Source organism: Dermacentor albipictus, chromosome 2 (genome assembly GCF_038994185.2).
Source record: "Dermacentor albipictus isolate Rhodes 1998 colony chromosome 2, USDA_Dalb.pri_finalv2, whole genome shotgun sequence".
Lineage (NCBI taxonomy): Eukaryota > Metazoa > Arthropoda > Arachnida > Ixodida > Ixodidae > Dermacentor > Dermacentor albipictus.
The window spans coordinates 114470648-114542736 of record NC_091822.1 but is presented as its reverse complement, the minus strand read 5'-3'; the positions used below and the strand labels follow the sequence as shown (position 1 = coordinate 114542736).

Here is a 72089-nt window from a genome sequence, read left to right as displayed (position 1 = left end):
GTTGCGTCGAGTGGACGGCGAACAGCTTCCGCATAAGTGAGGCGCCGCGGAACGTTGCCACAGTCTGGCGCTGAAAAATCTTGCCGGACTTCCTCCCGGACAACATCAGCAACAAAAGATAACGCTGGCGTCGGTTCCGTAGGCGCAACCACAAAGCCGAGCTGCCGAAGCTCTTCTCGCACCACTTCTCGGACAACTTCACGCAGAGACATGTCGTTACTCGCAGCCAGTACGGAAGTGTTCGCCGTCGAGTTGCCCATGTCATGCTGGCGGTATCGTTGATGCAGGGCCCGTTCAATGGCTGTAGCCTCTTTTGTGAACTGTGCCACTGTTGTCGGTGGATTTCTCACAAGGCCAGCAAACAGTTGCTCCTTCACTCCTCGCAGGAGATATCGCAGCTTTCTTTCCACTGGCATGTCTGGGTCTGCCCTACGGAAAAGACGGGCCATGTCTTCCGAGAACATAGCAACGCTCTCATTGGGCTTTTGAACGCGGATTTCAAGGAGACGCTGCGCGTTTTCCCTCCTGTCGATGCTTGAAAAAGTATCCAGCAGCTGTGCGCGGAAGTCGTCCCACGTGGCAAAGCTCCTCTGCCGGTTTACGTACCACGTACGAGCATTGTCCTTCAGATAGAAATAGACACTCGAGAGTTTGTCCGCCGAGCTGGTCTTATGGTTATACTGGGCGACGCGCTCGAACTGGTCTAGCCAATCTTGGACGTCTTCAAAGGCATCACCATGAAAGCTCTCCGGGACCATAGGATTCTGTAGTGTTACTTGCGATGGAGCTGCGGTGGCCATGTTATTTGTAGGAGGCAAACGATTTCTCGAAGTTTCTTGCAGGGGACTGGACTCGGGCGCTAAGCCTAGCAGGCGACGACTGAAGCGGTGGACCGGTGTTTCGATGCGCGATGGTGATTCCGGGCTCGATCGTCGGCTCCGCGAAGGGGTGCCAAGCATGAAGAATACCCCGCACCTCCACCAGTGTAACGACGTGGGATCGACGAGTATGCGTAGCAGCACCGCCAAGAAACGCACTTTATCAGTCGTCCAAGGGAACAACAACAACGTCTTCTTCGTTTCGCACGCTTCACCTAAAAACCCGCGCTACTTCAGCGTCGTCCCCACTGGCGCATACCCGCTGAATTATGGTTCTGCCAAATATAGTTGTGTCAATATGGATTGAATGGAACATGCTGTCAGGAACGGAGGAAGCCTAAAAGTGTGAAGAAACTAGGTATAGGATAGAATGACAGTGTGCGTTAAGAGAAAAAAGCCGGAAAAATTATTACTAATATGGAAGAGTTAGTTCAAGTGGCTGAGGAGTTCTATAGAACTTTATACAATACCAGTGGCACCCACCACGCTAATGAAACAGAGAATAATTTAGAGGAACTTAACATCCCACAAGTAACGCCGGAAGAAGTAAAGAAAGCCTCGGGAGCTATGCAAAGCTGGAAGGCAGCTGGGGAGGATCAGGTAACAGTAGATTTCTTGAAGGATGGTGGGCAGATTGTTCTATAAAAACTGACCACCTTGTATACGCAATGCCTCATGACCTCGAGCGTACCAGAATCTTGGAAGAAGACTAACATAATCCTAATCCATAAGAAAGGGGACTCCAAAGAATTTAAAAGCTATAGACCGATCAGCTTATTCTCCGTTGCCTACAAAGTATTTATTAAGGCAATCGCAAATAGAATCAGGAACACCTTAGATTTCTGTCAAATAAAGGACCAGGCAGGATTTCGTAAAGGGGACTCAACAATAGACCGTACTCACACTATCAATCAGGCGACAGAGAAGTGTGTAGAATATAACCAACCCTTTAGCAACCTATACCTTGCATGATTACGAGGAAGCGTTTGATTCAGTCGAAACCTCAGCAGTCGTGCAGGCGTTACACAATCAGGGTGCAGATGAGCCGTATGTAAAAATACTGAAAGATATATTTAGTGGTTCCACAGCCACCATAGTCCTCCATAAAGAAAGCAAAAAAAAAAATCCGAATAAAGAAAGGCGTCACGCAGAAAAGACGATCTCTCCAATGTTATTCACAGCGTGTTTATAGAAGGTATTCAGAGACCTGGATTAGGTAGAATTAGGGATGAGAGTAAATGGTGCATGCGGTAGTAACTTGCGATTGGCTGGTGATATTGCCTTGCTTAGTAAATCAAGCGACCGATTGCAATGCATGTTCACTGACCTAGAGAGGCAAAGCAGAAGGGTGGGTCTAAAAATAAATATGCAGAAAACTAAAGTAACGTTTAAGACTCTATTAAGAGAACAGGAGTTTAGGATAGGTAGCGAGGCACTGGCAGTGGTTGGGGAATACATCTACTTAGGGCAGGTATTGACCTCGGATTCGGATTATGAGAGTGAAATAACCACAAGAGTAGGAATGGGCTGGGATGCGTTTGGCAGGCATTCTCAGATCATGAACAGGTTACCATTATCCCTAAAAAAGTGTATAAAAGCTGTGTCTTACCATTACTCACCTACGGGGAAGAAACGTGAAGGCTTATGACAAGTGTTCTAAATAAATTGAGGACGACGCAACGAGCTGTAGAAAAATGAATGATGGGTGTAACGTTAATGGATAAGAAAAGAGCAGATTGGGTGAGTGAACAAACGCGAGTAAATGACATCTTAGTTAAAACCAAAAAAACGAAATGGACATGGGCAGGATATGTAATGAGGAGGGAATATAACCGATGGTCGTTAAGGGTTACGGACCGCATAACAAGAAAAGGGAAGCGTAGCAGGGGGCGGCAGAATGTTTGGTGGGCGGATGAGATTAAGACGTTTGCTGGGACAACATGGCTACAATTAGCCGAGGTAGTTGAAGTATGGGGAGAGGCCTTTGCCCTGTAGTGGGTTTAGGCAGGCTGATGATGAAGATGATGATGACGATGATCACTGGCAGATGTTTCCGACGCTTTGTATGAGTTCCAATATTATTTTAACATATTTCGGAAGTTTTTGGGCATGCTTGCGGCACCCGGCTTCGTGACGCAGTTACCGAAATGCAGCTCGACCGCGGTGACGGTTTCGCGTGTAGTGAACCTTATTGCAACAAGTTCGTGACGCTTTCGCTGACCTCCCACGGTATTGTAATTATTTCGCAACTTTTTGGGATGCTTCTGAGGTACACGCGCCACGTCTGGCGTTGTGCTTCAGTTAACTAAAAGCAACTCAGCCCTGGTGACGCAGCTAAGTTTGGGGTGTACTGTTGCATCCTCCAGGGTAGCGTATCGTACTGCTGCCGAGTTGTAGCGGCACTTGCCTATCCAAGCTCGACCGACGTTACTTATTGGGTAGCATGGCGTTGTCGGCATGCTCCAGTCATCCGGTAGACCATGGCGGCCAAGCAAGGGCGTGAAAATTTCTAGTGCTGAACTTGCACGGTTTATTCAAAAGTTGGGGAAAGAAAATGAGAAGAGCATGAAGTGATCAAAAGTACATTTCGGAGCCCCTTAAATCGCCTCTCTACAATCGTGGGAGGGATCTTGCTTCCGTCGATGTCACGTGACCGGCACCGAAAGCCAGCTGCAAGAAGGAGGCCGTCCCGCCTCCTGGAATTGTAGACGCTTGTCTTCCTCCGTTGCGCGTTGCTGGTTCGTGGAAGTTCTCCTTTTGGCCATTCGAGGCGTTCCTCGAGGTCGCTCTAAAGTCGCACACACACACACAAAAGAGGCCTGTACACTGCGAGGCTTCCGCCAGGCCGGTAGACACTCTAAATGGTCATGGCGAATTAGGAAGTCACGCTTCATTTCGACGATGCCTGGTGGAAGAAGGTCGGGTGAGAGAAAGTTCATTTTGCACGAGGTGCAGGACGCCAACCATAGCAGGCGAAGTGACGCCTCATTTCTACGAGGCAGGGTGAGAGATGGTCGGTTGAAATTCCTTTCCGCACATAGTGCCAGCCGCGAACCCTAACAGCATCTCCGGTGGGGAGGAAGATCCCGACGTGTAGGGGCCAGCAGCCGCTGTGCTTGGGATGGGCGTTTCAGTAGCAGAATTCCCCTTAGAGGTGACGAACCCTTAGTTCGTAGCTTATAGATTCCTGGGAGTGGTCACAAGTCCTCGTAGCGCTCTTTTGACTTTTCTCCCTGGTCCGGTCCGGTGAAATTGGTCTTGCAAGCAGGTCTCGCAACTTTTCGTCGCCTGCGTGGGCAAGCAATCACCCCAGAACAGTGCCGGACCCACAACCACAAAGCAACGAGCACAAGGCCACCCTCCTCGAAGACACACCAGGCTTTAAAAAAAAGAAAACCTGCTACATTTTTCCCATTCCTTACGCGCGTACCTCCCCCCTGAACACTAAAAACAGCCATTTCTTGAAAGCGTTAAGACATGGTTAATAAAATCAGCTAATAATCGGCTACACTACGGAAAAGACGTATGAACGAACGTACAAATGCCACGGAAACCCGGGTGAGCATGAGGCTTTCGTTACTCTAGGGGCAACTGCTCAAACCGTCGGCATTGCCGTTAAGCTTACCCTGCTTGTAGCGAATATCTAAGCTGTGGTGTTGAAAAGCCAATCTCCAGCGCAAAAGACGACCGTTTTTCGTAGACACGGAGTGCAGCCATGTGAGGGGACAGTGGTCCGTCTCTGTAGTGAATCTTGAACCAGCGATATAACAAGCTAGCTTCTGCACCACCCATATTACACAGGCGCATTCCATTTCTGGTGCACTGTATGCTTCCTCACGAACAGAAAGCTTTCTACTGGCGTACAGTACAGGGTGTTCATTCTCGTCATCTCTCTTTCGACAGAGCACCACCCCCATACCCCTGTCGCTGGCATCACACTGAAGAATGAATGGCTTAGAATAGTCAGGCGCGTTCAATCCTGGCTGACTCGTTAGTGCTTTCTTCAGCATACTAAAAGCCTTTTCATTTGCGTCATCCCACTTTACTGTTTGTGGTTCCGTTTTTCTGAGAGCATCCGTTAAAGAACTCGCTATCTCGGAATGCCGCGGGATATATCTTTGGTAATAACCTACCAAGCCAAGGAATGATCTGATCTCCCGCTTAGTACGTGGTTGCGGGAAGTTGTTTATTGCGGTCAGTTTAACCTCGGAAGGCCGATGATGACCTTGCCCTATTACACGACCTAGATAAGCTACCTCCGCGCGCCCTTCCCAGTTGAAAATGACAACAGAGGTTGTGTTCAGTACTACAGAAATTTCTGTTGTACAACAGGATTTTTCTGTAGTAACTACAGATTCCTGATGGAGCGACAGACTTTTCTGATGTACAACAGACATTTGTTGTTGCTACTACAGAAGTACAGTCTGTCGTATGTCTGTTGTTACAACAGAAAGCTGAAGCTCTACAACAGATTTTTGTAGTACTACAGAAATTTCTGTTGTACAACAGGATTTTTCTGTAGTAACTACAGATTCCTGATGGAGCGACAGACTTTTCTGATGTACAACAGACATTTGTTGTTGCTACTACAGAAGTACAGTCTGTCGTATGTCTGTTGTTACAACAGAAAGGTGAAGCTCTACAACAGATTTTTGTAGTACTACAGAAAAAATTGTCATCACTACAGGCACCCTGTTGTCCCAACAGAAGTGTTCCTGAAGTAACCCGAAAAACTTCTGTAGTGCTACAGAGAGCTGTTGAAATACTACAGAAACCTATTGTGGCAACAGGCCCCCAATTGTCACAACAGAAGTGTTCCTGAAGTAATGCGACCAACTTCTGTTGTACTACAGAAAAATGTTGTTGTACGACAGAAGCCTATCATTGCAACAGGCCCCCAGTTGTCATAACAGAAGTGTTCCGGAAGTAATGGACAAACTTCTGTTGTACTACAGAGAACTGTTCCACAACGGAAACCTATCGCCGCAACATGTACCCAATGATGACAACAGAAGTGCACTGAAACTGTGTGATGCGACAAGCTTCTGTAGTGCCTTGTTGAAAAAGGCAAAAGGAATTCCTGTCGCAACTATAGAAATTCTGTTGTACGACAGAAATTGTTGACATTTCTTAATTGGGAGACATTTCTGACATTACGGCAGAAATTCTGATTTCGCAACAGAAGCATTCTGTCGCGACAACAAGAGTTCTGAAGTCGGAACAAAAGCTTTATATCCTGACAGCGACTCCGACGTTACGACACCAATTCTGACGTCGCGGAAGAAACATTCGGTCGCGACGGCCAAGAGTTCCGAAGTCGCAACAGAAGCGCTTTCCGTCGCGGTCCTTTAAAATTGTATGTTTTCGCATCGGTGGTGTACACTGTACTTTTCTCTTGCGCGGTATTCAATCGCGCTTCTCTTAAGCCGGCAATGCTGATGGCACCGACACCGGTAATAAAGTCGGCGTGGCGAATAGTTATAATTGTGCCGTGACGACGCGGCACCAGAACGCCCTACCGGCCTCCTGAAAATCGGCCGCTGATCAAAATCATACCATCTGCGGGAATGGCTGCGTATCCGTTTTTTTTGGTAAGATGTGGCACACAGGCCTGTGGACTTACATGTGCTGTTACACTGACACATTAGTTAATTTCCCAGGAATATTTCACAAGCTTATGCGAAGCGGAAAAGAAGATTTGGGTTGTTCCACAAAGTTGCGTGAAAAGCTGTCTCGCTCGGGTCTCATTAATCTGGTACAGTGCTGCCGTGAGAAGCCAGTATGCTGTCAGAAAGAACTCTCATCCACCAATGTTCATGTAGCTATTTTGCATTGAACACACGAATTATATGCGCGCTCAAAAGTGTAAAGAACGAGAGACAACTGTCGAAACTAGCAGTAATAACCCTAAAAGTCAACGTTGTCTATTTCTGAATTTCTTATTTAATAAGGATATCGTACATCAAAATCGATGTTCTAGCACTGCGAGATGTACCTATCGATGGTACGAACACTCTTGCTCTTCTAGAGATGCGGCACTTGACGCGGTGGAGTGATAGCGGATCTTGGCTCTCAAAATGAAAATGTAAACATCAGCGCATCGGCACGTCGTACTGTTCACATGGCCAAAACGTACACTCGAAAAGCATCTTTGTCTCTTCTGTTAACTGTCGCCTTTGTGACGTGCCAGAGACGATTGAACACTGTTTTATTAGCTGCACCGACGCCACACTATTTTGGGATGTCCTCCAACGGACTTTGAAAAAAGACTTTGACATCAACGCTCATACTGTGCGATACCTGCTGCCGACCGCTGATAATAGTGCACCTTTTGATATGTTTTTTCTCATCGGAATGCACAGTTTGTGGAAAACGCGAATGATGGACAGAAACGCCGAAACGGTTGTACCTACAAGGGTGAATTTCATCCAAATGACCCTACACCTAAAGCAGGTTTATGATGAACTTGATACCCAGCCAGACTGGTACCCCATTTTGGTGAGGTGCCTAACCTTACCACCCTTCTAAAGTGAAACCACATTTCTACCCACAGTATGAACGATGCCTTTTCTCTGAGTGACTGTCAGTGTGCTCTCCATTCTCTGACTATGTACAACTGGTGAATATCGGGTTGTTGCTACTGTAATAAATACCATGAAAGAAAGAAAAAAAAAAGTCAGGGGTGGTGCAGTGGTAAGATGCCGGGCTCGCAAGCGTGAGGTCGCATGTTCGAATCCTAGGCGGGGACGTTTTCTTTTAAATTTTTTTTACTTTTATGTTTTTCTTTTTTGTACTAACAAATTTACATAACCTTACGGACGTCTCTGTCAATTTTTAATTAAATATTGATCAAGAACTACACAACTTTCTACTACAGGACGTCACACTACAGACAACAGAACTACAGGCAACAGAACTACAGGCAACAGAACTACAGGCAACAGAACTACAGGCAACAGGACTACAGGCAACAGAACTACAGGCAACAGAACTACAGGCAACAGAACTACAGAAACAACGTCCCAAAATACGACAGACTCTTAAAATTTCCTGTTGTGTTTTTCAACTGGGTTATTGCAATTTGGGAGCCTTAACAATTAAGTTGGCCTCTCGTAGACGACACAGCACGGTTCGCAGGTGTTGCATATGGTCCGCCCATGATGCAGAACATATTGCTATGTCATCGAGATACGCAAGTGCAAAGTCCTCCATTCCTCGTAGCACCTGGTCCAGAAAGCTAGAGAAGCAATATGGAGCATTCTTCAATCCAAAGCTGAGGACTTTCGTACGAAAGGTTCCGATCGGGGAAATAAACGCCGCAATCCTGCTTGCCCTCTGGGTCAACGGAACTTGCCAGTACCCTCTGACTAAATCGAGCGTAGAGATGAAATTAGCACTGCTCACTTTCTCAAGCCTTTCCTCGATATGCGGTATTGGTTAAGTCTGGTCCTTCGTGATTAAATTGAGCCTGCAATAGTCGATACATTGTCGCGGCTACTTTCTGGGGGCCTCAACTACGATAAGAGGCGAGGTATAATCACTGTCTCCTGGCTCGATTACACCTAGCTCTAACATCTTGTTTACTTCAGCGGCCATAGCTTCGCGCTGATGAGGGGAAACGCGATAAGCTTTTGAACGAACTGGGTCCGACGAGGTTAACTCGATATTGTGAACGATCGCGGTGGTCCTGCCCGGTGTGTCTGAAAATACGTCTTTAAATTCAAACATGAGTTCCCTCAGTTCAGCCCTTTGATTGAGATCCAACTGCGCCTGTTCTACTAACTTGTCAATGGTCTCGTGAATGTCTTTTGCCTCCATCATTGCTGTTAACTTTGGAAAGTCGACATGTATCTCCTCAGGTTGGTTATTCAACGAGGTTTTAGGATCATTACCTTTTCTCCAACTTCAAAGCGTCGCGTGCGAGCCACTTTGTCATAGTAATGCTCAGCATTGTTTTGTACCTTACGCATTTCCTGCTCAGCGATCATTGTGGCAGGGCTTACGTTGAATAACTTTTGTCTGCATACTGTTTTGCGAGGCATTTCAGGTTTCGGCGCTTGCCTGACCTCTTGTTTAGCTGGTGCACTTTCCGCATTATCCCCTCGTGGGCTGTCCTGTTTGGTGCAGGTTGACGTCTCCTCCATCAAACCTGTTTCCTCCACCACTACACATTCATACACTGCCTTGGCCGCGAGTTCCCTTGCCTTGGAACGAGTCAGGCATTGCACTGTTCCCTCACTAAACTCCATTCCCTTGCGTCGTAGCAAATCCTCTGATTTGTTAGAAAACAAATTCGGATAGTGTGGCGGGAGATGTGCTGAGACGGCGGCTTCAGTGTCCAGTACTCCAAAAGGGCATTCGATACGAATCTGGAGGCCTCTACGATACGATACGAATCTGGAGGCCTCTATAATTCGATACGAATCTGGAATACGAATACACTGGAGGCCTCTACGGCTTGCCTTATCGAAGCATATTCTCCTGTGAATTGGCTTTCCTCTACGTACGACTATTGCACCACGTCCATTGTGGCTGCCGAGTCGGGAAGCACTCTACACGGTTTGCCGTTTACCACGAGGTCTCGAATGTACGGTTTTAGCAATTTCAGACTTTCATCGTTACTACTTAGTGACATCAACACAAGTTTGGGATTCTCGCATCCCACGGAGATATGCCCTGTTTGCTGGCAGTTGTAGCAAGCTATTGGCTTCTTGGCCTCGAAAGTTTTTTCTTTTGCCTTTCTGCCCTGTGTTCGCGTGCTTCCTTATCTACCTCGCTGTCCTCGTCACTATTTTTCACCGAAACTGACCTTTCCATTCTTTTATACTGACTCGACTTTGACCATCACTTTGGCTTGTCAGGTCTGTATTTATTCACCTCCTTCTTAGGGGCTGCATTGCTTTCGTCCGCACGGCGAGTTACGTACTCCTCGGCGAGATCGGCCACTCTTGTGATAGTGTCTACGCCTGGCCTATCCTGACCCAATACTTGATTTTTACTGGCAGCCGGCGGTAGAACAGCTCTAAAGCAATGCAATGCATTGTCTTTTCGGCGTCGCTGAGTGCACCCTCTTCACTGAGCCATTCCTCCTTCAGGTTTACCTCCAATGTGTATGAAAAATCTGAGTATGACTCATTTTTGGTTTTCTCGACTTCCCTGAATTTTCGCCTGAATATTTTCGCTGATAATCTGTACTTTTTAAGCAGATTTGCTTTGACTTCATCGAAGTCCTCTTCTTCTTCTTTCCCCATGCGGGCAATGATATGAGCTACCTCACGTGGCAACAACGTAAGCATGCGTTGCACCCACGTGTTTCTCGTGAATTTTGCCTTCTCACACGTGCGCTAAAACTGTACCAGAAAAAAACCTATGTCCCCTCCTACTGCGTAGGGTGCCATCAAGTCTGCGCTCTGCGCTCGCTTTCAAGTGCCTCTCTGCTAGGTCTTCCAGCATGTTGAACTTTCAGGAGCTCAATCTCTAGGCGCTTCATTTCGAGGTCGCGCTCTTCTTTGGCCTCACGTGCGGCCCGCTCGCGCTCCTCTTTGGCCTCATGGTGCTTACGCTCTTCTTTTTTCCTCTAGGCGCTTACCCTCTTCCTCTTTCTCCTCAATGCTCTCTAGGAATTCCTTCAGTTCATCGTCGTCTGCCCCGGTCGCTTCGATCGCCTCAATGATCTCCGGCTTTCTAATTGATTCGGCAATTGGGAGGCCTAACTCTTTGGCCACGCTCAATAATATCGTCTTCTTTATTGCCTTCAAGTTAATGGCTGCCCTTAGTGCTGCTAACTCTTCACTCTATAGCAACCTTGACGTACTCAAAGCTTCCGTCAACGGTTAAAGATAAAATCACTGCACCGTACTTTCCAAAAAATACGTAAAGCCAAGTGATATCTCAGTGAAGAAAAGCCGTGCACTCACCATATGCAGTCATGAATCCAGACAGCTTCCTTACGAACGTTGTCACCAGGACGAAGAGGCTACGATAGCGTAGTTGTCGTCCATGTGGGGTTCTCCTGGGTTGCGTATCCCAATCGCTGCCACTCAGTTTGTTGTGTACTCCAGGTAGCGTATGGTGAGGGCTCCAAAACGGGGCGAACAAATGTTTTGTACGCAGTGAGCATCGAATATGTTGTGCATGCTGCAACTTTTTTCTCAAAAAGAACAGTTTCCTGTAAGCCCTAGAGCAGACCTCCTCCACATGAAGGCGCCAGCACATGTCACGATTAAGGATCACCCCTAAGTACCTAAAGCTACGTACAAATTTTGTCACCATTTTATAGTCAAAGGAAGGCGCAGTTTTCTTTCTTGTTATATGAGCAAACGTCGATTTCGAATAATTTATTTCCATTCCCCATTTTATACACCATTCATTTAAACCTTGCAGCATCGATTAATTTTGCTTTTGTTGGTTTTATCTGCCACTGTCGAATAAAGCAAACAATCGGCGGCAAAAAGTTTCATTTTAACGAGTGATTCCAGAACACTGCGAATATCATTGATGCGAATCAAGAACAATAGCGGCCCAATACTGACCCTTGTGGAAACCCAGACAAGACTTCTCATGGATGAGACATGATGTTTTCAATGCGGACAGAGGGTACACGCCCACTCAAATAGGCTGCAGTCCAGTTCACAATGCCCGAAGCAATACCTGCATTGTGGATTTTAAGAACCAACTTACAAAGGGGTAGCTTATCAAAGGCGTTTGCGAAATCTATGCAGATGACGTCAATTTTTTCGCACGCATCCAAAGCTAGATAAAAATCATGGACCGCCTCAATGAGTTGCGAAAAAGTGGATAATCCGCTTCGGAATATATGTTGTGAGGAAAAGAAAAAGTTATTGCTTTCAAGGAAAAGAATGATATGCTTTGCTACTGCATGCTCCATAAGCTTACAAGTCACAGAAGTAAGTGATATGGGACGATAGTTGCTAACTTGATTTCGACTGCCGGATATAAAAACCGGACTCACAACACAGCTGCGCCAATCTTGAGGTAGTGAACTTGTTTCCAAGGATTTCCTAAAGATTATTGTTAGGTAAAATGACACCCATGCCGCATATTGCTGTAAGAATTCACTTGGGATACCGTCTGGCCCGCTTGCTTTCATAGCATCAAGCACAAGCAATTGCCGAAATATGCCTGCTTGAGTGATTTCTAGTGGGCGCATTGCGCAGGCGCCCAATTCCCTGCGCTCATTGTTTCCTTGCTCTGTTCTCGTCTTCGTAAATACTGACTGGAAGAATGCGTTGAAGCAGTCTGCTATTTGCGTATTTTCCGTGATCATTTCAGATCCGCTTTTTATCTGGTGTATCTCTTCTTTTTGATCCCTTAAGTGCATCCAAAACTTTTGCGGCAAAGATTTCAGGAACCCAAGAAGCATTATGTTAAAATACTTTTGCTTAGATTTCCGTAGCGTTAAATCTTGTCTGGTTCATCGAGCAATGCTGTTCAAGGGTAAGAATTGTGCTGCCTGCCCCCGGCAATTTATTTCTTGACTTTTCTGTCCCCACAACAACAACAAATACACCTGGTAAAAGCGGCTTTTGTGGGTTTTCATGTTGCTCAACGAAATTGTTAACGGTACTCAAATGTACCGTCTCTTTAAAATCACAATACGGAGCACAGAGAAAGGCTACACGAAAAGTTTGGTTCATGCATTTATGCCGATATTTTTTCACTTCTTAAGTGCCATTAGGTAAGTATATTTCATTTTTATCTTGTTTGAAGCTGGTGTTTATCTCCTGCGAGTAATTCGCATGTTTAGCCTCTAACATGTGGCTTTCATAACGACAAATTACGAAGTTAGAAATGAGTCATTTGTTGTTCCCAATATTTGCAATACACTTTGGAAGAAACAAGTTACGCAAAAAAAACAGTATAAAATCCCATATATAGCACTATATATTGCAGGTGAGAAGAGACAAACCAGAAGAGAAAAAAGGTGGGATGCATGACCACGATCTGTTCTAGTAGAAGCGAGAACTTTCCTGTACCTCATTAACGATCATATCCTCATTCCGTTTCACCTTCTGCGCGTTTGATGTGTTCCTTTCGGTCATGGTTCACCCATAGACTTATATAATGAACCCTCTGGCTGACAGGAGAGTAAGTCTCGTTCCTCAAACTAATTTTTTTTTTTGCGACTACTATTGTATCTATGATTTCCACTGACGTGCTTGACTGTGAGCGGTAAGGCTCTGAGGTGCTGATGGCTCCACGAGGCCAGTAATGTCCAGTGCATGCTTCAATTTGGAAAGGCCAGAAGAATCAAGTTAAGCAAGGGACTCCTTTCTTTTAATTAACAAGCGTAAGAGGCTAAGGAGCTGTGACGCATAGATGAAATCACTTGTTTTATTTCAATGTAGAAGTATTTCAATGAAAGCTCAAGTAAAATCTGCTGATATTCAAATTTACGTCTCTATCATAATGAACTTTAGATGTTAAAAAATATTATCGTGTGGGCTTTCCACGGTTCCATTACATTGTCACATGATGTGGTTGACTTCAGATGCGGTCTAAAGCCTGCTGCGCATATGAGCCTGCAAAAGCCTTAGCTGTAGGAGGGCTTCTGTTTTGTTTACCTATTTTATATCTCCTCAATGTCGCTTCCATAATAGTCCCGTCCATCTTGCTATTTCTTTGGCTGATCAATAATACTATGTTGGATTAAAAAGCACCAATCTTTCAATGCAGGTTCTGTTATTGGCTAATAACATCAATAAACAACTTTGTTTGAATTTTCCTCAAAGTCAGAAAAGGAGATGGTTGAAACTTTTGGTTTCATTTCAATGAGTCTCACGTAGCAGCTCGAGCAAACACGCATGCCAGTGTTTCTTTCTAGTAACTCGATTTTTCTAGTAATTGATTTTGAAGCCCGATGCTTGACTCAATACGCACACTGGAGAGGATATCATAAATGTCTTAAATATTCAGGGCCACATCTGGCTTGACGGGATCGACAAGTGATGATCCTGCTCTACCATATATTTTCGACGGAGGTACCAGGCGTGCCTGAAGTAGCATGCCCAATACTAAGTTCTCGCTGTGTCTGCAGAAATGGTCAAGCATTTATAAAATAATAAGGTACGAGGGAACGCACGATTTTGTACGACCACAATTTAGAAGACATCCGGTTATTCTGTGCTCGCGAAGGCACCTCCACCGTTCGTCTGCATTGCTCTTTACGGTATTCGCAGTAGAACTAGAACTGAATCTCTAATTGAGTATTTCGCGATTAGAGGACTTTTTTATAAGGCCTCTTTTGCGAGCACGTATAAGCATGCAGTATTTCAATAAAAGCGAAAAGACAGCTTTTCCCACTGGTGGAAAAGTATACGAATAAAAAATAATCAGGGACGTGAAAGATACCACAGCTTTTACTTGCAAAGCAAGCGCATTCACTTTTCCTGTATATTGCTCAAGTATCAACGCAAGCATCACATTTCCCTTGCCACTTGTATAAGCTGGTTCTAGCTGCTCGAAGCCGACAATTTCGTATAAAAGCCCACTCAACAGTGACCCATGCCAGAAGCTTCTGCTCCTCCATCGCTCTAGGACCACCACCATGGTAAGTTACCATTTTACTGTTCAAATGCCATGTGTCAACCTCGATCAACTTCCCCGCGTAACACAGAGCCTCCGGCTACATAGAAACCTTTGCGCACCCTATGGTAAAGCTCTGGTGGTGGAAAAGCATGTAGCACTGAAAAAAAAAAACTTTCGCACTCGCATGCAGCCTCTAAGCCCCTAATTCACTCGTCTTGCTACAGTGTCACCGTTACGCAGGTGCCAAACATCAGTTCAGCAGCGCGAACTTGCTACCTCATGTCTTCTCAATGGATTGGTTACCTAATGTGTTTTTTATTGAACAGGAAAAAACGACTAAGAAATCAAATTAGAGTACCAGAAGTACCTCTAGCAATATAATTCTGCCATGCTCCGACGATTCCAATTTACATGCACAGGGTGATGTGGTTGGCTTCAGTCAATGTGGAAGTACAGAACATATGTATCTCCTTTTCACTATCAGCTGCGTACCTGCATTGTCTTCGCCTTGGCCACCTGTGCCTTTGGTCATCCTACCACCAGCTACACTCTCGCCAGTAACCTCGGTTACGGACTCGGCTATGGCAACCTCGGCTATGCCGGCCTTGGCTACGGTGGCCTTGGGCTCTCCCATTATGGCCTTCCCCATGGAGTTGGGTACTCCGGCCTTACTGGCTATGGCGTTGGTTACGGACACGGATACGTCCCAGCCGCTAGCTACGCCGTCGCCGCACCAGCTGTTACCCGCACCGTTTCCACCTACCACGCCGCTCCAGCTGTGACTGCCGTCCACGCTGCTCCAGCTGTGACCGCTGTCCACGCCGCCCCAGCTGTCGCCACCTACGCTGCCGCCCCAGCTGTGACCAGCGTTGTCCGCTCCGCTCAAGTTGTTGCTGCTGCCCCAGCTGTCACCAGGGTGGTCCAGTCCGCTCCAGCTGTCACCTACGCTGCCGCCCCAGCTGTCACCAGGGTGGTCCAGACCGCTCCAGCTGTCACCTACGCTGCCGCCCCAGCTGTCACCAGAGTGGTGCAGTCCGCTCCACTTGTCCAGACCTATGCTGCCGCCCCAGCCGTAACTCGTGTCGCCACCTATGCTGCCCCCGCAGTGACCAAGGTTGTCCAGTCCGCTCCTCTTGTCCAGAGCTACGCTGCTGCCCCAGCCGTGACCGCTGTCCACGCTACTCCAGCTTTCGCTGCCGTCCACGCTGCCCCAGCTGTTACCACCGTTGCCCACGCTGCTCCAGCGGTTGCTACTTACGGCGTCGCCCACGCTGCCCCAGCCGTCGCTACCTACAGCGTTGCCCACGCTGCCCCAGCCCTCGCTACCTACGGTGTTGCCCACGCCGCACCAGTCCACTACGGCTATGGCGTTGGCTCCCTAGGCTACGGTACCGGTCACTACGGTTACGGCCATGGTCTCCTCGGTTACGGCCTGAACTATGGCTACGGTCTTGGCTCCCCGCTGAGCTACGCCACCCTCCTCCGCAAGAAGAAGTGTAAGTTGTACTTTGTAGTAGACAGTTAATTTTGCTATAGAATTGGCTTGACATATCTATGTGCAGCACTAATAGTACCTTTTTTTTCTCTCTGCAGAAATTTACCTCTTCCTTACCATTGGATCGTACTGACGGCACACATCAACGGAGCAGTTTGCGTCGAGATTTCAATCAAGTGTATTGATTGTCGTCAGAATAAACAGTTTCGTCTAAATTGGTTGGCTCTTTGACGTAAGGAGTTCCGCGAAAACACACACGGGTGAGAGAAGTAATTTATAAAGAGAAAGTCAGACATCCACCAGCTCGTAGCTATTGCTGCAAAGCAAACCCGGATTCCGCGAAACGGTTTCCTCGAAAGAAAAGCCCCACAGTTGAAGGAAAATTCGGCCTGCTCCGGGACCTGCCGGACTGCAGGGGGAATGAATATATATATATATATATATATATATATATATATATATATATATATATATATATATATATATATATATATATATATATATATATATATATATATATATATATATATGGTGCTTATGTTAGCTGCACCAAATGTTTAGAGTTAGAAAAATATTAATCTGTGTACAGTTATCTTTACCATTAGAGTGTACGTATTGGCAGCCCCTAAATGTGGCGCAATTTCCTCGATTACGTGTCTGTTACTGAACTTACAGTAATTAACTTTCTATTCATCACCAATACATGGCTACAATGTACCTATCGCAGTCTATGCCAGTACTAGAGTTATAGATGTGAAATAACTTATGCCATATTATTTTCTTTCTTTCTTGGAGCAGCTCCCATCCCTATGCCTGCTTTGCAGCAGTCATTCTAAACGGTCTAATGTATCTATCTAAAACTTATCAGGCTCCATGATTTTTCACTTTCTCAATTTTTTCCTTGTCAATCTTTGTTGAAGGATCCTACACTGTGCAGTCATATAGTAGGATACACCTTACATAGGTTTTTTATAAGACATCACGGGCTTGTGTCAGAAAGAGTTTGCTTGGTGTTCCGTCGAAAGAAACCCACCATTTTGCATACTTTTGCCGTGATATGGCCGACGTGTCTGTGCCAAGACATGGACCGTTTAAGATATATTCCAATATATATGAATTCTGCAACGATGCCCAAGCAAGAGTTACTGATGCTGAAGGTCGTGCTCACTACAGTTCTTTTTTTTCCTTGAAAGGTGCATATGAACCCGTTGTTGAGTGTTTAGTTGCATGTTCCATTTTTAGCACCATGTAAATCTGTATTTCGCATATTGAAAGTTCCGATTACAACAATTGAAAAAAAAAACGAAATTCTTTGCCAGGTCTGCTTCAATTTCGCCACTGTCAGCAAAATAGGCATACGGGTCTAAGAAAGAAAGCAAGGCGAGAACTTCATTAATTACTGCGGAACAATGTAATGTAGTTGTGCGAATCACGAACCAGATCTTAACGCAGGTGATCAGCAAAGCTCCCTGCTCATTTGAGAGCTAGAAAACTCCGGCTGACGGCGCGAACAGCTGGTTCTACGTGCCTCGAATGCGTCCTTGCAGGCATCGCGTCGGCTTAAATATAAGTCTAGCTGCGTGCGCTACATAAAGCTGCACGAAGTGCGATAATTTAAAGCCACCCAAGTCTCAAGCGACAAACTTACATTGCGCCTATTGAAGGAATTTTGCAGCAGGTAACAACTGACCCGCGTATAAGGGATGACAAAATATGGCACGTAAGTTTGCATAATTCCCCCTTTCGTTAGACCTGACGACAAAAATATTATGCCGGCTTATCGCATGAGATATAGAAACGCGACAATTACCGGATAACTTAGGAACGCTCTGCCGACGAGCTGCCATGCAATTCTATCAATCTACAGTTTACCGAAGCGGCGCAAGTCTGAACTATCCACCTGAAGTCATTATCCTACAGGTCAGCATGGATGTCACAAGAAGCCACGTCCTCCAATTTAAACCCACCTAAGCCCACATGTACCTGGTGCTGTCGCCGTTGCAATGGAGAAGCCACTTGATTGTGGTTCACCCAGATGTACAACCACATTTACATAGAACGTAGAATAAAGCGAGCCGTCCAAATAAATACGAAGGGCGTTACGCGGTAATTTTGGCAGCAGAATATTTTGGGCGTTTTGATGGTAGCGATGACTGCTTGGATTTCATTAGCCCAGGAATACAAGTTAAAACGACGGAACGCGAGGCAGAAAAAATATACAAAGGCAGTGCAGCGCATTACGGGTATAAAAGCAGCGCTGGATACTGAGGCAGCCCAGATCGGGCCTGCTGGGCTTCAGAAGAAGTACAAGCGGTTACGATCTACAGAACAGGAGGCAAATTGATACAATCAAGTTTGTACCAGAAAACGCACCAAGGAGGCACGTTCGAATGGAAGAAATCTGATTGGCCTCAGATGCTAGACAAACACTAGCCTATGTGTTGGCAAGAACGTGCCCGTACTAATCGCACATAATCTATACGAAAAAAACACATGTCGGTGTACTAAAATAAACTGTGGGCTTTTGCGTGAAAAAGCAATGATACGATTATTAAGCACACCCTGGTGGAGCAATGTGGTCGCCTGGGTTTCTTTAGGGTGTGCCCAATGCACGTTATGCGAGTGTTTTACCATTCGCCTCCATCTGAAGGTGGCTTACGCATACTGGCGAAGCCCTTAGCGCAATTCAAGGAGACAGGGAGGTGACAGAGACGCAGGAATGCGCTAAGATGGCTAGAATTAAAGCCTGTCACGTCTATCTCTTTTGGAATTGAGCTAAAGGCTTTTCCATTATGAGTAAACCGTACAACCTAGCTCAAGGTTCAGCTTAGTTGAATGTGGCTGACACGGTCGCGAATCTAGTCACAAGCTCGTGCTTGGAAACGTAACGCCACAGAATCTAGGCCACCAAGGTGCGTTGCCTGTCCGTGTAGACGGTATCGAGGGAATACAGTGTTTCCTGCCTGTGCGATGTCTCTCATTTTGTATTAGCTCGCGTTTTAAGGCGATTGAAGTTCATATCTCAAAACGGGGCTTCTTTTGCCGGACCATCCCTCCTATTAGTTACGCGTCCATCGTCGCCAGGCCATCTTCTGGTGTGGAACTTGTTCCTAACCATTTGGCGAAGAAAGAGAAAACTTGGACTTCATGACCACTTGGCATTGAGCTCGTGCCATCATGGCTGAGTGTAGTTGTTTACCGGATTCTGCGATGGGCTAGCTGTCACGCACAATATAAAGCCTGTCAATTTGTGCGGAATGTTAGTGCGTGTCGCAGACGATGACAGTTGCGGGTTCTGTGCAATAACTTCGACGTCTACGGGATGCAATGCTGTAGCAGACGAAGAGGATGGTGGATGCATCGTAAATATATTCCTGACAAGCCAATTACGTCCTCAGTGGAAAACTGCTGCAGTCACGCCAAATGAGTACACGGTGAGAGGAATCATCGAAATTTGCCGACTAATTTCTGGTGGCTTCAAGAAATGTTATTATTCTTTGACTAACTAGTAAAAAAGCGATATTTTGTACCAAAAGTTGCGAACACTTCAGGGAGCACTGATATTAGCTCTTTCTTGCAGCATTCAGCAACCTAAAGCATTAAAAAATTCTTCTTTATTTTTCTTCTTTTTAATCGTATTTGGTTAACTTCTTTATCAGCTTTTCTTTAAGTCGACTGGAATACGAAGGCCATTACGCGCTATTTTTAGTGTCTTTTTTAGCACAGCTTAGCCGCACTTGTCTGCATCATATGCGTCAAAATGTTGTCAGAGAAAGTGCTGCACTGACACCCTTCACAGCATTTTCCCCTTGACACCAGTAGTATTACTTTATTAGACAACCGGTTCACATACCAACCTTTAAAATTTGTGCCCAGCCATAATTTTGGATTATGCTCATCCAGAATGCCTGACCAACCTTCGGTTCGTTGACAAGCCCGTTACTGAGTTCATTGCAGTTACAGATAACTGCTTACATATAAGGTTCAAGAGATTTAGTTCTTATTAGAAAGCTGTTACAACCCGCCCCGCGGCTGAGCCGTGCCCGGTAGTACACGTAAAGAGTGGCCAGGACACAAAGTCAGCGTTTATTGTCCGGCTTGGACTTTTATCTGAATGAAAGGTAAGCGAAGGGGAGTGGGAGAAAAGGACAAAGTAGGTGCGCGCATGCGTAAACTGACGTCACCAGTGCAGCGGTGAACAGCAGTTTGTGGCATTCTTCCTTCCTTAGGTTCCTTAACGCTCCACTGTCTCCTTGATACGTCGGGGACGTCGTAGCTCGGGAGGCGGGTGGTCAGGTGGGCTGGTGGCAGCGCCCATTGGAGCTTCGCGGTCTTCAAACTGGTGGGTTCGGGATTATCCGGGGGCTATAGGGAGGATCTGAAGCCAAGGTTTCTTCGATGCTCCTCCGCCTGAGATCGTCCGTGTGGTGGTGAACGAGCCCATTCTCCTTGTCTACAGACACGAGGCGTGTCCCCATGGTTGTCCGGATCTTGCCAGAGGCCCATTTGTCGCCGCGGCCATAACTGCGAAGTAACACAGGATCTCCGGGAGCGAAGCTCCAGCTGACGTTGTCAGCAGACTGGTACTCTCGTGTTGACCGGCTCCAAGGAGGACAACACAAGTCTAATAGGGTACGTAGTCTGTATCCCAACAACATTTCCGATGGGGAGCGTCCTGACGGAAGCGGTGTGTTACAGCAGTGACACCGGGTCCCAGCCAGCGCCTTCGAAAAGTCTGCGTCCGCACACTTCTTTAGTCCATCCTTGATGGTTCGCACAGCATGTTCCGCCAGTACATTATTCTGCGGGGGGTGCCCGAACTTGAACCACCCCATTTTACGTTAAGAACTCATTAAACTCCCACCCGTTGAACGGTGTGCCATTATCCGACACTACTGTGTATGGCAGACCGAAGCTACTGAACAGCGTTTGCAGGGTGTCAAATGGGTGGCTGGAGGTCGCGGGAGACAACGGCATGACCTCAATCCATTTACTCTGAGAGTCCATGACGACAGGCACCATCTTGTTTTGGATTGGACCCCGGAAAGTTTACATGCAGTCGTGACCATCTTTCCTGCGTCTCTGGGCAACTGATGGGTGCTTGCGCAGGTGGCATGGGCAGCGCCTGCACACAATTCTGGCACACAGCGGCTGCGAGCTCAATATTGTGGTCCAAGCCAGACCACCAAAATAGTGACCTTGCGACTGCCTTCATCGCCGAAACGCCTTGGTGAGCCCCGCCACAACAACAACACGATGGCCCCAGTGCAGCAAGTTCTGTTGTACGGACAGCTCGTGCCGCCTTTTCTGGTACTCCCACATCTCTCTGCCTTCTTCAGTAGTGCGTTGTGGCCAATTCTCGATGACGTAACTGCACACACTTGAGAGTACGACGTCTGACTGTGTAAGGGCTTTGAGTTCTTCCACTGGCACCCCAAGCTGGTCCCACTGGTCCATGACAAGGACGTAATCGGCCGTATCCTCGGCGTCCTGCAGCCCCTGTGCAGAAGATTGTGCTATTCGGTCTAATGCATTTGCGGTGAGCATAAATTCAGCACGCTTGTACTGCAGTTTAAAATTATATGCACCAAGTAGTAAGAGCCGTCTTTAGATTCTGGCTGCCACCGTGATCGGTGCCTGACGATCATGCCTAAACAGACCCCGCAACAGCTGGTGTTCCGAAATAAGAGTGAACTCTAGCACCAAAAAGTATTCCCGGAACTGAGTAACATCAAATATTAAGGCAAACGCTTCGCTCTTGATGTGAGAGTATGTTCTTTGGCCAGTTGTCAGTGTTCTCGATCGAAACCCCCCCCCCCCCCCGGGTGCTCCTCACCTTGCAAGTCATGAAAAGGGGCAGCTACAACTCTGTAGGTTGACGCGTCACACACCAAGTAAAACTCACTGTTCGGATCGAAATACGTCAGCACCAGTGCCGTGCATAACGCATTCTTCTCCTGGATGAAGGCTTTATTTTCTTTGGTTGCGACTGCGTGTCGACTTCGCGGTACCAATCCAAAACAAGATGGTGCGTTTGTCATCGTGGCCTCTCACAGTAAATCGACTGTGCCTCACGCGACCTCCGGCAGCACAGTTGACACCCTGCTAACACCAGTAGGCTTGGTCTACCATACACAATAATGTCGGATAATGGCACGCGGTTCACCAGGTGGGAGTTTATTAAGATCCTAAAGTGGAATGGGGCGGTTCACTTTCGCCCCCCCCCCCTACCAGCCCCAGACTAATATACTGGTGGAACGTGCTGTCCGAACCATCTGTAAAACTGGAACAGTAGGTGTGGCCAACTCCGAGTGGGTCACTGCGGATGTAATGCCAACTGCCACGAATCAATCTAATGCCTCTGAAATCTTATCAAAAAGAGACTGTGGTAATTTTCTTGCCTTGAAGAACTTTGTTGTGGCTCCTAGCTTGATGTGAAAGCTCATGGTGTGCGGTGGGCCTCTCATGAGTCCTAAGCCCTCGGTGCACAGGTCGGCGTAGTGATCCATCGCCGCATGCACTGATGGAGACCCCGGACTTGACTCTAGTGGTTACACCACTACGTATAATACCCGGCATGTTTCCGGAAGAGAGTGACTGTGAGAACAGTAAGGACAAGTATGATGCAGCCATGTGTCTTGTGTTTCTTAGAAGTTTAGAGTTAATTTCATCAATTCCAAATGAAGATGATAGCTTAGTCTTCTGGATTATGGATGAAATTCCGTCAGCACAACATGTGATGCATGCCATCTGACCTTCAATATTGTACAAAGGTAAAGAAATGTTTGTTTCGATTTCTTTAGTAAATACTGTTGCTAATGCGGAAATAAAAGTGTCAGCACATTCAGTATTGGTAACCGTCTCGTGTGAGTCATTGGTCAGCGTAATAGTGCGAATTCATGCTCTCTGGAAGCTCCGTGTAGCCAGTGCCACAGCGATCGGTGGGAGACGTCTCGTATTTGTATCGGGACAGTTTTTCGAAAAAAAAAATGTTTGTTCAGAATCCTAATGCATCTTTAACACGTCCACATCTCTTTCACGTGGAGAATATTCGTGGTTTTGTGCCTTCGACTGAGAGAAAGCTTAGGTGGGCGCAGTGAAAAATCTTTTGACTAATAGTGGATGGCTAACGGCGAAAAAGTTGCCAAATCAGAAATAATTATTCCTCTGTTTGGTTGAATCAAGCAGAATTAGACAGGCGACACTGCAGAAGCTCAAGAAAATGTGGACTATCGTGGAGGGCTGATTTCTGGAATGGATGAAAAAGAATTTGGAATAGCTTTACGTTATATCGCTCAAGATGTGAAGCTGAGCACGCTTTGTTTTGGGCATAACCTAACAGGAGAAATTATAGACGCAAAAGTGTCCACTGACCCGCTGAGCGAAGCAGCTGCTGCTTGTAGCAGCGAAAGGGCACCTAAATTGTCATGGACTGTGACGGCTCGTCACGTGCGCACTTTGATGTAGCAGAATGAGCCCGCTGACCTGTTGCCGCACTGCTGCCATACGGGCACGCCAGGCGTTGCGTGAGGGAGAGGGCATCGTCTAGACCTCACGTCACTATTGCTCTCGCAAGCCTGTGTAATCCCCGCGTTCTTTGTACTCGCAAGCTTTCGCCTGCGATTGAACTTCGCCTGTGTAATGGCCATAAGAAATAATGTGTAAAGAAGAGAATGACTTCAAAAGGTAAAGCGTTGGCGGTAGTGAGTTTCCAAAGCATGACCCCAAGGTCAGAAGCCGAATATCTTATTCACTGGGGTAAACCAGCGCATTCTAGGTAGCAGACCGGCGCACTATGCTTTATGACGCCATGCTACTCGGAATATTGCCAAGTCCGGCGTGACGAAAGCCGTGGTGCGAAAATTAGGGCGGCTTACTCAGGAGCGTCCCGATTAGATTCTACGGCAGCCGAGCCGGGTACGATCGCGCAAGGAGTAGAATAACACCGGACAAGCGGCTCAACGCGCCCACTTGCGCATGAGGAGGTGGTTACTCGAAGAACCGCACAGCAGCGTTTAAAGTCACAATAATGCTTTCGCATTCACAACTCATACATAATGCTTAGGAGTCGTCGGATATTTTTGCTATGACAATGACCAACCGGGCTGTGTGATAAGACAATCGCAAAAAACGCGTATATTCACGTACAGCGCGTTGACGTACTCATTCAAAGAGTTAAGTTCACAGAAACCAATACTGTGTGCGCTATTGCAAGGTGTCGCTTTCCTAAATGCATTATCTTTTCTGGCTATCACATACTCCGCATTCATGCACGCAAGCATGCTCTTAACCAAACTAAATGTTCCTCTCGCTAAAAATACGTAAATAATTTACTTACTGTGCTTGGTGATGTTCGCGAAGAGCCAGCTTGGGTAAGGACGCCGGAGAGTAACGATTCCTGAAGCCACAATGTTATTCGACACAAAAAGCAATGACATGCGTTCGTAACGCCTCAAATTCGTTATGTCATTCCGAAAGGATATATATTGGAGCAGTTCTCATTCTCACGCAAATGTACTAGAAGGACGAGAAGTGAGATGTTTGTATTTTGCACACAGCGTGGTAAATATGTCATTGAGAAGTCTGTTGAGCAAAGAAATAATTATCGCCAATGTTACTGGGTGGCCTGCCTTTTAACAATTTGGATCGAGCAAAGTTAACTCTAAACTGCTATGAACCGCTGGAGAAAGAAGAAAAAAATTAGGAGTCATCTAATGTGTTGCGGTTGTCGACTCAGCCTAATCAATAATTGTTTCCTTCAGTACACACTATGCATGCTAAGCTCTGTACATTTGCGCCTTTTCGCATTTCAAGATACCTGGCGCTCTTTTCACTTAAGTAATGGTAATTACTTAAGGAGTAGTAGGATAAGGAGGAGGAGAGAAACTGAGAAGGCAGGAATGTTAACACACACGTGGTAGATGGTGCCGCGGTAGCCATCTCGATTACGGGTTCTGCCCCGGTCGTGATGGCCGCATTTTGATGGAGGCGGAATGCAAGAGCGACCTTGCGTGCAAAGTGAAGAATAGCAGGTGGTCAAACTTATTCTCAATTTTCTCCTAAGGCACGTGCATTACAAGAATTATATTTATTTTTATAGTCGCGCAAGAATCTCGCTTTCTACGTACACAACCTTTCCGGCGACAAGTTGGCTAACTGAAATCGAGATGGCACTTCCAGTACTCCTGGACATTGCTTGCCCTACAAGCTGTAGAGTTTGAGCGGCGATTCGAGCCTTGGCTGCGGCAGCCGCGTGTGGAGGGGGGCGCACTGGAAAAGCAGTTCTGTAGGCCTTTGCAGACGTTAGGGCCAATTGTAATAATTAGATTTTTTTACTCCCTGTCTTAAACTAAAGTCCACTGTGCATTGATTCGTGCACAAACAGTGCTGTTTACATATGACCACTAAGCAAACGATTGGCCCCTTCGGTAAATCCTCTATAAGTGAGAGCAGTTTGCCCTTAGAATACGCTCTCATAAAACGTCAGACAACTAAAATACATTTCTAGAATGAGGAAGTTAGTGCAGCGCCAGAAGGGAAAAGCAGACTGCACATAAATGTAGCAAATCTATTTCCTAGAATCCTTAAACACAGCCATAAATAGAGCCAACGTACACTCGGCAGCAAATTTTCAGGGGACGTGATATATGGCAACAAGTTGAATATCTGTGGAGCCTCAACAACGCGGCCTAGTATTCGCATTGACAGCTTCTACCAGTATACGTGAACAACTATTTGATGGCCGGTTTTACTAAACACAGATACGGGCTGCTCGGAAAGTTAACGTTTTTTGAGATCCCGTGGTGCGCCAACTTTCGTGGTTGATTGTACATGTGTGAGTCCAATTGTAGCTTGACCAAGTTACGGTACGTTAGTTCTTGAGTAAAGCTGCATCCTGCTTAGTCGACTGACAGCTGTGTGAGTCCCACATGGGTATTTGCATTGCAAGCTGATTAGCACGTATTGCTTCATGAGGAAAATGCAGACTAATTCATTAAATAGGCTTTTTTCAGTGTAGCTTATTTTGGTCCCGGTATGTGGTCGTCCATTGTCTGCCATAACCCTGAAAAAATTTCGTTGAATGAATTATCTAAAACCTTGGTTTTGTGAAGGCGGAATATTTAAAGTGGATTTTTTTTTCAAAGGCAAACTTCCGGGTAGATATGGCTGCCAAATCGCTCGGCCCAATTATGCGGCAGTCGGCCACACTTGAAAATACTTTTTTTTTTATATGAACTGAGGTTCCTGCTCCCTCCTTCACCGTAGTGAAGCTCACTGACACTCACGACCACGTTCATGTATGAGTGCACTCAGTAGTGAATATGTCAACAAACTGGGTGTTTCGACTGCATAAATGACGGAATAATGATATTACATCCGTTGTAGAATTGTGGTAACAAATATCATGTCTCCGCCCGGAGCGCGTCAAATACTATTCTACCGTTATTGGACACACTGGCGAAATATTGCGAGAAAACAATCGGATGACCTTGCAAAGAAATACGTTGATAACTGGAAAACATAATAAGCTATGGCTTCAAAGCGATCACCAAATAAAGAGAAAGAAACGAAGAGCTGAAGCCAGTGAAGCTGACTTGTTTCAAGGAAAGAAAATTTACACTGACTCTTGGAATCTCTGCGACGTTCTAGTACGCATACCATTGGCGGTGCTTGCACCAATTGGACGAGGCGATAGGTGCGTCTAAAGTTCCATGTACAATGTTAAACTGTACTCTCAGGCTTTCGCGAAACGCTTGTGTTATTCGCGCAGTCATTGTGACCTCTGTGACAACGCAGTGACCTCTGATTTTTCTCCCCCTTCTTCATTTGTAATATGCTGAAGTGTATCCCAATAAAAAGATTAGTTGAGAGGTCAGCGCATGTCCTGTTTCTGGTTTGATTGTCTTTGACCAAGTAGCACTGACGCCGTATAGTGAATGCCTCCTTGCGTTAAAAGAATTTGCAAGGGACACGAACGTTCCATCCAATTCAATCTAATCCAATTAAATGATCGGATAATTTTAGGCCGAATATTCTTACAGTCCATTCTCCTTCCCACCTCCTTGCGACATCAGTTTCTTTAGTTTTCGATAATTTACTGGCGTCTACCTCCGCACACAGTTGCACGAGCTAGTTTGACGAATTCATTACGTAATGTATCACTATTCCCTCTCGAAAGGAAAAGAGGGCATTGACGTCATAAGGGGTTCCGAAACTACATATTGCGTGCTTTAAAGCACTGCACCCTTGCAGTGGAGTTAACAAACTGGAAAGTAAACAATCAGTGGACCTAACCTACTCCTATGCAACGACGGCTTGATTCCGCAAATGCATGCCTTATTCATATTGACATTATTTATAAAAAATGGCAGTTTTCCCAAATGCGCGATGCAGTGACTGCGATAGCAAGTTCTAGCGTTGGACTTGAACTTCAAGGATGGTGCTCTAAATGCACGGGGGTCTGAGTATCCCGGACTCATCGCAGGCGGTTAAGCCGAAAATTCTTAGATCACTAAAATGCTTTAACAGGCAGTGTGGTTTCTATGATTACATCAGAGAAGCACCACTAAGCTGCAGGTAAAGAACCACGCCAGTAAATTCTATCACTTTCTAAATTGAGCACTAATATTGTTTTGCCCTTTTCAAATTTATTACCTTAAAGATATAAGATGAAATGCATGAGCTATGAATGGTTTGTTAACAGATTTATATGTTTTACTTTTCCTTGTAGGCTCTCATTCTCAAAGTACTGAGGAATAATGTAGTCACAAACGTAGCACCTGGTACGAGCAACTTTGTTGATTCAATGCGTAATAATATAGCCCGTGAATACGCCAGGCGTAAATATGTAGCATACGTATACCTCAATATATGCGGATCCCGACGGCGCAGATGAAAATTCGATTGGAGTGTCAATATAATTGTTATCGTAATAGTATACGGTTTGAGATTTTCCTTTGTCCCACTGTCCTGCTTTGCAGGGTGATCACCATGCCTGAGTCTTTAATTCTTCCTATTTAATTCCGCTCATTAGAAATTGCGATGCTTGAACCATGCCGCATGGGGCAGAAAATACAGTGAATGTCTAGCTTATTCTGAGTGGCTGTTTTTCTTTCCTAAACAGCAAAAGATCCAACATTCCACCACCCATTTCTTGTTCGCGCAAAAGCCATGCATTTGCATCAAAGTGACGGTGGAAATACTGATTTCTTGCCCTACCTGTCGAAACAGGTATATTAATGACAAAAAAAAAGCATCGCACGTGTACGTCGGCCGCACTTCAAGAGGCATCTGGTTATCCAATGCGCATGAAAGCATCCTGCTATAACGCGTCGCGGCTGTACACGGTATTCAAGGCAGAATTTCGCTGAATGCTTGAGTACTGACCTATTGGAAAGAATTTTTTCACTCAAACCTTGCATGCGAGTGCAAAAGCAGCGTGGAAGAAAAACAAGCGTATAGCGTTTGCCCTTGTAGAATATAGCACGTAAGAAAGATTAACGACAATAAAAATAGCATACCCTTTCCTTTATGCGAGAGCACCACGTTTTCTTGCTGAATATTATTCAGGAATTAAAATATGATTCCCTCGCCACTCGAAAAGTCCGGCTTCTGACTTTTTGTCGAAGGGAACACTCGGGTATAAAAGGGCACTCCTCTGAGACCAAAATCAGAAGTTTCTTCTCCATCGGACTAGGACCACCACCATGGTAAGTGAACAATGAAATGTTCACTCTCGTGTGGAAAGTGCAAACACTTCAAAATAGCCTCAAGTAAAAATGATGTCAAGCGTATAACTTTTTGCAAGAATAATCAAAAATGCTTAAGGCTGTTACAACGTTTCGTTCTATTGTAGAGACTCTCAGCTCAGTATAATATTAGTGCATTCTTTGTAAGTAGTTCATGAAATGAAGTCAAGAAATGGACCTACCCGTCCAATTAGGAAGCATCAATAAAAATTAAAATAATCCGTGAGGCAACGAGTAAAAACAAAAATGTGTGCAGTGCTTTGGTGCAGTTATCTGCACTTTTTTACATGCCGTGACTCTTTTTGTTCTCTCAGCTGCGTGCCTGCATCGTCCTCGCCTTGGCCACCAGCGCCTTTGCTGGTCACGTTGCTGGAGGTTACACCCTCGCCAGCAACCTCGGTTACGGCCTAGGCTACGGAAGCCTCGGCTATGGCGGTCTCGGCTATGGTGGCCTGGGTCTCTCCCATTACGGCCTGTCCCATGGAGTCGGCTACTCCGGCCACACTGGCCATGGTGTTGGTTACGGATACGGATATGCCCCAGCCGCTAGCTACGCCGTCGCTGCCCCAGCTGTTACCGGAACCGTTTCCACCTACCACGCTGCTCCAGCTGTGACCGCTGTCCACGCTGCCCCAGCCGTTACCGCTGTCCACGCCGCTCCAGCTGTCGCCACCTACGCTGCTGCCCCAGCCGTGACCAGCGTTGTCCGTTCTGCTCAAGTCGTTGCTACCGCCCCAGCTGTCACCAGGGTGGTCCAGGCCGCACCAGCTGTCACCTACGCTGCCGCCCCAGCTGTCACCAGGGTGGTGCAGTCCACTCCAGTTGTCCAGACCTACGCCGCCGCCCCAGCCGTCACTCGTGTCGCCACTTACGCTGCCCCAGCAGTGACCAAGGTTGTCCAGTCGGCTCCTCTTGTCCAGAGCTACGCCGCTGCCCCAGCCGTGACCGCTGTCCACGCTGCTCCAGCTTTCGCTGCTGTCCACGCTGCCCCAGCTGTTACCACTGTTGCCCACGCTGCCCCAGCCGTCGCTACATACGGCGTTTCCCACGTTGCCCACGCTGCCCCCGCGGTGGCTACCTACGGCGTTGCTCACGTTGCCCACGCTGCTCCAGCCGTCGCTGCCTATGGTGTTGCTCACGCTGCCCCAGCCTACTACGGTTACGGTGTTGGCTCCCTCGGCTACGGTGCCGGCAGCTATGGTTACGGTCATGGCCTGCTCGGCTATGGCCTGAACTACGGCTATGGCCTTGGCTCTCCTCTCAGCTACTCCACCCTCCTCCGCAAGAAGAAGTGTAAGTTTTGCTTTCTTCTCACTTTTTCTTATTTTTAACTCTCCTTTCTCACTAATTTCCATGCTTTGTTGTGCTTATAGAAATTTTCTTGTTCGAGGCCATCTGAAAGAGTCCAATGTACAGAGCAACGGAGAAGCAGTCTTCAAGGCATCAATCAAGTGTACGGATTGTTACCCGGAAATAAACTGCTTCCGCCAACTAAGCTTTATCGTCTGTATTTTCGCTGACACGGCTCCTTGTAGCACGCACGCAAGGAAAGCACAATGTTCGGTACCATAGCCATGCAAGCCTTCCCAGCAGAGCAAACGTTCAAAATGGCATTGCAATGACGAAGGACTAACGATGTTCAACCGCATGTTCACTTGTTCTACACTTCGTATCTTCGTCAGCAGAAAAGCAAACTTTGTAAGATCTCGTGAGTGCTGCACTTTTGCTTAACCGGCGCGCTAACGTATTGAGCAATGCTCTAATTTTCTCAGCATTTCGCTGTTCATTTTTTTTGTTCTGATAGCTCGCACATTGCTCGGTTGATAATACCTCACCCTAATTTAGACTGTCACGCAGTATCCGCATCGATGGAACCTTTACATTTACACGGAAAGAATTTTTCTACAAGCTTGCCCTCGAAATTCAATCCTTATGCATACACTTCATCAATAAAAATGTACTGCTGTAACGTTGCCTTTCATGATATAATTAGCAGGCTTTTAGGTCATGCAAAATACGAGACAAGTGCTGGCTAACTGAGGCCGAAGGCCAAAAAATTTTTAAATGCGGGATGTTTGCTCACCCCCAAATTATTGTCCTATCGTACCACCCTCACTCTATCGCTTTTAGTAGAGCAACTAGAGGAAGCGTTACCCATAAACATAGCAAGGTACCTATCAAATTTCAAATTTTATGGCCCAATCAATTCGCTTTCACGATAGGCTTTTACACTCAATTAGGTTTAGGTTCCCAAAAGATGAATAAGAATTGCTACTGGCAGCATTAACCTAGTTGATCTATTATTTGTAGATCCTTCTAAAGATTCAAAGAATAATTCATGTTTCTGATGTAAAAGATGAATGTTATTGGTATCACTATTTCTGCTTTACAACTAATACGCACCTACCTTGTGGGTAGAGAGCAGGTTTTCAGTATTTCCAGAATTACATCCCGACCGTAAACGATTTAATACCGGTGACCTAGAATGGTCAGTCCTTGGTCCTTTTTTATTCGTTATATATATAAGTGACCTATCACAGTGCCTTGAATACTCACAATGCTTGCTTTGTTCTGATGACGCAAAAGTTTTCTGTTCTGCCAAAGACATGGACTATTTATTTTTGTAATTTTAACAGCGTTGTTACCAGCGTTCAAGGCCGGTGAGAAAAATTTCCGTAGAATTATTATCCCTGAAACAGTTTTTACCTTGCCACGAACGTTTCGGAATGGATCGAGGCAACGCAATTACCCCTAGAACTGATCAAACTAAGTTCATTGGTATGGTACTGGGTAAGTATTCTAGATTTGACAAATGTGTAAATTAGTCAAAGAAGAGTGGCCAATGATAACCGGATTTTAAAAAGGAGTTCGTTCACATTTACTACTGGTGACCCCATTCCCATTAATTAAAGCAAAACATTGTTTGCCTTTTCCTTCGGATTTGCCGCTGCTGCTTCTGCTGCTGGTAGTGGTTGCTTGCTGTTGTCTTGCAGATAAGCTCTAGCCAAATACCTGTGTCATATTGAATATCATGTCGTCATCATGCTCTCGTCATCGTACTATTGCCAAAGTTCTTGGCTCCTTGCCAGACATTGAAGATTGGCCAAGAACCGTCATACTCTAAAGAAACACCGGAAATAGTGTGAATCGAAGGTGTTCTTACCAAATGCATGCAACATATTGAAAGTAATGTATTCACCGCGCCATCGTCGTCATACCAGTGTCATTGCTGCTCGGGGTTGGCTACAGTTTGCACGATTGAACGGTACCGGAATTAGTGCAAATACCTGATATAGCGCGAATTAGCTCTACCGAATTAGCCGGTACTTAACAAAGTGCAGACAAACACTAGATATTATGCGAATTAAGGTGGCCCACGGTACCTGACATGCAAACAAATGCCGGTTGTAGTGCGAAATAAGGTGGCCGGATTGGCCAGTGCCGGGCATAGTACAAACAAACACTATATATACTGCTAATTAAGGCTTCCCGAATTGCCAGTGCCATAAACAGCGTAAACAAAGGAAGTATATAGAGCGGTTGAAGGAGGCAATACGATATCAGATGTAGTGTGAAAAAACCTCGGATTTAGTGCAAATTAAATCGCCCGGCTGGCCGGTACCAGATATAGCGAAGACACGCACCGGATATAGCATGAATTGAGGTTGCCCATGTTGAGAAGCGATGTATATGAGCGCGGACGGGAGCTTAGACATCAACACGTGGTCATTGCTATGCTGTCGTCGCAAGTCATGCCATCATGCGCTCATACCATATTGATCAATTTTTCGTTGGCAAGTCATGGGGCGCTATAATATAAAACTATTCCAAACTTTTTTTATTCCAAATCTGCAATGAGTAAACCGCGATTGGTCAAAAACGTTTTTGGACCACCCCCACTTCACCTTACTGTCACGCGTCGGCACGAAAACCGCGATAGCTCCCCGTGTGATATGACGTGTACACCCTGATTATGCATAATTTGACCGAGCAAAACAAAACGTTTTTTTTCTGATTCGACGCCCCTGCGCCATTGGCCCTGGGCAATTGGTCAAAAGTTTTCGGGCTGCACCCACTTCACCTCTCCCGCACACGACGTCACAAAATCGCAATACCTTACGGTGCCAAAGTGACGTATACGCTTTAAAGATGCATTGATATGCCGAACAAAACTGAATTTTCTTCTGAATAGCCGCCGGATGCGCCGTTTCGAAAGGAATAAAAGATGGCTGCCGCCAATCGCTCCGGCACTTGCTACTCGCCCCTGCCGGAGAGCATTGGTTTATTTCCGTGTAATAAAACCGTACGCGTGGCCATGTAACGTTTTCTAGAACTTTCGGCACGTTTACGACCTCGTTCTGCCAACTATTCTTTGCTGAGAATCCACTTTAGCGTCATTCTTAAGCTTCCGTTGCATGCCGCCACGACTGTCGACGGGCCAACGCAAGCTAAGTAAGAGAAAGCGGACCAATCGCAGACGCCGGCACCACCCTCTCATCCGGTTATCGATATTCAGTGCAGCGGTTCGACCCCGTGGAATCCCTGTCCACTTGAGAATGCTCCTCGCCTCTTATGAGCCAATTCGATAAGACAAGCCGCTCAGTACAGGCAATGTTATTCGGATTTCAGGCAAACAAAAGTTACCTCCTATGAACGAGGGGAGCATTTGATTGGTTTGTTCAGACAACCTTGGGGGTGACCGTCCGATGCTAGCGTCAGCAGTTACGCAGATTCGACGTCAGAAGATTGGAATAAAAACGTATTGGAATAGTTCTACGTTATACGGCCCATGTTTCCTTTTCGAGCTTACCACTATTTCGCTGTCACTGCGTTGTCATATCGTCGTTACGTCACCATGTTTGAGCCATCAGGCCGTAGGCGTCATCGTATTGCCATCACAGGGTTGCCGTCATGCCGTCCTGGTCTTTCCACCGTCGTCATTTTTTTTTCATTGCAATTCCGTTGTCGTCATGCAATTGTCGTCATGCATTAGTAACTATGCCGTCACAATTCCATCTCAGAGATTCCCTTCGTCGCAACCACGTCGCTATGACGGCATTGTCGTTCTATTAGCATGATTTTAGCATCGGCATCGCGTTATTGTGTGTCCGTTGTCGTCACACCAGCGTCGCCATCCTATGGTAAGCACAGGATTGTCGTCACATCAATGTTTTCAAACCACTGTTGCAACTTCAGCGTCGCTAACCCATGGTCGCGTTACAATTGCCATCACACTAACGTAGTCACACCATCATCGCCATACCAGCGTCGTTAACCCATGGTGGGCGCGCCATCATCGTTATACCATCGCCTTCACTCGAGCGTCTCCATCTCATGATGTTCACGCAGTCGTCGTCACACCATTGTGATCATATCATCGTTGCCATTCCACTGTTGTCAAGTCAACATCGTCGCGTCACTGGGCGAACACCATCGTCGTCATATCATCGTCGTAATGCAGTCGCCATCAAGCCGTTGCAGTCGTTCCGTCGTGGTCATGTTTATGGTAGTGATTTTAGTCTCACGAAGCCGTTCCCCTCACGTCTTAATCATAATTTCGTCGTCGCTGTAGCGACGTCATCATACGGTGATCACCCTCGAAGCGCAGCACCCGCCATGGTGGCTTAGCGGCTATGGTGTTGTGCTGCTAAGCCCCAGGTCGCGAGAAGAAATCCCGGCTCCGGCGGCCGCATTTCGATATGGGCGGAATGGAAAAACCCCATGTCCGGTGCCCTAATGGAAAGGTTATTATTGATGTCCGCACTAACAAGTACATAGTCGACACCCGATAGCATATCAATATTAACCGGAAAGGTGTTCTTTTTCCCAAATCTATACCAAATCATTAGTCGCGTGCTGCACTCCTAAACTGATGACATCCTTATGTATAACGCGCATTGCGAACAAAAAAATCTGTCAGAGTTTGAAACGTCGAAGCACATTGTACTTGGTCAGGGACCAGAAGAATTTGTGTTTCTAATATCCCAAAACAGAGGCGCTATAAAAGAATTTCGGTACATTATTCCTTAATAAAGAAATTGAATGAAATTAGGGCCACTTCTGCTCAAGTTAGCGCCGCCTTCACATTTTAGAATAAGCTTAAGTTCACAACCATCAGTTCTGCGTATATGGCAGTCGTTGCTTTAGTAACCAGATAGTATTTTATAAAATATTCGCCAGGATAATTGCAATATTATAAGGACAACACTTCAGTCAACCAAGGGAACCGATTGGCTTCAGGAGGGGTACGCCACAATGGACCGCATCCATGTCGCCTATCAGGTAGTCGAGAAATTTGCGCAGTACGATCAACCTCTCTGTAAGGGTTTCATAGAGTATGAAAAAGCATTTGATTCAGTAGAGATAGCAGTAGTCATAGAGGCATAACGTTATCAAGGAATACAGGAGGCATACCTCAATATCGTCAAAAATTTCCGCAAAGGTTTCACAGCTACCTTGATTCTCCACAAGAAAAGTAAAAAAAATATATAAAAAAGGGTGAGGCAAGGAGATACGATCTCTCGAATAATACTCGCTGCATACTTGGATGAAGTATTCGAGCTGTTAAACTGGGAAGCCTTAGGAGTGAGGATCAACGGCGAATATCTCAGCGACCTTCGATTTGCAGATGACGTTGTCCTGTTCAGCAACACTGGGGACAAATTGCAGCAGATGATTGAGGACCTTAACAGTGAGGGAATCAGAGTGTGCTTGAAGACTAATATTGAAAAAGAAAAATAATGTTCCGTTGCCTGGCCAAGGAACACGAGTTAAGGTCACTAGTCAGCCTCGAGAACTTGCTGAGGAGTACGTTTAACTAGGTCAAGTACTCACAGTGGACGCGGATCCTGAGAATAAATTTCCAGAAGAATAAAGATGGTTTCTAATGCAGACGGCACACATTGCCAGATCCTGACTTGAACCGTACCACTGTCATTGAAAAGGAAGGTGTACAATTAGTGAATTTTACCGGAGCTGACATACGGGGCAGAAACTTGAAGACTCACAAAGAAGCATGAGAACAAATTGAGGACCACGCAAGAGCGATAGAACGATGAATGCTAGGCAGCTAGGCATAACGTTAGGATACAGAAAGTGAGCGGCGTGGATCACAGAACAAACGGGAATAGCTGTTATTTTAATTGACATTAAGAGAAAAGAAAATAAGCGGGGCAGGCCATGTAATGTGTAGGATAGATAACTGGTGAGCCACTAATGCTACAGAATGGCTGCCAAGAAAAGGGACGCGCAGTCTAGGACGGCAGAAAAGATGGTTGGGGTTATGAAATTAGGAAATTCGCAGGCGCAAGTTGGAATCAGTTGGCGCAGGATAGCGGTAATTGGAGATCAGTGGGAGAGGCCTTCGTCCTCCGGGGACGTAAAATGGGCTGAAGATGATGACGAGAGACTGTCGAAAGGAATTTGTTTTTGCTATGACGGTTCTTATCGTACTGTCATGTATGATTAACAATGGCAAAATTTTCATTTGTCTATGGAAAAAATTATATTTGTGTGTATATGGAAAAAATTAAATGTTTTTATACTACTTTGTGCCGTGAGCGTCGGATAGGCCAAACGCAGACTGTATTGAGCTTCACTTCTTACACATGTTCCTCTAAGCACTTAAAAATGTAATTGGCCAAAAAGGCTTCTAAAGCGTTCAGGAGAAGTAGGTTCCAATTATCTGCCATAAATGCGGGCCCCATTTCTCTGCAACAATAAAATTGCACTTTGCAAAGCTTTACCATTTCCTTGGATGACATTTCCAAGGTGAAATTTTGCTGCAATTTACGCAAGGACTAATGTGTTAAGCTCCTTAAATATTATATGCGTGACGTGACCTGCACTGACAACTTACGCGTTCGGTCCGGGTTATGAACCTTTCAATCCGACCTCCATGCATGCATGAAAAGCAGCGGAATGTGTTTTTCGATGTCAAGCTCACGTATCGTGCTCAGTAATGGTCTCTCTCAAGAAAAGAGCGCCTATGAAATTTCAGGTTTCACAATCGCTTATAGCGCCTGCAGTTAGCGAAACTGTGGCCTTCGGGCATACCTCACGTTACCCAAAGAGAGAAATCGTTTGGCTTGAAATTTGAGCACCACCTATTGGGCTAGGTGATATCATGATGTGCTTAGCCAACACATATTCTCAGTTTTGAAACTTGCGTCAGTTAGTTTTTTTGCTTCCTCTCCATGATTTTGTAACTGCAACGCTGTGGTCTAGAATAGGAAAACTTTGTGGCAGACCAGCCTGAATACCGCTATGAGTGAAAAAAAGCTTGGTGGAGGAAAAGGCGAGCACGGCGAAAACGTGCCTGCCATTGAGCGAGAGTAGATCTCTAAACGAGCAAACCAAAAAGAACATATAAGAACGCGTATTGCGAACTGCGAACACGAACTGCCTTTTTGACAGGGGCAAGAAAAACAGCTACGGATCGGTAGAACGACTGGTTGTACGTTCGCCGAATGCGTATTCGTAGGTATCACTCGACGCAAGTCGAGCATTACTGCTACTCCGTATCCGACGCATAAAGTAGCCCAGCGGGCGTGAATTCAACGCCACCAAAATTATAATACACAATGATTGATTGCATTCATTCAAGAAGATCTCATACTGACACAGCATTGTGGCGCATAAAGGTGACGGCCATTGTTGCCAAATAACATTTATTCGCTGCCATGTCAGTAAACGTGGCCCCAAAAAGACCATTACGGCGTAACGTGCGAGCTTTCGAACTGTTGCAGCCCCCCGACAACTCAGGGCCAATCTTGGGAGCTGCCCTCAGGCGACGCATTGAAACGAGCTCTTAGCGAAACAGCCAACACCTGATTATCCTGTGGTAGTCACTGGACAAATTTAATGAGATAGCAATATGAACTCTTTCCTCCTTCAACGTATAATTTTACGTAGACCCACGCACGCCCGGCGCACTCGGCGTTCCAATTAGGCCGACCAATATTTTAGTTCAACGAGATATGGAGTCAATCTTACATACTGGAAATCAAAGGACAAAGCTTCGAAACTGGAATGGAAGGCCTATGGGCGACTTCTGGGCAATGGAATTGCAACCAGTTCCGAAGGCAGCGCTGGTGGCATGCAATGCCATCGACACATGAGTACTAGGAAAATGCAGGAAAGAGCAGGCTAAGTTACAAAACCAGTGCGATGCGTTGCGGCTGAAGAATGGGCGCTGGTGGCAGGGCAATGCAGAGCGGACTCCTAGCCTTTAAAGACCTATCAGGACGAACAGTTACCACAAGCTGAATAGCAGGCAAGGAAACCAGTCAAATTATCCATGGCAGGCGTGCCGTGATAACTACGAACATGAGAACGATAGGTAGCCACAGCTCCCCAAAAAGATAAAAGTTGAACTGGTGAGAACTCCACACTAATGATATTGAATCTGTAAAATGGCGAGGAATAGTGGGCAACTGAAGAGAGCGATGGACATAACGCAATTTTTATGCCACTTTTGCGCATCTTACGTTACAAGCCCTGTGTTGTAAATCTGTTGTTTTACGGTGATAGTACGAAAAAGATCTAAACAGGGCTTCGTGCGTCTGTCCATTCAGCATTTGCGTTACTCCTTCGTCTTCAAGCCATATTTTGTTTTATCGCCATAAATGAAATGGTTTTAGAGTCTAATCAGGGTATGACACTTTTTGCAGTGAAGCAAGGTCAGATGTTTGCCAGAAGTGAATATATAGAGTCATATAGAGTCAAAGATTATTATTATTATTATTATTATTATTATTATATATGAGTGTTCGTTCTGCCTGCCTGAAATCTTATAACCAATAATTTCAAGTGTTATTGCTAAATTGTATGCATAGACACATGGTAAAACAAACACAAAGAAAGAGTTCCCAGGGTGCAGTACCGATGTATGATCTCTTCTACAACGCGTGACAAGAACAGTAAAAATTCATTGCAGTATAGAGGTCATATGGGAAACTACATATTCAGTGTAGTATTTAGGGGATTTGCGCTAGATTAAATAGATGAAAGCAAAAATTTAAGAACTGCAAAAGCTAACCAAGGGAAATTCGATAAATATTCCAATGAAAGAGCAAATAAAAGTGCTTCAGATATCTAAGTCACGTGTGATGTCTGCGTATTAGTGACAAAGGGTTGCATGAAAAGGTGTCAATTATATTTTTCAAGTTCTAATCTTTAACACGTTTTAAAGGAGTGCGATGGGTTTGGTATGTACTGCCTAATGATCAAATGGAATAATTGATATGGCTGAGAACGAACGCATAGCAAACTACACAAGACAAGCGCTATCGGGAATTGGTTTAAAACAAGCTTTTACCAGGGCTTTTCAAGAACGGTGCATGCTTAGAAATCATTTGCAGTTGAAGCCACATCAATATGGATATTTCCACTGGGAACTGCCTCCTTCAACAAAAAAAAACCGTGGTGCTCGATCATGCACATGACAAGCCTCTCGACGAAGAAATGACACCGATGGAATTGCTGCGCATGCAGAATAAATTCCGGGGCTTTACCTACCAAAACGACAATTTCATCGAGGCATGCTGTATTTTGGTGCTCTTGAATATCTTTGACCATCAGCGTGCCCTAAATGAAAATATTTGCAACAAATTAGGCATGTCTATGCTGCAGCAATAATGCAGAGACCACTCAGCACATTCTGATCAAATGCAGAATGGTTCACCCAGTAAGATCCGTAGCTAACGTACATCTTCCCGAAGCCCTTGGATTTGAAGTAGAAGTGCACATCAACCGGTCAGCCGTCGAGATAAGCAGGAGGGGTTTGGAGCACTGGTGAAAAAAAAAACAAAAAAAACTGCTCGCTCTCTCCTAATCGGGAGTTGATCTAAGCATGAAATGGCAACCGCCAGAGCAGATTGGTTGGAGATGACACGATCCACAATCTTAAAATGGGTGTAGTGATTATTTGCAACAGCGCTTCCCCCCCCCCCCCACACACACGACATCGCACCACACGGCACCACGCCATACTGTGCACTGGCCCATGTGGACACTGCCCAGTTAGAAGAAGTAAAACGGGCTGAAGGCCGTGCGACAGAGAGTGAAAGACGCCAGGGATACAGACCGCACTGTCCAGCTAGAAGAATGAATTGAATTTGGGGGTTTTCAATACCGAAACTATGATTTGATTATGAGACACACTGTAGTGAAGGATTCCGGATTAATTTTGACCACCAGGGGATCTATAACCTTCTCGCAATGCCCGGTACACAGACGCTTTTGCATTCCGCCTCCATCAAAATGAGGCCACCACGTCCGGTATTTGATCCCGCGACCTCGTTCATAGCAACACAGCACCACAACCGCTATGCCACCGCGGCGAGAAGCGCCTGAAGAAGGTGCCACGCAGCGTGACACCATCTCTCAGGGCGACGCAAAACCCGTGCCGCAGAACTCACGCACCACTGGGGTTCAGAGAACAGCGCCGAAAGAAAACAATGAAGTCTATGGTGCACTGTATTCGCCTTTAGAGTGTCGTTATTGGAAATGACAAATGAAGGTTCGGTGTACTAGAGGTTAGCTTAAGTGATGTTGTGAATGAACATGAGGAATAACTCAGAAGCAATATTTTTTAACTTATTTAGGTAGTAGCTAGCGCATGTCATGGAGTCCTGTACAAGGTTTGGTGGCACCTGCAGTGGCTGCTATGTGGCTATGGTGTTAGGCTGCCCAGCGCGAGGTCATGGGATTGAAGGCCAGCCTCTGCGGCCGCATATCCATGGGAGAGGAAAATGCGAAAACACCCGTGTGCTTGGATTTAGGTGCAAGTTAAATAACCCCAGGTTGTCGGAATTTTCGGAGTCCTCCACTACGGCGTGCCTCATAATCAGAAGGTGATTTCGGCACATAAAACCCCATAATTTTTTTTAAATTTATTGGCGAAAAATGCAGTTTTAAAGTTTTTGCCCAGATGATCTCGTTTCGTTCTCGCATCGTGCCCGAATGTTCTATTTTGAGTGCTCGGATAACGACTCTGGATTTTAGCTCTAGGTCACTTGAAGCTCGCTGACAACGGGAGCTAAAAGTACTTCATGCTAAAAAGCGGGAAAGAGAGCGATGTGACCGGATTCGTTACAGGCATAGGTAAGACCACAATGTAGAAAGATAATATTTGAGGAAGAGAAAAAAGTAAAATAGGTGAACGCAAAATTACCTGAGTAACTCACGAAAGCTAGGTCAATGTTTGTCCCAAACCTGCTTCACATGGGATGCCAGTAAGTCGTCATCACCAAGGCACGGGACATGGGTGCTTTTGCACTCGCCCACATTGATATGCGGCCGCCTCAGTCGGGATTTCTTTTCGCGACCTGATGCTTAGCAGCACAAAACCATAGCCGCTAAGCCACCGCGGCGGGTGCTGCGCTTCAAGGGTGATCACCGTATTATGATGACGCTACGTCGTAGATGAACTTATGACCAAGGCATGAGGGAAACGGCATCATGACACTAAAATCACTGCCATAAACATGACCAGAATGGAACGACAACGACGGCTTGATGGCGACTGCATTATGACGATGATATGACGACGATGGTGTTCGCACAGTGACGCGATGACGTTGACTTGAACACAGTGGAATGGCGACGATGGTATGATCACGATGGTGTGATCATGACTGCGTGAACACCATGGAATAGGGACGCTCGAGTGAAGGCGGTGGTATAACGATGACGGCGCGCCTACCATGGGTTGACAACGCTCGTATGGCGATGCTGGTTGGACTAGGTTGGTGTGACGGTGGCTGCATCGCGACCACAGGATAGTGACGCTAGAGTTGTAACAGTGGTTTCAAAACATTGATGTGACGACAATCCTCTTCTAACCATGGGATTGCGACGCTGGTGCGATGACAACGGACATACGATAACGCGATGCCGATGCTAAAATCATGCTAATAGAATGACAACGGCGTCATGGCGACGTTGGTGCGACGAAGGGATTCTCTGAGTTGGAATGGTGATGGCATGATGACTAATGCCTGACCACAACGGAATTGTTTAGAAAAAAAATGACAACGATGGAAATACCAGGGTGGCATGACGGCAACCCTGTGATGGCAATGCGATGACGTCTACTGCCTGACTACAATGTAATGTGCCCGAAAGAATGACGACGATGGCTCCAACATGGCGGCGTAAGGAAGATTTGACAACGCAGTGGCAGCGAAATAGTGGTAAGTGCGAAAAGAAACCATGACTTGACAACGAAAAGTTAATATCGATGGTATGAAGGCATGATGGCATGACTTGCGACGACGCATGACAATGACCACGAGTTGATGTCTAAGCTCCCCTCCACGCTCATATACATCGCTTATCACCATGGGTCACCTTAATTCATGCGGAACTTGTCAATGTAGTCCCGCATTAATTAAGGTGACCCATGGTGATAAGCAATGTATATGAGTGCGGAGGGGAGATTAGACATCAACGCGTGGCACCTGGTCCAGCAACAGCGAAGACACAGACTCTACTCAATCACAGGTGACGACTCATCCCATGACAGCTTTGTGTCGGTGAGGAGCCGAAGGGCTAAAAGGAGGCTTATCAAGGCGTCGTCACCAGCGAGTACGTCAACCATGCAGGCAGGCAGTGAATGCTGGCCGCACACTGTCAGTGGATTCATGCCTCTTCATGCCAGTGGATTCTTCCGTCAACCTTCGGGTATTGGACAAGCAAGCTCTCTGTTTTATGCGAAGCATATTACGAGGGCTCAACCCAGCTCCTCAGGCGCGGCGGTGACCATGAAATCACGTGACACCGTGACGTCACGACAGAGGAGAACCGGCGCTCCAACTCCCGCCGTCGCTCGCGGCGTCGCGCCCCGCATCGGACGCGGTGCGCGTCGAGCAACGCAGCGTTCGGCGCGACAACGAAATGTGCGCCTGAGCAAGCGCCGCACGCCTGAGCCGACGTTATGCGAAGCATATTACGAGGGCTCAACCCAGCTCCTCAGGCGCGGCGGTGACCATGAAATCACGTGACACCGTGACGTCACGACAGAGGAGAACCGGCGCTCCAACTCCCGCCGTCGCTCGCGGCGTCGCGCCCCGCATCGGACGCGGTGCGCGTCGAGCAACGCAGCGTTCGGCGCGACAACGAAATGTGCGCCTGAGCAAGCGCCGCACGCCTGAGCCGACGCCGACGACACCGGCTTTTCTGCGACACGAGCTCCTTAACGCTGTCGCGTTAAAATAAAGGCTAGTATGCTTCGCATCCTGGGCTTAACCTTAGCTAAGCCACAGCCATTTTTTCTTCAGGGAAAGGCTCAAACGAAATCAAGGAAGGCCACCTGAATACACGTAAGAATGTTCTAGCTGTCGACGCAACCCGTGGAACCATCTTGGAGACGCTATGACAGATAACAGGTTTGAGCAACATAAAAATACGACCAGTCATACCTATGGATGGGGCCTGCACTGCAGGTGTGATCTACGATGTTGACTTGACAATTTCGAACTCGGACCTGCCAATTCTGATCAAACCGGCATACGAAGAAGTAGTCATAACGGACGTATGCCGACTCGGCAACAGCCGTTGTGTGAAGATTGTGTCCAAGGAAGATTCCATCCCTTCGCACGTAAAGGTCGGTCACTTCCGACATGTCGTACGGCGGTTTGTCCCAAAGCCGCTTTAATGCCACAAGTGCTTAAATATCGGGCTTATTAAGGGACCCTGCGCAAACTCCACAATGTGCCCCTGGTGCGCGGAGTCACACACGGTAGATGTCTGTCGTGCAACAAACTTTAGGTGTGGCAACTGTGAAGGCCCTCATGAAGCGACATCTAAAGATTGCCCGAGAATCAGAAAAGAGTTCGAAGTTCTGAAGCAAATGGTCAGGGATAACTCAACCCATAGAGAAGCCTCAGAAAAAGTCCGGCGTCGACGTCGTCATCGGCGGAAACGCTCAAGACAGTTCGTGCACCGTTTGCGCCAACACCATCATCTTCAAATAGAACGCCCGAGAGCACAAGGAGGCCTCAGACGGAAAAGGCTGCTCCCCTGGAAGAATGGCCAGCGCTGGCAAGCTCTCAGTCTTTTAAAGAGCCTCCACACTTGATGCTCCCATCGAAGCGTGCTTCTGTTAGTGAGGTTTCAACAGTCGACTGCCAAATGATTCTGGTGTTGCGATCCATTGTGAATATCATCAGGGCCATGCTGACAAGCACTGACACTCCATCTGCTCGAAGTGGGCTACAAGTGCCCGATGCGCTGAGCCCCGTCCTAGCAAGCCTTGAGTGAAGCCATGACTGATGATCGCCAGTCATTTCGTAAGGAGGTCAAAGAAGCGTCTATCCTTCAGTGGAACGCGAGAGATCTAAGATCTCGCATCGCCGATTTTCGTCAGTTTGTTCTCACTAACCGATTTCCAATCATTGTCATCTGTGAACCAAAATTATCCCATCCAATAAGACTATCCGGCTACGAGACAATATTCTCATCAAGCGACATCGAAAGTAGCAAGGTCGTCGTGTTTATTCGCCGTGTACTCACTTACGTTGTCCAAACGGTGCTACCTGATGACGACAATCAGTATGTGCTCATGAATGTTAAAAATAGGAAAGTCACCTTTGCACTCTTGGGGGTGTATCTGTCTCCATCAAGTCGATTTGACACCAAAAGACTAGAAGACATCTTAAAAACACAGCCTAGTCAATGGATTATCACCAGGGACTTCAACGCACACCATACCATTTGGGGAAGCTCAAAGTTTAACGCGACGGGATGATGACTAACTTCATTAGCTTCCAACAATAATCTCTACCTGCTGAACGACGCAAGAGCTTGACGCGGCGCTCGCCCTACGTAATCGGTTGCTGTCGCCTGGTCCGGATGATATATCTTGCCGTATGCTATGTCACCTGGGTGAACGAGCACGAAGTGCGCTTCTTAATATCTATAACAAGTCCTGGCAGGAGGGCAAAGTTCCACAAGATTGGAAGATCAACCACCTGGTACCTGGTACTTCATACCAACCACCACCTGGTACTTCATACCGACCAATTGTGCTGGCAAGTTGCATTGGGAAGGTAATGGAGTGAATGATCCTCGCCTGACTTGAGGGGTACCTTGAACATTACGAAATGTACCCGGACGCCATGGCTGGTTTTCGACGTCACCGATGTTCTATCGACAACGTTATCGATCTGGTAACATGTGTTCAACACCAAAAGACGTGCAAGAGGTTATCTGTCGTAATGTTCTTAGATACAAAAGGAGCCTACGACAACGTTCTTGATGACGCCATACTTGAAGCATGGGAATCAGTGGGTTAGGCGGTCCATTGTATCGTTGGACCCGCAGTTATTTAGATTGGCGGTCTCTATTTTTGAACGCTGAAGCTGGCCCAACCTCGCAATATTATACGCACCACAGAGTTCCACAAGGCGGTGTCTTGAGTCCCACGCTTTTGAACCTTTTACTCTTCGATCTCGTGGAACGACTTCCGAACATAGTTAAAATATGAATGTATGCCGACGACATTTGCGTTTGGGCATCTGGCGTGACACAGCCGCAAGTGCGCGCAAGGCTTCAAGAAGCTGCTACGTCAACATCGGCGTTCTTAAATGTACAAGGCCACAAGATCGCGCCAGAAAAATGCGCATTGGTCGCGATTAGCCGAAAGCTAATGAGATCATACGATGTCTCTATCGACGGTCAAAGCATACCTGTGTCAGGACGCGCCGATTCTTAGGCACAATCATTGATCGTGACCTCTGCTGGAGTCCTCATGTGACCTGCCTAAAGAAGCGCCTGATGGATATTTCTAATGTGTTTAGGTTTCTTGAACAAAAAGTCTGGGGTACTTCAGTACATGCAATGATGCAACTGTACAGGACGCTCTTTCTTGGGTATTTGCAATACTGCTTGCCTGTGCTAACCAACACCTGCAGAAGTAATATCCATACACTCGAAAGCGTCCAGGCCGAGGCACTTAGAGTGCGTCTTGGATTGCCGCGGTGCTCGTCAACGGCTGAAACAATTGCCATTGCGCACGATTTTCCAGCCAAGACCCATATATTCATGGAAGCGCTCAGAGCACACGTAAGACATCTTGATTGAGCCCCTGCCCATCATCTAGCCTCACTGCCAGAATATCGACTACGTGCTTGCTTTTCTGAAACAGTACTACCATATCGTGCATACCATCCATCAGGTTATACAACTCTAGCGAAAGTTCTGTTTCCACCATGGTGCTTGGCTCAAGCAAAGGTTCGACTAATGGCACCAGGAATACGGACAAAAGCCCAACTCGCGTCTCCAGCACTGAAGCAGCTTTCACTGCACGTACAACGAGCATCATCATCTACATACTGACGCTTCAACCACGGTGAATGGGTCTGCAGGATCGGTGATATTTCCTGCAAAACCTTCCACCATAAAGACTTGACTATCTCACCAGACTACATCGACTGCCGCAGAGCTTGCTGCTATTCGTTGCTCATTTGGTGTAATTTCTGAAGAACTGCCAAAGAAATGGAGCTGACTCCAAGGCTGCCCTTCATTGTTTGGTTTCTGCATTACACGGATGACCCAACGAACAACTAGTTCTAGAAATCAGACTGCTGCTTCACCACCTCGTCGGACAAGGACATGACATCACGTTACAGTGGATTCCAAGCCACTGTGGCATAATGGGCAATGAACATGCCGATGCAGCAGCACGATCTGCACATGAGGACTTGCAAGACTCCATTCCATTATTAAGAACAGGCGCTGCAATGAAAATTCGTGTGCTTGCAAATGAAGCCATCAAAACTTTATTGAACCTACCAGGCTTGAAGCATACACTTCTACACCTACTGGACCAATCCCTTCGACTTCGCTCCCCAGCTGTACTCTCTCGACTCGAAACAGCAGTACTTTGCTTACTGCGGCTTGGTGTCACCTCCACAAGATCTTTCGCCTTCCGAGCCGGTATGGACGACAGCGCGGCTTGCAGTCACTGCGGCGGCGAAGAGACTATCGAACACGTACTTTGCCACTATCCTTAATACAGCGGGCACCGGCTGTCACTAGCGACCGCGTTGGCACGACTTGACGACAGGCCACTTTCAGAACTGTCAGTTTTGGAATGTCGACATGGACTGTCGTCGCAGCGAAAGTCGGTCAAGGCTTTGTTGACCTTTTTACGTGACAGTGGCCTATCAGAAAGACTATAATGACCCCATTCCATCCCCTTTAATATTTTTTCTCACGCTTTTATATTTGTCACGCTCTTCTTTCCGTCTTTACTTCCCCTTTTCCTTCCCCTAGTGCAGGGTAGCAAACCGGAGGTTTCAACTCTGGGTAACCTCCCTGCCTTTCTCTCATTTGCATCTTTCTGTCTCTTCATCTTAATTCATGCTATATCCGGTGCGTGTTTTCATTATATCTGCTACCGGGCAACCGGGCCGACTTAATTGGCACTAAATCCGCAGTTTGTTCACACTACATCCGGTATCATGTGGCCTACTTCAGTCACTCTATTTACTTCGTTTGTTTACACCGTTTATGATACCAGCAATTCAGGATGCCTTAATTTGCCGTAGATATAGTGTTTGTTTGTACTATGCCTGGTACTGGCCAATACTGCCACCTTATTTCGCAATACAACCTGCACTTGTTTGCATGTCAGGTACCGTGAGCCGCCTTAATTCGTATAAAGTCCGGTGTTTGTCTGCACTTCGTCAGGAACCGGCTAATTGGGTAGCATTAATTCGTGCTACAGCAGGTATTTGCACTAAATGCGGTACCGTTCAATCGTGCAAACTGTAGCCAGCACCCAGCAGAGATGACACTTGTAGGACGACGATGGTGTGATGAATACATTACTTTTAGTATGTCGCCATAGAGAAAGAAATTCAGCAAGAAGGGACACTCGGCGAAAAGTGGCAACGGGAAACAAGTCACGGCTAGTGTTAATCCCATCCGTCAGTTGATGGGAGCGTCGGAAAAAAAAACAATGTCAAATGAAATTACAGACAGCGTGTTTTTTTTTAAATCTTTCCCGCTAAAGCTAAAAAACTTTGGGCATAAATGAACGCATACATTGTTACCTATTTTTCTTGTGTTACCTACCAACAAACCAACGGGAGGCCAGGTGTGACGCATTGCATGCTGCATGTGCCAGTCACGCCATCGAAGCCCTCGAGGCCGGCTGCGCATGTGATGTTCGCCTGTTCAGCGACCCGTCTCTTTTGAATGTAGCATGATTGTTGGGCTCCAGGCGTTTTCTTGCTTTCCTTCTGCGCTTCTACATGGCACTACTGGATTATGGGACTACGACAAGGTGAGAAAATTTGTTGAAAGCCTGCGACGCAATCCAAGCAATTTTGGCTTTTACGGCTGGGAACCGAGGCTTCTGATGCAGTTAGCAGTGGCAGAGGGTGCTCTCCAGTAGCGACCCGAAAGTCCAGCATGGACTAGTAAGGCACGCTCACCGAGTAGCCACCCTTAGTGGTGCCCTGGAATAGGGGCGTCGACCCTGCGCAGATGGGGAATAAGACCGTGAAGACGGCCGACCACATCTGCCACCGCTAATTTCTAATCAATTAGAGCAAATAAAATTTTTTCTCCTCCTAGCGAAAAACAGCCCGGCCATCGTGGCGTGGTTAAATTGTGCTAATAACTCGTACTGGTAGATGCTTCCGGTGCTTTCTGAGTCCCAACATTATTATAGCCTATTTCGGTAGTTTTTGAGCACGCTCGACGCACCCGGCTTTGTGACCCAGTTAGCGAAAAAGACGATGCAGTTGCTCGTCTACTGAATTTCACCGGGACACGTTTTGGAGCTTTCGCTGACCCACAACATTATTGTAACTAATTTAGTTACTTTCTGCGGTACTTTTTACGCACAGTGGCCACGCCTAGCATTGCGGCGCAGTTACCGAAGAGCAGTTCGGCCTTGTGCCGCAGTTAGTTTCGCGCGCACTGAATCTTACTGGGACAAGATTGTGTCGCATCCTCTGACCCCCAGAATTATTTCGTTACTTTTCGTAATTTCGTTACTTTTTGGGATTCTTTTGAGGCACACTCGCAGGTGCTGGGATTGTGACGCAGCAAAAAAGCAAGCTGGTCGTGGTGACAGTTAGTTTGGCGTGTACTGAATATTAGACGTGTTTGTGACGCCTTTCTACGGCCCCTCAACATACACCTTCTTTCGGCATTCACGCTTGTCGAAGACGCGACGAGCGATTGCCTACACTGGAGCGTCTTGCTTAACCCAGCAAAACGCGCAAAAGATACCACCGAAAAGCTCAAAAACCAAGAACTCGTAAATCCTGACTTCTGAACGACTGAAAACAGGCTTTGCACCCGCGCATTTTTCTTGAGTGCGAGTAAAAGGCATTCTCCGAGCATCTAGAATGGCCTACCAGTGAGCCTCTGTGGTGGCCACCTCCGTGAATGTAGCGCATTATCGCCATGTTGCTGCTTACCTGGTGCAACAACTTTGGATGAACACACAAAAAGCCCGGAACGAGCATTTATGCCGAGCGAAATAGATATTTCCTCATTTAAAAGAAGTCTTGTGTCTACCTAATGAAACTGCACGTGGCACAGATTCGATCGAGGCTTGAAAAAATCGTTCGCAGTCATTTTAACTAAATAAATGATGCCGCACTAAGATTGTGCGCGAATAAGCAGCAGAAGAAGCCGTCGTTGCGCGTGCCAAGAAGCGTTCAAAATGCCCGCGCCCGAAACCTAAACCGGAAGGAGGTAATCCCCTCCGTTTCGTGCGCTCCAATCAATTCGGCCCCAGGGCTATAAGGGAGTGGCCGCTTTTATTGAATGTCTTTCTCTGCAAGGTCGCATGCATTCGGTAAAAGCACCTTCGATTTACACCGTTTCTGGTGATGTGTTTTTTTAGAATATGACCGTACCGGACCAATCGTCAATCACTGGCAAGGAACCAATAGCATTGAGAATAGTAGGATGACGAGAGCCTGATGACGACGTGACTATCAATATCAGAAAGGTATTTGGCTGGAGCTTATCTGCAAGACAACAAAAACCAACCAGAAGCAGCAGCAACATCAGCCATCAGCAGCAGGAGCAGCAGCAGCAGCTGCTAGAAATCTGAAGGAAGCGGCAAAGAATATTTTGCTTCAATAAATGGGAATAGGGGGATCAGAAGTAAGTAGGAACCAACTTTTTTTTAGAATCCGTTTATCATAAGCCACTGTTCTTTGAGTTTTTTACATTTTTCTCAAATCTAAAATATTTATCCAGTTCTACACCAATGAACCTAGTTTGATCAGTCTGGGGGTAATTCCATTGCCTCGATCCATTCCGAAACGTTAGCGACAAGGAAAAAAATATTTTAGCTATAATAATTTTGCACAATTTTTTTCTTTCACTGGTTTATAACGCTGGTAGCATCGCTATTAAATTTAGAAATTAAATAGTTGATGTCTTTGGCAGAACAGAAAGCAGTTCTCTCAGAACAATGCAAGCATTGTCATTTATATGCATAAATGATAAAATAGGACCAAGGACTGATCCTTGTGGGTCACCGGTTCTAAATTATTCATGCTCTGGACGCAATTCTGAAAATACCAAAAATCTGCTCTCTACAATGAAGGTAGGTGCGTATTATTTGTAAAGCGGAAATAGTGACACCAATATCATTCGGTTTTCATATAAGAAACATCAATTATTCTTTGAAGCTTTAGCAAAATCTGCGAATAATAGATGAACTAGGTTAAGGTGGCCAGTGGTAATTCTTCTTAATATTTTATGAAACTTAAAGGTAACTAAGTGCAAAAGCTTCTCCTGAAAGCGAATCGAATGGACCACAAGATGTTGAACTTTGATAAGTAACTTGCTATGTTTATGACTAATGCTTCTTCTATTTGCTCTACTAAAAGCGATAGAGTGACGGTCGGAAGATAGGACAATAATTTTGGGACACATAAGTTTCCCACATTTAAAAATTTGTGTTGCATTCGGCACCACTTGGGCAGCACTTGTCGTGTCGTTTTGTATGCGCGACCTAAAGAACATCCAATTATTTCGTGAAAGCCACTGTTACAGCAGTATATTTTGGTGCATGAAATGCATGCACGATGACTCAATTTCGACGGTAAGCTTGTAGAAAGTGCAATCCATGTAAATATAACCCCTGAAAAAATTAGGTTGAGCTATTATCATGCAAGGAATGTTCGAGTTAACCGAACACCAAAAAAAATGCTCAGCGAAATCCAGCAAAAGTGAAAGCATTGCTCAGTACGTCAGCGCGCTGGTTAGAGAAAATCGCAGAACTCACTAGATCTTACAAAGTCTGCTCTTCTGCTAATGGCCATACAAAGAGTAGCACAAGTAAATGTGTGCTTGAACGTCGTCAGTACTTTGTTATTGCTGAGCCATCTTGAACGTTTGCTCTGCTGGGAAGGTTTACATGGCTATAGCACCCAATATTATGCTTCTCTCGCATGTTTGCTTCAATCAGCCGTATCAGCGGAAATAAAGACGACATAACTTAGTTAGCGGAAGCAGTTTATTTTGCAGTAACAATCCGTACAGTTGACTGATGCATTGAAGACTGCTTCTCCGTTGCTCTGTACCTTGGATTCTTTCAGATGACCTCGAACATGAAAATTTCTGCAAGAACAACAAAACATGGCCGTTAGTGAGAAAGGAGAGTTTAAAAGTGGCATTCAAATAAAAAAAAGAAGTGAGAATATACTATAACTTACACTTCTTCTTGCGGAGGAGGGTGGAGTAGCTGAGAGGAGAGCCAAGGCCATAGCCGTAGTTCAGGCCGTAGCCGAGGAGACCATGACCGTAACCGTAGCTACCGACACCGTAGCCGAGGGAGCCAACACCATAACCGTAGTAGGCTGGGACAGCGTGAGCAACACCATAGGTAGCGACGGCTGGGGCAGCGTGGGCAACGTGGGCAACACCGTAGGTGGCCACCGCTGGGGCAGCGTGGGCAACATGGGAGACGCCGTAACTAGCGACGGCTGGGGCAGCGTGAGCAATGGTGGCAACAGCTGGGGCAGCGTGCACAGCGGTCACCGCTGGGGCAGCGGCGTAGCTGGCGACGAGTGGAGCAGACTGGAGAACCTTGGTCACAGCTGGGGCAGCGTAAGTGGCGACACGAGTGACGGCTGGGGCGGCGGCGTACGTCTGGACAACTGGAGCGGACTGGACCACCCTGGTGACAGCTGGGGCGGCAGCGTAGGTCACAGCTGGTGCGGCCTGGACCACCCTGGTGACAGCTGGGGCGGCAGCGTAGGTGACAGCTGGTGCGGCCTGGACCACCCTGGTTACAGCTGGGGCGGCAGCAACGACTTGAGCAGAACGGACAACGCTGGTCACGGCAGGGGCAGGAGCGTAGGTGGCGACAGCTGGAGTGGCGTGGACAGCGGTAACGGCTGGGGCAGCGTGCACAGCAGTCACAGCTGGAGCAGCGTGGTAGGTGGAAACGGTTCCGGTAACAGCTGGGGCAGCGACGGCGTAGCTAGCGGCTGGGGCATATCCGTATCCGTAACCAACACCATAGCCAGTGAGGCCGGAGTAGCCGACACCATGGGACAGGACATAATGAGAGAGACCCAGACCACCATAGCCGAGACCACCATAGCCGAGGCTTCCGTACCCTAGGCCGTAACCGAGGTTGCTGGCGAGGGTGTAACCTCCGGCAACGTGACCAGCAAAGGCGCTGGTGGCCAAAGCGAGGACGATGCAGGCACGCAGCTGAGAGATCAAAAACAGTGACGGCATGTAAAAAAGTGCAGCTAACTGCACCAAAACAGTGCACATAATTGTTTTTTTGTCGTTGCTTGATGTCATTTTGATTGATGTAGTTTTAATTGATGCTTCCTAATTGGACTGGCGGGTCCATCTGTGGTCTTCATTTAAAGAGCTCCTTAGGAACAATATACTAAGAAGATATGGAGTTGAGTCTCTACAATAGAACGAAACGTTGTAAAAACCTTAAGCACTTTCGGTTATTCTTGCTAAAAGCAATAATTAAGCCTGAAATCATATTTACTTGAGGCATTTTTGAAGTGTTTGCAGTTCCCATACAAGAGTGAACATTTCATTGTTGACTTACCATGGTGGTGGTCCTAGTTCGATGGAGGAGAAGAAACTTCTGATTTCGGTCTCACAGGAGTGGCCTTTTATACCCGAGTGTTCCCTTCGACAAAAAGTCAGAAGCCGGACTTTTCGAGTGGCGAGGGAATCATATTTTAATTCCTGAATAACATGTAGCAAGAAAACACCTTGCTCTCGCATTAAGTAAGGGTTTACCTAGTTTTCACTGGTGGTAATCTTTTTACGTACTATCTTTTTACGGCACGTGCTTTTCTCTAGTTTTTCTTCCACGCTGCTTTTGCATGCAATGCTTGATTTAAAGAATTCTTTCCTGTGGTTCAGTACTCAAACATTGAATAAAACTTTACTTTGTATACCGCGAACTGCCATGAAGAGTAAAAGTAGGATGCCTCATGAACTGCAGCCGAAGTACATGTGCGATGCTTTTTTGATTATTGTTAGACCTGTTTCGACAGGTATATAGGGCAAGAAATTAGTATTGCTACCATCAATTTGTGGAAACAGCAGGGCCTTTGCGCCAACAAGAAATGGTTGGAGAAACGTTGAATCTTTTGCTGTTTAGTCAAAGAAAACAGCGACTCAGAAGTAGCTAGACACGCACTCTATTTTCTACCCCATGGGGCATGGTTCAAGTGTCTCACTTTCTAATGAGCGGAAATAAATGCAAATATGGCAAAGAACTACGACACGCTGTGGACGGCACGATGAACGCGGACAAGAAGACGCAACAGCGTAGGCTTAGCCAGTCACACCAGGAACAGCGTCTAGCCCGAGCCCCACTTCAGAGGCATTGGCGATCCGGCTGCGGAGCTCTGCACGGCGCACTTCTTCTTCCTTACTACTTCCCCCCTCGCTGAAGACGGAGCCGCACAGGAGACCTAAGGCGTCGTGAGGACGAAGGGCTCGTGATACGGCTTGAGCCGATCTACGTGCACAGTTTCGCGGCCTCGGCGACGCAGGTCCGTAGGGGGTGTCAGAGGTTCGATGACGTAGTTCACCGGAGAAGTTTGCTGTAGAACCCGGTAGGGCGCATGGTATCGGGATACAAACTTGGAGGAGACACCTGGTGTCGAAGTAGGAGGCACCCACAACCAAACGAGAGCGTCAGGCGAAAACTGGTGGTGAGGGCGCCCGTCGTCATGACGAAATTTCTGTAGGGCTCGTTCTTGCGTTGTAAGGGAGCGAGCTAGTTGCCGACAATCTTCTGCATACCGGGCGGCTTCGGAAACAGGTGTGCCCTCTGATAAGTCGGGACGGTAAGGAAGAATAGTGTCAATGGGAAATGATGGTTCGCGGCCATATAGAAGAAAGAAGGGAGAAAAGCCCGTCGTTGACTGGGGTGCCGTATTGTAGGCGTACGTGACATAGGGAAGGATGAGGTCCCAGTTGGTGTGGTTGGAGGCGACATACATCGAAAGCATGTCGCCGAGAGTTCGGTTAAAGCGTTCTGTCAATCCGTTTGTTTGCGGGTGATATGCGGTGGTACAGCGATGAATAATGCGGCATTCAGCGAGAAGTTCTTGAATGACATCGGCGAGAAAGACGCGGCCACGGTCGCTCAGGAGTTCGCGGGGAGCGCCGTGACGTAGAACGAAGCGTTGAAGGAGGAAGGAGGCAACGTCACGAGCCGTCGCGGCTGGCAGAGCGGCCGTTTCTGCATACCTCGTGAGATGGTCTACAGCTACAATGACCCAGCGATTGCCAGCAGCTGTGTATGGCAGAGGCCCGTAGAGGTCTATCCCAACCCGGTCAAAGGGTCGCGAAGGGCACGGCAAAGGTTGCATTGGTCCAGAAGGGCGGCAAGGATCAGGCTTCCGGCGTTGACATTCCGTGCAAGAGCGAATGTACTTTTGCACAAATGTGTACATACCACGCCAATAAAACCTATGACGTAGTCTGGTGTAGGTCTTGAAGAGACCAGCGTGTGCGCACTGAGGGTCGGCGTGGAAAGCGGCGCATACATCAGTGCGGAGCTGCCGGGGTATTACAAGCAGCCATTTGCGGCCGTCGGTACTGTAGTTACGGCGATAGACAATTCCGTCGCGGATGGCGAAGTGCGAAGCTTGTCGGCGTAACGCTCGGGATGGTGGGCGTGTAGGTGAATTGGAGATGTAATCGATCAAAGATGAAATCCAGGAGTCCTTGCGCTGCTCCAAAGCCATGTCGACAGAAGTGAATGGAAGTGGGTCGTCTAGGACGGACACACTGACAATGTCGGCATGGACAGGCGAGCGCGAAAGAGCATCGGCATCGGCGTGCTTCTTGCCTGAGCGGTAGACAACCCGGATATCGTACTCTTGGAGCCTCAGTGCCCACCGGGCTAGGCGGCCGCAGGGATCCTTGAGAGACGACAACCAGCAAAGTGCGTGGTGATCGGTGACGACATCGAAGGACCGGCCGTACAGGTATGGACGAAATTTTGTGATGGCCCAGATGATCGCGAGACATTCTTTTTCCGTGACGGAATAGTTCGCTTCAGCTTTCGTGAGAGTGCGGCTCGCGTAAGCAACAACATATTCTTGGCAGCCGGGCTTTCGCTGGGCGAGCACAGCGCCAAGACCAACACCGCTAGCATCCGTATGAATTTCCGTGGGAGCAGTTGGATCGAAATGGCGCAGTATCGGTGGTGTTGTGAGCAGGCGACGTAGCGTTGCGAAGGCATCATCGCAAGTCGGGGACCACGCGGAAAGATTGGGGTCTCCCCGAAGAAGCTCTGTCAGAGGTGCCATAATCGAAGCGAAATTTCGAATAAAGCGGCGGAAGTACGAGCAGAGACCAATGAAACTGCGCACGTCTTTCAGAGACGTTGGCCTCGGGAATTCTTTAACAGCACGGAGCTTAGCGGCATCAGGGAGAACGCCGTCCTTCGACACGACATGTCCGAGAATCGTCAGCTGGCGTGCCCCAAAGTGACATTTTTTCAGATTTAGTTGGAGGCCAGCGTCACTGAGACAGCGTAAAACCTGCTCCAAGCGATGAAGGTGAGTAGGAAAGTCTGGTGCGAACACGACTACATCATCCAAGTAACACAAGCACGTGTTCCATTTGAGGCCTCGAAGAATAGTGTCCATCATCCGCTCAAAAGTCGCGGGCGCGTTGCAAAGTCCGAATGGCATTACACGAAATTCGTATAAGCCATCTGGTGTGATGAAAGCAGTTTTAGGCTTATCTTCTGCAGCCATAGGCACCTGCCAATAACCAGAGCGTAGATCGAGGGAGGAAAAGAACTCTGCACCTTGTAAGCTGTCGAGGGCGTCGTCGATCCGCGGCAATGGATAAACATCCTTTCGGGTTATTTTGTTGAGGCGGCGGTAATCCACGCAGAAGCGGATCGAGCCATCCTTCTTTTTAACTAAAACAACTGGCGATGCCCATGGGCTGTCGGACGGTTCAATGACACCACGCTTTAGCATGTCACCTACTTGCTCATCAATGACGCGTCGTTCTGTCGACGAGACGCGGTAGGGTCGCTGCCGTAGCGGTGAGTGAGAACCGGTGTCAATACGGTGACATACAGTCGTCGTTCGGCCCAGAGAAGTGCTATGACTGTCAAAAGCAGGGCGGAATTTCTCGAGGAGACGGAGAAGGTCATGGCGTTGCGTGGGGCTTAAGCCGTTGTCGATGACATGGCTGAAAACGTCTTCAGGCGATGCGGCAGGTGCGGGACTACAGTAGAGGGTGGTGACCTCTGACGATCCATCAGGAAGTTCCGACGTGGTAATGGTGTCATAAGGCTCCACAGTGCCGAGAGATTCACCACGAAGCAACGCAATCGAGAATGGGAAGTGGTTGCGTATAGGAAGGTGAGTAGCACCAGCTTGAAGGCTAAGCAGCGCAGCTGGGAGTGATGAGAGGTGGCGGTGAACGAAAGCAGTCGAAGGCGTGAAGAGTACGGTAGAGTCGGAGGCAACGGAACAGGATACAGGTGCCAGAACGAATGTGTGCGGAGGTATATGGATGTCGTCAGTGAGGGACAACTTGGTGCAGGAAAGCGAAACGGCATCAGATATGGCATTGCCAAGCGAAGAGAAGGCGACTTCTGCACGGGGAGCAGTCAATAACAGCTTGGTGACGGGAGAGAAAGTCCCAACCTAAAATAATATCGTGGGAACAGTGGGGAAGAACGACGAACTCGACTGTGTAGACCACTCCTTGAATTTCAAGTCTGGTGGTGCACGCAGCCACCGGCTCGACGTGCTCTGCTGTGGCTGTGCGGAGTAAAGGACCGAAGAAAGGCGTCGTGACTTTTCGTATTGAGCGGCATAGTTTTTCGGCAATTACAGATATGGCGGCACCTGTGTCAATGAGGGCAAGCACAGAGACTCCTTCAACAGCGACATCAATAACATTGGGCGGCGAAAGAAGAGGGCTTGAGCGTTGTGACGATGACGCAGTTCTTGCCTCGGGAACTGCGCCACTTAGTTTTCCGTGTCAGCGGTAGAGGGACGTCGACGCATCGGGGAGAGCGAGCGACGACGAGGAGAAGGAGAACGGCGGTCGGAAACTGGGCGAAGGCTTGGGCGGGGAAAGGGTAAATCGCGGTCTGGAGCGTAAGACAAAGGGCGGTCGTATGCGGCTGTGCCTAGGTCGTCACGTGGATGAAGTGGATGGTGGCGGCACAAGCGTGCAACGTGTCCGGGAATACCGCACGAATAGCAGATGGGCCGATTGTCCGGTGTGCGCCAGGGATTAATTACTCGATGGGCTGGAGGTCGTGACGGCGTGGGGGTTAAAACCGGGCTAGGCATCGGAGGCGGAGCCCGGAAGGCCGGCGGTCGTGGTCGTGCGACGGCGTCGGCGTAAGTCAATGGGGCGGTGAGTTGAGGCGCCCGTTCCAGAGGAAGGAACTCGGACACTTGCTCTTCTATAACATGTCGTAGGGTCGGACTAAGGGACGAACTTGAGTCCGGCGGGTTGGAGATGAGGGAGAGCTGGCGAGCTACTTCTTCCCGGACAAAAGCCTTGATCTGCGAGAGGAGGGTGGAATCTTGAATAGGGGAAGTCAAGCCGGACAACGATTCGTGTTGGGGAACAGGACGGCGAGTTGGGATGCGCTGACGGCGGAGCTCGTCATAGCTTCGGCACAGTTCAATAACTTGTGCAACAGTAGAGGGGCTCTTTGAAATGAGCATCTGAAATGCGTCCTCGTCGATACCCTTCATTATATGCTTGATTTTATTGCCCTCAGCCATGGATGCATCGACGCGTTTACAGAGATCGATGACATCTTCGATGTAGCTGGTAAAGGTCTCACCAGGCTGCTGAGAGCGCGACTGCAGGCGCTGTTCGGCACGAAGCTTTTGAACAGCAGGGCGGCCGAAGACCTCGCTGAACTTTGTTTTGAACGCCGTCCAGCTTGGAACTTCGCTTTCGTGGTTCCGAAACCACAAGTGGACAATTCCGGTGAGGTAAAAAGGGACGGTGGTCAGTTTCGTGATGTCATCCCATTTGTTGTTGAGACTGACGCGTTCGTATGACGAGAGCCAGTCATCAACATCGTGGTTGTCAGTGCCGCTAAAGATGGGAGGGTCCCGCTGACGGAGTGTGCCGGGACATACGGAGGACTGGGGAGCAGGTGGTGGTAAGCTCGTGGCGCTTGCGGTGGTCATGATGGCAGGGAGAGTCCGGCTCCGCAGTTCCAGGATCACAGGAGACCCAGCAAACCTCCACCAAATATGGCAAAGAACTACGACACGCTGTGGACGGCACGATGAACGCGGACAAGAAGACGCAACAGCGTAGGCTTAGCCAGTCACACCAGGAACAGCGTCTAGCCCGAGCCCCACTTCAGAGGCATTGGCGATCTGGCTGCGGAGCTCTGCACGGCGCACTTCTTCTTCCTTACACAAAGAATAAAAGGTTCACGCGTGGTGCTCACCCTGCAGTGCAGGACAAAAAAAAAGCTATGGGGTTTTACGTGCTAAAACCACTTTCTGATTAAGAGGCATGCCTTAGTGGGGAACTCCGGAAATTTCCGCCGCCTGGGGTTCCTTAACGTGCACTTAAATCCAAGTACGCGGGTGTTTTCGCATTTCGCCCCCATCGAAAAGCGGCTGCCGTGGCCGGTATTCGATCTCGCCACCTCGTGCTCAGCAACTCAACATCGGTGAGTACAATGCTGGGCAGTGAAATAAAGGAAAATCTGAAACCATATTTTATTACGATACCAATTATACGGACACTCCAATCAAATTTTTGTCGTCGCTGTCGGGTTCCGCATAGATTGAGATATACGTATTCTATATGTTTAAGCATGCGGTAGTCACGGGCTATATTGCTAGGCCATTCGCTCACCAACGTTCTTCGTACCAGATGGTACGTTCGTGACTAAATTACTCCTCGGTATTTTGAGAATGACAGGTTACAAACAAATCTCCTCAAACAAACCATCCATAGCTCACGCATTTGAGCTTACATGTTCTAAGATTAATAAATGTTAAAAGGGCAAAATAATGTTAGTGAAGAAACCTGGAAGTAATGTAATTTCACGGGAGTGGTTCTTTACCGGAAGCTTAGTGGTGCTTCTCCCATGTAATTAGAGTACCTACACGGCCTGCTAAGGCATTTGAGTGTGCTAATAATTATCGGCGTAACCACGTACGTCGCGGCCGCGATACTCAGGCCCGCGTACAATCAGAACACCATCCTAGAAGTTCAAGTCCAACACTAAAACTTGCTGTCACAGTGACTGCGTCATTCGTTAGAGAAAACTGGCATTTTTTATTTATTATTGACAACATGAATAAGACATGCATTCGCGGAAACAGGCAATCGTTGTATAGGAGTAGGTTAGGTCCATGAATTGCTTACTTTCCAGTTTATGGACTTCACTGGAAGGTTGCAGTGGTTTAAAGCGCGCGATAAGTAGTTTAGAAAACCCTTACGACGTCAATGCCCTTTTCTCTTCCTTGCGACAATTTATAGTGATATATCACGTAATCAATTCGTCAGGGTGGCTCGTTCACCTACATGTGGAGGTGGATGCCAGCAAATCATCGAAAAATAAAGGAACTGGGTTCGCAAGGAGGTGGGAAGGAGAATCAGGTTGTAATAATATTTGGCTTAAAATTATCCGATTATTGAACTGGATTGTGTTGAATGGAACGTCTGTGTCTCTCGCAAATTCTTACAACGCAAGGAGGCGTTCACCATATAACGCCAGTGCTACTGGGCCAAAGACAATCAAACTGGAAACAGGACATGCGCTGAACTCTCAACTAATCCTTTATTGAGAGATACTTCAGCATATTACAAATGAAAAAGGGGCGAGTGAAATCAGAGGTCACTTCGTTGTGTTGGCAGGTGTTGTCGACAATGACTGCGCGAATAACACGAGCGTTTCTCGAAAGCCTGAGAGTGCACTTTAACATTGCACATGGAAATTTAGGCGCACTTATCGCCTCGTCCATTTGGTGCAAGCACCGCCGAAGGTGCGCTTACTAGAACGTTGCAGGGATTCCAAGAGTCAGTGTAAATTTTCTCTCCTTTTTCGCTGGCTTTAGCCTTTCGTTCTTTTTTATTTGTCCATCGCTTTGAAGCCATAGCTTATTATGTTTTCCAGTTATCAACATATTTCGTCTCAACGTCATCTGATTGTTTTCTCGCAATATTCCGCCATTGTGTCCAATAACGGTAGAATTGTATGGGGAGCGCTCTGGGCTAAGACATGATATTTGTTAGCGTAATTGTAAAAAACATGTAATATTATTATTCAGTCATTTACGCTGTCGAAACACCCAGTATGTTGGCATATTCACTAATGAGTGCACTCAGGCATGAACTCAGGCGTGAATGTCAGTGAGCTTGAGTAAGGAGAAGGGAGGGAGGGGGGAACGTCAGTTCATTTTAAAAAATATTTCCAGGTGTGGCTGATTGCCCTATAGTTGGGCCGATCCATTTGGCAGCCTTAATTACCGGGAACTTTGCCTTAAAAAAACACTTTAAATATTCCGCCATCACAAAACCATGGTTTGAGATAACTCATTCAACGACAGCTTTTGCAGGCTTATGACAGAATAATGCACGAACATCACATAACGGGACTGAAATAAGCTACACTGAAACATAACTTATTTACTAAATTGTTCCGCATTTTCCTCATAAAGAAATACGTGCCAATCAGCTTGCAATACAAATACCAATGTTGGAATGACACCGCTGTCAGTCGACTAACCAGGAAGTAGCTTTGCCCAAGAATGTACGTACAGCACGTTGGTCAAACTACAATTGGACTCACTGATGTAAAATCAACCTGGCCAGTTTACGGACCACGGGATCTCAGAAAACATTCAATTTCCGAGCAGCCCGTAACAGTGTTTAGTAAAACCGGACATCAAATTCTTGTTCACGTTTACTGGTACAAGTTGCAAATGCGAATACTAGGCCGTGTTGGGAAGCTCCGCAGATAATCAACCTAAAACATGTTTTGAAAAACTTCTTGCGAAAGCGGAGAGCTAGCGCATTTTGGGGAAGTGCATTTCCTTACCACCCTTCTGAAGTGAAACCGGCCTTTACACCTAAAGTATAAACAGTGCCTCTTCTCTGTGCGATGGTCATTGTTCCTGCCATGTTATCACTATGCACAATTGGTTAATGTTTTATTCGGTTACATGTTACTGAAATAAATACCATGAAAGAAGACAAAGGTGTGTGCTTAGCTCATAGCATGAGCGACTAGACTTCTCAGCGTGGAGTCGTGCGTTCGAAACTCACCACGAACAACGTTTTGTCTTTCGAACTTATTCATTTTTTTTCATTATGAAGCACGTCACTTTAGGCATTATGAAAGGACAGACACACCAACGGACAAAATCCCTGGGTGAGTGGCCTAAGGTTTGACACATTAGAAAGGGCGGAATCATTTAATGCAAACTTTACGCAACTACTAGTCGACATTTTATATGTTTTATCCTATCCAAATTCTGATGTCGTTATTCTAGCAGGCATCAGGAGTCCTTTAACGTACAACTTCTCGAATTTATGTTTATCCAAATCTCCGTACGTCAAATATACGCAACCGCGGAAGGAAGCATCTGGCAGTGAATCGTAGCGTTGTTTGAACCGCTTCGTCAAACGCTACACTAGTTTATGGGAGGTTACTGTTTCTTTATTTCAAAGCGAATACTATTACTACCTACAATGAGAAATTTTCCAAAAGCGTAAGCGTTTCTGTGCTTGCCCGACAAGGAAAACCGCCCGTCCGTCCACCCCATGAGACGATCGCTTTCGGGATGGGGCCAGCAGCGGCGAGCGAATTTACCTTCGTGCTGCCTCTGGCTTCAACTCGAACTAAGCCGCGAGAACACATCGCCCACAAAGCTGCCAGCAGCCACCAAAATGTGTCCCCCCATCGCAAACCACATTCAATGTAGGGGTCAGGGCGTCTCGTTTCAATGCGAATTACGCAATGAGCACACAGCGTGGAAGAAGCTATCTGCACTCGTCGCGCTGGGTCCCCATCGCAGATCAATTTCAATATAGGGGCACTCGTCACCGCGCCTTACGCAGCCGCCACCGGAATACGGTGGATCGCAGTTGATAATGCTTTGACGTGGATGGTTCAGACGCCAGAGAGCCTTACCGGCTTATAATTATTGGAACGTAATCAGCGCACCAGGCACCGCCACATGCAGTAGTAGTTCGCGTGCCTCAATTCACTGTGCGCCGCCGTCCGCAGAATTCCGTAGCGCCGCAGCGTTCTTGTTCATGCTGGTCATTTGAAACTTCATAGCACTTATGACAGCACGAAGCTTTGTGGATATGAGCAAGTGGCACAATGCTTACACCTACTTACATAACTCTCAGACATGTTCCTGCATGAATGTTTTTTATTTATTTATTAGGCTGACAAGAAGCGAACAGCAGGTATAAATGCAGATGGTGTTGTTGGGGCTAATTTAGCTCATTGAAAGTAGATAGCCGGATCAGGGGGGCCTGGCTGTGTCTATAGGATTGGCCGCCTTCCCATGCTTAGCTTCCGGCAGCTGGTCGAAAATCGCAGCGGCGTACCGCGGACTGTTAGAAATGCCCTTAAAATGACTCGACAACAAAGAAGAGTTGGCAGAGCGATATTCTATAAATGGTGAAAGGAGTGGAGATTCTTCAATTGTCCCGTAAAACTTTTTCTTATGCGCAAGTACGCTTTCACGCGAACGTCAGCTCTTTCCTCAGGGATCGCAAGGCCACGATCAACTTCGGCCAGATCAAGTCGGACGGATACGCGCTGGGAGCCCGCGGCACGCCGCAGGATACGGTGTTATCCCCACTGCTCTTCAACATCGCCACTAGAAACCTATCGCTCCGACTCGATCGAATCAGGGGCGTCAATATCAATCACGCTCTCCATACGCGGACGACATCACCGTCTGGTGCGGCGGTAGGTCGGACGCGGCGGTGGAGCGGGCCCTGAAAGAGGCCCCGCATGTCACGGAAGAACTCCTCGAGGGCACGGGATTGGTGCTCTCGCCGACCAAATTGGACCATGCATGCAAGGCTCATTGCTGAAATGGATTAGAAAATATTTGGAATAGCTTTAATTTATAGCGCCTCAGATGCGCAGGTCAGCAAGTCTGTCTTGCCCATACCCTAACTGCTTGAATTATGTAACATGAAAACGAAATTGATTTATAAATATATTGCAGTTATGCGGATGGCAAAACCAACACGGCAGTGTTATAAGACACTCAGAAGAACACAAATATTCGCGTACAAAGCAGTAAAGCTCAAATGAAACGATACTGTGTCTGCGATCGCAAGGTGTCCCTTTCCTAAATGCATTATCTATTATGGCTATCGCTTATTCGGCATTCAAGTTCTAGAACATGTGCTTGGTGCAAAGAAAAAATGAAGCGATAATTTACCTAAAGATGCCTGTCCTTGGCTATGCTAGCAATGAGCAAGATTGAGTAAGGGTGCTTCATAGCTTGAGTAGAGAACCTGGAGGATGACTTTTTCTCGAGACACAATATTATTCGATACATAAAATAATGACATGCTTTTGTAACGCCCTTGTTTCATCATGTAGCTTCTATCTGCTATATATTGGAGCTGTTCTAGATTGATAAGGCAAATGCATTAGAAGGGAGAGGAGGAGGAGGAGGAAATAACTTTAATGTGTCCTGAGGAACCCCTTCCCACCCACTCTTGGTTTAGTGGGCGGCAGGGGTCGCGGGCCGCACCCACGTTGGGACGGGAAGCCCGCGACCCCTGCCGCCCACTAAACCAAGGGGACGGGAAGCCCGTGAGCCCGAGAAATTAGAATTTTTTGTTTGCATATGGCGTGGTTACTACTATGCGCTAAAGATTTGTCCTGGGAAAATAAATAACTGTCCTCAGTGCTACTGTGTATGGACTGTCTTATCATAATTTGTTTCAAACTAAAGTTGATGCATCAAAATAAAAAGTGCTAGAGAAAGCAAGAAGGACGAATCATCTAACGTGTTACGGCTGTGAACTCCGCATCAAGAAATATTGCTTCCATTATTACACACTACGCATGGTAAGCTGAAAACCGACCCCAGAAAAGGCAACTTACAGATTTGCGTAAAACACAACAGTTTGCATTCGCAGTACCACGCCAGCCTCGACTGGCTGGCCGGTCAGTGCATGATAACGGCGCGAAGCGATGAGCTCAGCAAGAGTAGCGCAGGCGCACAGAGTTCATTGAAAGTGCAAGTTGCGTCTGCTAGGCATGGCGCCACGACAGTCGCGATTACCATAGCTTCCCAGCTTATCGAAGACAGCAAGTGCGCGTAAACACAGACTCATCTTAGGGTCTCAAAAAAAGAAAGCCCCTTTCTTAAAGAAAGATGGTTGAACGCCACGCTACCCAGGCGAACTAAAGCACCCTAAGCATTCGTGGCGGTTAACCTGGGTAGGCTGCGGGTGCAGCACAGGGTAGAAGATACTGCAGTACGCTAACGTAAGCGCGAGCGCGATCGTGCGCGTAAGGCCAATCCCGCGTATTGTCAACGGCATGCAGAATACATGTGGGAGATGCTTGTACAGTTGAGATACCTAGTGATTTCGTGATCATCAACTCGTCAACACGACTCATCGCGTCTTGTCTGACGCGGAAACGTTCCTGGCAGAAACATTGAAGACATTAAAGCCACAATTACGCCTATCCTCGTGTGCCGTGACATTAACATCGATGTGGCGAAAAAAACACGGCAAATAGATCGAGAGTTTCGTGCTACATGGCTACTCGTTGAAATTGAACACGCTACAGAAACCCACGACGCAACGCCGTTCCAGAATTGATCACACGTTTGCATGCACGCTGTGTCACGTTACGATGGCATGGCCCCTGACCATCCACCAGAGCGATGACAAGGGAATAATGTGCAAGTGTAGAGTCGTCCGTGAAAGAGTGAGGTGTTCGCGCGTAATCAACGACTACATGATCTACGATAAAGGTTATGCAACTTACCAAAATTTGTCTCCATTCATCTTCATAGTTCAAAAAATGCCACCCTTAACAAGCAGTCAAATCATGTATGCATAGTAGCGGGTAACTCAGCATTTCCTGTGTTCGTTGTGAGGTCGTTGGGTTGGAACTTTGATTCAGTTTCCATTAAGGAAAAGCTCCACGTTCAACAATATTTCATTAGGAAGGGGCTTCGATGTTTTGGCCTGCCATTTTCAAGATATCGAGCAATTATTTAGTCAAGAACATAACAATTCGTATGAGCCAACACAGTCATTGAATGCGCAGCAATATAGCCCGCATACACGGAATGCATCTGCATGTAGCATAGATGTAAATGGCTACATGTGGAGCCCCAGATCAAAGGCGAAATTGCACTTCGAGTGTCCATATAGTTGATATCCCAAGAAAATATGGCTCGAAATGTTCTTTCATTTTCTTTCTCTGTCTCGCATACAGCACCAGCACCACGCATGACTCTTGTATTCTTTGTGTTTCATTCAATTCATTAGAAAGTGGGACGCCTGAACTGTGCCGTATATTGAAGATTATACAAAGAAAGTCTCTTACAATCTGAGTGACGGTTTTGCTTCGCTAAGCCGCTAAAGCTCTAACGTTCTTCCACCTATTTCTTGCCCTTGCAATAAACCTTCTAGCTGCCTCAAAGTGACGCTTGTAATACTAATTTCTTGCCATGCCTGTAAAAAATAAGTCGAATAATAAAAAGATAATAAGCATCGTGTGTGTTCGTTTTGCGGAGTATCAGGCATCCGGTTATGCTGTGTTCATGCAAGCACCCTACTTTTCCTCTTCACTGCCATTTACGGTATTCAAAGCAGAATTTGTACTGAATATTTAATCGAATACTGACCTACCCAAAAGAATTCTTTAAATGAAGCCTTGCATACGAATGTAAAACCAGCTTGGGAGAAAAACAAAAGAATTTCGCTTGCCCATTTGCAGTAGGAGGAAAAACGAAACGCGAGCATGAAGGATTGCACCGCATTTGCTTAATGCGAAAGCACGGTGTTTCCATGGCATATACGAATAAAAAATGAAAATGAGATCTCCTCGTCACTTGGAATGTGCGGCACTGAATTATTCTCAAAGCAAATAATGCGGTATAAAAGGCCGCTCCTCACAGACTCAAATCAGAAGTTTCTTCTCCTCCATCGGACTAGGACTACCACCATGGTAAGTCGCCAATGAACTGTTCACTTTCGCGTCAAAACTGCAAGCACTTCAGCAATTTCTCCCGCTAAAATGATATCAAGCTTTTTGTAGCTATCTGCAGGAATAGGCGAAAGTGGATAAGGCTACAACGTTTGGTTACACTGTAGAGACTCACTACTCAGGACCTTCCGACTGCATTGTTTGTCAGAACCTTTTTTTAATGAATGCGTCAAATGGAGCTACTAGTCCAATATTGCCGCAATAATTGAAATGCAATATCCGTTAGGCAACGACAAGAAAAAATCATATGCGGTATCCAGTGGTGCAGTCAGCTGAACTTTTTTACATGCTGGAACTGTTTTTCATCTCCCAGCTTCGTGCCTGCATCGTCATCGCCTTGGCCACCAGCGCCTTTGCTGGTCACGTTGCCGGAGGTTACACCCTCGCCAGCAACCCTGGTTACGGTCTCGGCTATGGCAACCTTGGCTATGCTGGCCTTGGCTACGGTGGCCTTGGGCTCTCCCATTACGGCCTTTCCCATGGAGTTGGGTACTCCGGCCTGACTGGCTATGGCGTTGGTTTCGGACACGGATACGCCCCAGCCACTAGCTACGCCATCGCCGCCCCAGCTGTTACCCGCACCGTTTCCACCTACCACGCTGCTCCAGCTGTGACTGCCGTCCACGCTGCTCCAGCGGTGACCGCTGTCCACGCCGCCCCAGCTGTCGCTACCTACGCTGCCGCCCCAGCTGTGACCAGCGTTGTCCGCTCTGCTCAAGTCGTCGCTGCTGCCCCAGCTGTCACCACCTACGCTGCTGCCCCAGCTGTCACCAGGGTGGTCCAGTCCGCTCCAGCTGTCACCTACGCTGCCGCCCCAGCTGTCACAAGGGTGGTCCAGTCCGCTCCACTTGTCCAGACCTATGCTGCCGCCCCAGCCGTAACTCGGGTCGCCACCTATTCTGCCCCCGCTGTCACCAAGTTTGTCCAGTCTGCTCCTCTTGTCCAGAGCTACGCTGCTGCCCCAGCCGTGACCGCTGTCCACGCTGCTCCAGCTTTTGCTACCGTCCATGCTGCTCCAGCTGTTACCACCGTTGCCCATGCTGCCCCAGCTGTCGCTACCTATGGCGTCACCCACGCTGCTCCAGCCGTCGCTGCCTACAGCGTTGCCCACGCTGCCCCAGCCGTCGCTACCTACGGAGTTGCCCACGCCGCACCAGTCCACTACGGCTACGGCGTTGGCTCCCTGGGCTACGGTGTCGGTCACTACGGTTACGGCCATGGCCTCCTCGGCTACGGCCTGAACTACGGCTACGGTCTTGGCTCCCCTCTGAGCTACGCCAACCTCCTCCGCAAGAAGAAGTGTAAGTTCTAGTATCTTTTCAATTCCTTTCACTTTTAACGCAACTCTTGAACTCTCCTTTCTCACTAACGTCCCCGTTTTCTTCTTGCAGAAATGCTCTTGTTCTAGGCCCTCTACAAGAATCCAATGTACAGAGCAAAGGAGGAGCAGTTTTCAAGGCATCAATCGAGTGCTCGGATTGTTACTGCAGAATAAACTGCTTCCGCCAACTACGTCTCACCGTCTATACATCTACTAATACGGCTCTTTGAAGCACATACATAATAAAAGCATATTATTGCATATCATATCCTTACAAGCAGTCCTAGCGGTGCGAATGTTCGAGATGTCATAAGAATGACAACGGGCCGAGAACCTCCAAGGATATGTTCGCTTGCTCTGCGGTTTGAGCGGTCAGTAGTGGAATAGCAGTCTTAGAAAGATATTCATCTCCCTCCTATTTCGTGAAACCAGACCGCAACCATAGTGTCCAACGCGCGTAGCGTCTCTTCATTTTGCCTTTTATTCGCTTTGTTCACTGGCACATTGCTTAGGCGATAATACCGAAACTAATTTAGAATGTCTACGTATATGCGCATTCCTGATCGCTTTATATTTAAATGAACAGCACTTCCTACAAAGAAATGATTAGGTTGCCCTCAAAATTCATGTTTATGCATACAGTGTAGGTGTGAAAATTTAGTCCTTGTAACATTGCCTTTGACAATAGAATCTGAAGGTCTTTATGCCATGGACACAATACCAGATGGCAATTGCTGCCCTGCTTCTGACGAAAGTCATACAACTTTCCCTCAAATTATTATCCTATCGCCCGATGGCGATGATATCATTTTTATTAAAGCAAACAGAGGAAGCAATAGCAATAAGGTAAGCGAGTGAGCTATCAAAGTAAAATATTTTGTCACACAAACAATTCGCTTCCAGGAGGGGCTTTTCCACTCAATTAGTTCAAAGTTAGCTAAATGATAAAAACATTGACAGTAACTTTAGCAGACGCTAAAGAAGGTGAATGGTGAAAGCCTTCGCAGTATAGAGACATTACCTAAATGACTTGACATTCGCATTCGAATGCGTTGTTACGCCTTAGTAGTTCCTTTCTCTCACCTAATGTTTTTGTTTCAAGTGCCTTATTCGATACTACCATAATCAATCGTGCTTTAGTTAACGTCGCTTGAATTAACAGCAAAGGTTGTCGGTTCTTCTGCGGTCAGAGATGGAGGATTCGAGGGCCTTATCAACTCTACATTAATTACCTGCGCCTTAACTACATTCGCCTTAATTCCAAAGATCATCAAAAATTGTGGGTTCGAGTCCTTGAAACAAACTCTTTTAATTAACCTCGGCTTTTTTTTTTGCCTTGTCGAAAAGGATTAGACTATTTCTGGGGTCTGGTATTGGAATTCTGCAGCCATTTATATTGTTTGTAAAACACGAACATTTAACAGAGATGGGAACAAGGCAATGCGAGGACGAGCACTTGCTTTCAACTGCTGTGGTTATTGTGGAAATATCAATTTACGTAGGTAGAAAACTCATAAGCCTCCATGTTCTCTTTTTCCTGTTTCTCTTTGAGATGTTCACACTTTGCACACAATATCATGCAAGAACCAGCCCAATCAGTTATGCAGCGGAGCCACCTATTGTGCATTGGAATGCATCATGTAACCGCACAAAAACAAGGGACAAAGAAGGAACACACAGGACAGGCGCGGAACTTCAACTAAGATTTACTCCGGAAAATCTCAGATTTATACAAGTATCGTAATCACACTTGCTAATCATTAGACAGCCATCACGTGATGTTGGCATGCGGGCGTCACGGCTGTCAAGGGGACAACGCTGTCAACAGCGCCCAGTGGCGTACTTTCTCTGGCTAAATTTCGACGCATATGATGCAGACAAGTGCAACTAAGCTGAAATAAAAAGCACATTAAGGACTGCCTGTAATGGCCTTCATATTCCAGTCGACATAAAACAAAGCTGATGAAGAAGGTCATCAAATACAATAAAAAAGAACGGTAAACTTGAGCAAAATTTTGCAAATGCTTCAGGTTCCGGAATACTGCAAGAAAGAGCTGATGTTAATGTCATCTGAAGTGTTGCCAACCTGTGGTATAAAGTATCGTTCCTTTAGTTGTTAGTAAAAAAATAACGTTTGTTGAAGCCACCGGAAATACGTCAGCAATTTTCGATGATTTCTCTTACCCTGTACTCATTTGGTGTTACTGCAGCATTTTGCCACTGCGGACATAATTGTAATTTTAACAATGAATTTTCGATGCATCCGCCATTCTCTTTGTCTGCTACAGCAATGCCTCCCATGGACGCAGTAGTTCTTGCACAGAAGCCGCAACTGTCATCGTTGGTAGGCAATAGGCAGTCTTTAATTGAGCTTGACAGCTAGGCCATTACCGAATGCGGCAAATGACTACACTCAGCCACGATGGCACGAGTCCAATGCCAAGTCGTGATGAAGTCCATGTCTTCTCTTTCTTCACGAAATGTTTAGGCAGAAGTTCCGCACCAGAAGATGACCTAGCGAAGATGAAGGCGTAACCAATAGGAGGGATAGAGAGACAAAAGAAGCCCCGCTTGTAGCTTTTAGCATCTATCGCACTATAGTGCGAGTTAATACAAGATCAGAGATGTGGCGCAATTAGGAAACGGTGTATGCCTTCAATAAGGTCTAGACCCTGTTGGTCTAGTATTCATCGCGTTGCGTTTCTAAGCACGAGCTTGCGTGCTCCATTCCCGACCCCGAATGCCACATTCAGAGGGAGGCGAAATGTAAAAATTGGGCGAAATGTAAAAGATTGGGCACACGGTAAAGAAGCCCAGGTGACCAAAATGCCCCACTAGGGTGTGCTTAAAAGTCGTATCATTGCTTTTTCAGGCATAACCGCACAATTTATTTTAGTACACAGGCAGATATCGTTTTTTTTCCATATTGATTAGGCGCAATTAGCAAGCGCTTGTTCTCACCAACACTTATGCTAGTGTTTGGCTAGCATCTGTGGCCAATTAGCGTTCTTCCATTCGAGCGTGCCTCATTGGTGCTTTTTCTGGTCCTAACTTGGGTGTATCAATTGCCTCCTGTTCTGTAAGTCGTAACCGCTTGTACTTTTTTTAAAGGCCAGCAATCTGGTCGTTGCTGCCTTAGTATCCAGCGCTGCTTTTTTCACCGTAGTGTGCTGCACTGGCTTGGAGCTTTTTTCTGCCTCTCGTTCTATTCTTTTCACTTGTATTCCTGGCCTAATAAAATGCATCCTGTCACCGCTACCACCGAGTCGGCCCGTGTGTTCTTCTGCCAAATTTACTGTGCAATGACCTTCGTTTCTCATAGGACGGCTCGCATTATTCTTCGCACTATTTGAATGTGGCTCTTCATCTGGGTGAACTACAGTCAAGGGGCTGCTCCATTGCAACGCCGACAGCACCAGGTGTATGTGGGCTTACGTGGACTTAAATTGAAGGACGCAGTTTTTTTGTCACACCCATGCTGACCTGTGAGACAGTGACTACAGGTGGATAGTTCAGCCTTGCACCGCTTCGGTAAACTGTCGATTGATAGTGTTGCATGGAAGGTACTCTACAGAGTGTCACAGAGTTATTCATGGGCTGTAGTAGTTCTAAATCTCACGTGACAACCAGGCATATTCTTTTTGGCGTTAGGTTTAACGAAAAGGGCGCTAATAAAAACTTATCTGAAAACTTTTGACGTCCCCCTACACGCTAGTAAGCTGTTTCCTTGCAGAAATTTCCTGAATGAACACAACGCAAGTTTGTCGCTTAAGATTATGGTGGCGTTAAATTGTCACACTTCGTGGAACTTTATGTAGCGCACGCAGCTGGAGTTGTATATAAGCCGGCGAGGCACCTGCAAGGACGCATGCGAGGCACGCAGAACCAGCGGTTTGCACAGTCAGTCAGTGTTTCGTGGCTCTCAAATTAGCAGGGAGGTATGCCGATCACCTGGCTTAATATCTGCTTCGTTCTTTGCACAATTAGATGACTTCCTCAGAGATTAGAGATCCACCTTGCGGGTTTCAGCAGAACTACTACGTCGAACACTTGCCTTTGCTTCGTGTGTTGTCGACAAATTCGATTTCGCCCTGCCATCTGCTTGACGCTTGGTTAGCTCAGATGGTAGAGTGGCGGCCCGGAAAGGCGGTCGTCCCGGGTTCGAGTCCCGGACCAGGACGAACTTTTTCGAAGAACCCATGTGGGTTTGCTTTGTAGGAATAGCTAGGAACGGGTGAATGTCTAATTTTCCCTTTATTAATTACTTATCTCCACCTTGCGGGTTTCCGCAGAACTACTACGCTGAAAAGTCTACCATTAGCCGTTCTGCATGTTACTGAAAATGACAGCTTCACAGAGGCGATTTGAA

At 47.0% G+C, this 72089-nt stretch overlaps 2 protein-coding genes across 2 annotated transcripts; both read left to right on the top strand.

The window, feature by feature from the left end:
* The first annotated feature begins 14363 nt into the window (after window positions 1-14363).
* LOC135910984 (cuticle protein 16.5-like) lies at window positions 14364-16112 on the top strand. The gene is made up of 3 exons (XM_070533876.1): window positions 14364-14448; window positions 14911-15922; window positions 16020-16112. Coding segments are annotated over exons 1-3 (1017 nt in total). The 5' UTR covers window positions 14364-14445; the 3' UTR covers window positions 16022-16112.
* A 1512-nt stretch (window positions 16113-17624) lies between these two features.
* LOC135910985 (uncharacterized) lies at window positions 17625-67869 on the top strand. The gene is made up of 8 exons (XM_070533306.1): window positions 17625-17641; window positions 20454-20553; window positions 28985-29970; window positions 31686-31726; window positions 43118-43278; window positions 51390-52274; window positions 66668-67700; window positions 67791-67869. Coding segments are annotated over exons 1-8 (3225 nt in total). The 3' UTR covers window positions 67793-67869.
* Window positions 67870-72089: the final 4220 nt, after the last annotated feature.

What these genes read in the sequence shown, in the direction of transcription:
- LOC135910985 (XM_070533306.1), top strand. An exon ending in GACAACACAAGTCTAATAGG is followed by an intron (nt 20,554 to 28,984) that starts GTACGTAGTCTG and finishes TTGTTCTCTCAG; the next exon opens with CTGCGTGCCTGCATCGTCCT. An exon ending in CCACCATAGCCGAGGCTTCC is followed by an intron (nt 52,275 to 66,667) that starts GTACCCTAGGCC and finishes CCAGTGGTGCAG; the next exon opens with TCAGCTGAACTTTTTTACAT.